Source organism: Centrocercus urophasianus, unplaced genomic scaffold (genome assembly GCF_019232065.1).
Source record: "Centrocercus urophasianus isolate 14NV4802_14NV808 unplaced genomic scaffold, USGS_Curo_1.0 seq_62, whole genome shotgun sequence".
NCBI lineage: Eukaryota > Metazoa > Chordata > Aves > Galliformes > Phasianidae > Centrocercus > Centrocercus urophasianus.
In genome coordinates, this window is record NW_024885222.1 from 620,309 (window position 1) to 688,378 (window position 68,070).

The 68,070-nt window shown below is 47.6% G+C and overlaps 7 protein-coding genes across 9 annotated transcripts in view; all 7 read left to right on the forward strand.

Annotated features, from left to right (window-relative positions):
* Positions 1 to 6,454: 6,454 nt before the first annotated feature.
* Positions 6,455 to 10,952, forward strand: LOC122170051 (keratin, type I cytoskeletal 19). Its single transcript, XM_042836644.1, has 8 exons — positions 6,455 to 7,019; positions 8,249 to 8,331; positions 8,648 to 8,804; positions 9,052 to 9,213; positions 9,364 to 9,489; positions 9,592 to 9,812; positions 10,169 to 10,197; positions 10,692 to 10,952. Exons 1-8 carry the CDS (start codon positions 6,573 to 6,575, stop codon positions 10,721 to 10,723), a joined length of 1,257 nt encoding a protein of 418 aa, XP_042692578.1. The 5' UTR covers positions 6,455 to 6,572; the 3' UTR covers positions 10,724 to 10,952.
* Positions 10,953 to 13,850: 2,898 nt separating this feature from the next.
* Positions 13,851 to 18,161, forward strand: LOC122170045 (keratin, type I cytoskeletal 15-like). Its single transcript, XM_042836636.1, has 8 exons — positions 13,851 to 14,390; positions 14,696 to 14,778; positions 15,180 to 15,336; positions 15,751 to 15,912; positions 16,035 to 16,160; positions 16,293 to 16,513; positions 17,288 to 17,313; positions 17,829 to 18,161. Exons 1-8 carry the CDS (start codon positions 13,851 to 13,853, stop codon positions 17,894 to 17,896), a joined length of 1,383 nt encoding a protein of 460 aa, XP_042692570.1. The 3' UTR covers positions 17,897 to 18,161.
* Positions 18,162 to 20,328: 2,167 nt separating this feature from the next.
* Positions 20,329 to 30,018, forward strand: LOC122170046 (keratin, type I cytoskeletal 23-like). Its single transcript, XM_042836637.1, has 8 exons — positions 20,329 to 21,164; positions 24,134 to 24,216; positions 25,400 to 25,556; positions 27,091 to 27,252; positions 27,344 to 27,469; positions 27,958 to 28,178; positions 28,840 to 28,871; positions 29,512 to 30,018. Exons 1-8 carry the CDS (start codon positions 20,760 to 20,762, stop codon positions 29,613 to 29,615), a joined length of 1,290 nt encoding a protein of 429 aa, XP_042692571.1. The 5' UTR covers positions 20,329 to 20,759; the 3' UTR covers positions 29,616 to 30,018.
* Positions 30,019 to 38,576: 8,558 nt separating this feature from the next.
* Positions 38,577 to 43,006, forward strand: LOC122170014 (keratin, type I cytoskeletal 20-like). Its single transcript, XM_042836590.1, has 8 exons — positions 38,577 to 39,049; positions 39,273 to 39,355; positions 39,557 to 39,713; positions 39,878 to 40,039; positions 40,122 to 40,247; positions 40,397 to 40,617; positions 41,508 to 41,548; positions 42,554 to 43,006. The coding sequence occupies exons 1-8, from the start codon at positions 38,627 to 38,629 to the stop codon at positions 42,649 to 42,651; spliced, it is 1,311 nt and encodes a 436-aa protein (XP_042692524.1). The 5' UTR covers positions 38,577 to 38,626; the 3' UTR covers positions 42,652 to 43,006.
* Positions 43,007 to 44,127: 1,121 nt separating this feature from the next.
* Positions 44,128 to 48,169, forward strand: LOC122170013 (keratin, type I cytoskeletal 12-like). Its single transcript, XM_042836589.1, has 8 exons — positions 44,128 to 44,742; positions 45,313 to 45,395; positions 45,612 to 45,768; positions 46,144 to 46,305; positions 46,397 to 46,522; positions 46,892 to 47,103; positions 47,369 to 47,451; positions 47,734 to 48,169. Exons 1-8 carry the CDS (start codon positions 44,128 to 44,130, stop codon positions 47,829 to 47,831), a joined length of 1,536 nt encoding a protein of 511 aa, XP_042692523.1. The 3' UTR covers positions 47,832 to 48,169.
* A 2,674-nt stretch (positions 48,170 to 50,843) lies between these two features.
* On the forward strand, positions 50,844 to 55,346 carry KRT222 (keratin 222). Of its 2 annotated transcripts, XM_042836641.1 has the most exons (7): positions 50,844 to 50,947; positions 52,483 to 52,611; positions 52,867 to 53,087; positions 53,222 to 53,272; positions 54,018 to 54,091; positions 54,198 to 54,303; positions 54,996 to 55,346. In XM_042836641.1, the coding sequence occupies exons 1-7, from the start codon at positions 50,852 to 50,854 to the stop codon at positions 55,207 to 55,209; spliced, it is 891 nt and encodes a 296-aa protein (XP_042692575.1). In that variant the 5' UTR covers positions 50,844 to 50,851; the 3' UTR covers positions 55,210 to 55,346. The 2 variants fall into 2 exon arrangements, with proteins under 2 accessions (XP_042692575.1, XP_042692576.1); XM_042836642.1 differs by lacking the exon at positions 53,222 to 53,272.
* Positions 55,347 to 59,485: 4,139 nt separating this feature from the next.
* The window catches only part of SMARCE1 (SWI/SNF related, matrix associated, actin dependent regulator of chromatin, subfamily e, member 1), a 13,848-nt gene continuing 5,263 nt past the window's right edge, over positions 59,486 to 68,070 (forward strand). For both annotated transcript variants that reach the window (XM_042836625.1, XM_042836626.1), the window contains exons 1-6: positions 59,486 to 59,554; positions 60,129 to 60,179; positions 60,648 to 60,691; positions 63,622 to 63,726; positions 65,575 to 65,655; positions 66,746 to 66,877. In XM_042836625.1, coding sequence (XP_042692559.1) covers positions 60,173 to 60,179; positions 60,648 to 60,691; positions 63,622 to 63,726; positions 65,575 to 65,655; positions 66,746 to 66,877 — 369 coding nt within the window. In that variant the 5' untranslated portion in view covers positions 59,486 to 59,554; positions 60,129 to 60,172. The remainder of the gene's footprint in view (positions 59,555 to 60,128; positions 60,180 to 60,647; positions 60,692 to 63,621; positions 63,727 to 65,574; positions 65,656 to 66,745; positions 66,878 to 68,070) is intronic.

Below are 68,070 nucleotides of genomic sequence, written 5' to 3' on the forward strand. Positions count from 1 at the left end.
TACAGCCCCAAAGAAAACAGCACATCCTACTTCATCAGGTGATCTGGATGAGCTGTAAGGGAAGAAGGAAAGCCTGCCCAGGTTCTTATTAAACTCGAGAGTGACACCTATGGGAACAAGAAAGGATGGGAGGAAGCCTTTCGCAGAGTGTTCGATGTGAGGGCTGTACCTCCAGGTGGTTGATGTGACAGTTCAGCTTAAACAAACCTGACGTGATTAAAAGCTCAAATTGGGTTAATCTGAAGACGTGTGCCCTTGGGTTGCTGAAGAAGAAATTAATCATATTCAGGCAACCCCCAGATTTAGAGGAGGGCTCTATCTAATCTTGTTCAATAAAAGCCAAGGAGTCCATCAGGCAGTGAACGGCAATGTGCAAAGTAATAGCTCTTGAAACATGAATTTCAGCTGTTAGGGCTGCTCTCCCTGACCTGCTGGAAGGCCCAGGCTCACACCCTCTATCTGAAGGCTCAAATCCAAGCAGCTGAGGTACATCCTCTGATTTCCTGTGGGAACAGCCCCAGCTCTGTGCTGGGATGGGACTCAGGATGGAGGAAGGTTCCAATGTAGCTGCCCCAGCCTCACAGAACACATCGACACCATGTGAGTAGGCAGAGGAAGAAAAAGCAGTGAAATGACTCATTTGAGACTTACAGACTGTGTTTCAGCCTTCGGTTCTCAGCACACGGAGCAGCAGAGCAGGATCTGCCACACAGCACCGCATGGCTGACGCAGGCTGGGTGCGTCTCAGGGCCGTTGCTCTGCAGGCAGCACACAATTCCCTGCATTTTGCTTTGCAATCAGATTCAAGTCAGGCAAAATGTCACCCTGTCACACAGCAGCTCTGCTCCCCGCTCCCCTGGTGTCACCATTCCTGAGAAATCAAACAACTGAAGCAAACAGGGAAGGCCACATGTAAGAATGCAGCTTAAAATGGGTTTCACGGTTGCCTTTTCCATTACTAAAATGTGCTGCCAAAAAAAAAACAATGGAAGAAAAAAAAATTTTCCCCAAAAAATTATTAGCTAGACTCATATTTTTTAAGGAAAAATAAAATAATAAAAGAGATATATTTTTCACAAGGCTAACGTTGAGATATCAGACAGCACTGAATCACAGTAACAGCAAAGAGGTTCGAAAAGAGGAACTGCCATCAGCTCCCTGCAGCCGCCCGAAAGTTCCGAGCTGCTCCCAGCGGAAATCAGCGAACTCAGCGCGCCCTCGGGTTGCCGCCTCCGCGGCTGTGCTTCAGCAGCCGGCCTGCAGGGGGCGCGCGGAGGTGCGGCGTGAGACGGCGCTGCGGCTCACAAAGCGCTGTTGCGGCCTGCGGGGGTGCGCAGGTTTCTCAATTCTGGAAATGAATCATCGCCTGCACCATAAGGAGCTTTCAGGAAGGTCGGAGGAAAGCCCCGCAGCCCCGCAGCCCCGCGGCCCCGCGGCCCCGCGGCCCCAGTGCTGCAGGAGAGCTTTCAGGGCGCAGCGCTGCTGTGCTGATCCCCTCCATCCCCTCAGCACTTCCCAGAGCTCTAACAAAGAAATCTCTCTTCGCTCTGCCTTCGATGAAGAAACGGAAGGAAATGCTGTGAACAAGGGAGTGATGAACTCACATTTACTGGCCTACAGTAATCGTGAAAAGTAGCAGCAGTCAAATGAAGCAAGCACAAAAATGCTTGCAGGAAAACGCATTTTCTGTGTTTCTAAGCAGTAGATTTCTGGTAAGTTCCATGCAGCAGGTAGCATTGTGGAGAGGAGATGCCAACGAACTTCTGATCTGCTCGAAGCAATCTCGCACTAGAGCAGAGCGAGGGGCAAACATTCCCTGCTGGCCCAGCACGTGCACGTTTCAGCTGTGCTGAGTTTGACTTTCACTGGGAGCCGCACGGCGCCTGCAGAGCCGTTTGTGCACTCTGCCATTCCTCCTCGCAGTGCTGTTTGTGAGCCCACGCTCAGCGGCGCTGCCAAGGCTGGCTGCAGGGAACACCTTTGTGTAGTGCTGGCTGCGCTCCCGAGCCCCGGCAGTGGGCATGGCTGCGGATCAAAGCCCAGCCCTGCTGAGCGCCCGGCCCTCCGCCACTGCTGCTCCCAGCCCAGCTCTGCCCTGCAGCTCCGTGCCGGCTCTGCTGCCAGAAACAAAAACTCCTTTCCACCGAATCCGCTGTCCCTTCACTGGGATCTGACGGGTTTTATTGAAGTTGAAAGCAGTGGAAAGACACTCAGCAGGTATTTCCATTGGCTTCATTCGGTGGTGCTGGGCTGCCCAACACACGAGATGGCTGACACAGACCTCAGCGTTCCATTGAGGGAGGATTTAAAGCCAAATGAATCTGCTGGAATGTTATCTTAGATTTGGGTGGGGTGGGACTGAGACAAACCTGCACTTAGAAAACTAGCAACAGAAATAATAGTATTTAAACATGAATAAAAAATAATATAAACATATGAATACAAACGCACACAGGTATGAATGTATCCTGCAAACATTTTACAGATGGGAACCAGACACAGCCGTGCACCCACTATGTGACACTGCTCCTCTCCATCAGGCAGGACCTCCCCCCATGGCTGTGGGCACTCAGCAGCATGGGGCGGCCACAGCCTGTCTGCTTTGGGCAGCAGCCTTGAAGTTGCCTTGGAGAAGAGTCTCCAGCCCCGTCACACCATGCTGAGATCTACCAGCAGATAACAGGTTAAAGGAAATGTAAAAATACATCCAGAACTTGTCTTTCACGTGCCAGGGCTGGGGGTCCCAGCCAGGCCTACCTTCAGGCACCTACATTTCCCTTCACCAAACCATTCCCTCTCCTCTACAAAAGACAGAGGGTTGAGGAGGCTGCTCTTATCTGTCCTCTTTAAACACCAGCAGCTGTGCCTGCCTGTGCCCAGACCTGCTGCTGCAGCACACAAACATTCCTATCTCGGAATCTCTTGGCGCCCTGTGCAGCAATGTGAGCTGTGAGCATCTGGGAAAAAGGCCCTAGAAATGATTGATGAGGGGAGAGGGAAGCCAGGAGGGTGAGAGCTGCTCCCCGAGCACCAGGACAGCCTGCAGATCAGCTCTCATCGGGTTTGGCTCTTCCCAAAGGGAAGTTCCAAAAAAAAAAAAAAAAAAAGGAGAAAAGTGTGTGTCTGAATTAAAGAGGTTCAACTGCTTTGTGCCTGTGGCTTCTAACGGGACAGGACACCCACAGTGGTGATCCAAGCAGATGCAGCACAGGATCAGTGGGGCAGGGCAGCGCAGCTTCGATAATAAGAAAATACAAAGTTTGAACATGTGGGTACAAAAGAGTCAGGAAGGTGAAAGTGTGCAGGGGCTCCTCGGGTGGGAGCAGCACCGGCAATGCAAGCACTGCAAGAGCAGCGGGTGAGAATGAGGTACGTGCCAGTGTTACTCAAGGGCAATAAAACTGGTTTACATCAACGTTCATAAAAATGCCTTGAAAAAACATTTACAATTGCACAGAGCAGCAGCAATAGGAAAGCAGAACAGAGACAGATAAAGCAAACGCATGAGCCTGGTGAAGGCTGCTCCCCATGCTGTGCTTATCAGTGATAAGACACAGATAAAGGCCATTCCTGGGCTGTCCCACCCTTCTGTGTGCTGCAGAAGAGCTGACTGTACAGCCAGCTAAGATCACAGTAGTGGGAGAAACAAAGGCCTGCACTCAATGGTAACAGCACCGTCTTCCTCAAGCAAATAATTTGCCACACTGAAAGCTTTTCCAGGCATTTAAATGTGTTATCACCTGAAGGGAGCCCCAGCAAAAGCAAACACGTGCAGCCACAGAGCTACAAAGGATGTGGAGCTAAAAGACAAATCCAAACCCCACTGGAAACTCGGAATACAGTTTTCCTAGGAATGCTGCCCGAGGTGCCCTGCTGCTGTCCAGGCTCTTGCCATTCACTGGGAGCTACAAAGAAGATGGAATAGTTGCTCCATCACGCACTGCCTCCCAAGCTTTTCCCCTCCTGACAATTCCAGATGGAATTCCAAATTACTAAGAAGAACTCATTGGGAGTTTTCCCCACCTATCTGAAGAAAATGTAGCCTGATTGCAGCTAATTAGCAGTATTCTCAAAATATACAGTGATTGCTGCTTTTACTCAGGAGGTTCTGAGGGAATGCAGGGCCTTCCAACCCCAACTTCTGTAAGTAGACCATAAAGAACTGTGCAAAACCATACATGTGCCTTCTATTTTGCAGAAATCCAGAACATGCTGCCTTGAGGACTTCATGAGGGAACCTGGGGATGCCTGGACGGAAGGATGCTCCTTTCTCCATGCTGCAGGACACCGAGGGGAAAACTACAGGGCTTTTTCTTCTTTCCGCTTCTCCCATTTCTGCTCAGGGAAGGAAAGTGCACCAGTTGTGTTCTCTATGCTCTGTCGACTCCAGCATTTAACAGTAAAGTAACTGTTCTCCGTCGGTCCCTTCTGCCCCCATGCAAACAGCTTCCCAGGCTGTCGGTGCTCCTGACGGGAGCTGGAACCTGCTGGGCAGCATTCCCCCACCCAGGGCTGAATAAAACATTCAGATCTGCAGAAGGGCTGTCCTCTGCCTCGGGGCAGGCTGCACAACACAAAAGAACCCAGCTGTCATGCCCCTAGGCTGCAGAACCACAGATAATATGCATGGCCCCCAAACTGCACAAATCTGCTGATATATTCTGTGCTGAGTCGCTGCAGAACTCTGCTCTGATACATCAGGTGCAGAAAAGCCTGCAAGTTGCTTCTACAGGACAGGACTCCCTCTCATCTGAGGATACAGGTCATCTACCTGTACGCAAGCAGGATATGAGTCAGCCTCAAGGCCACACGTTCACAATAAAGTACATTCAACACAAATGACTGAATTCTTGTCAACTGGGAACCCAACCTCATAAATTACAGCAGAAAATGATGTATAAATTGGAAAAAAGGACAGATCAATCCATATGAATGATGAACTGTGAAACGCTGAAGCTGGTGGTCAGAAGCCGCAGGGAAGGCTGTAAGGCCGACTCCACGGGGCTGCTGCACAGCTCCTTGGCCAGCTTCCAGCTCGTGTGTTTATTCTTTAACACTCCCTGTATTTGCCCTGCAGTTTGACTTCTCTCTCTGGACCAAGTGGGGAAAGCACTGATGTGTGCTTAGTGCATTTTTAAGGCAAAAAAGGAGCAGACGTGCCCTCATGAGTATGCATTTCATTTGGCTTATCTCTACCTCATTGTCTCGGTTCTACACGGGTTGTTCAAACACTGCCCACACCTGGCACTCCCAGAGCTTTGGAAGCAGCTGCAGGACGCAGAGCTCGGCCCTTGCCTGGCTGCTGCCCCTGCTGCTCTCTGCATCCCTCCTCACAGCAGCACCTCAGCGGCCCGGAGGTTTGGAGGGAAGGAGGGCTGGTGGGGAAAGAAAGAGAACAGCAGGATGAGATGGGAGAGCCGCTCGCTGCTGGGGATGCTTGCAGTGATAAAACACCATTGCTTTTGAAAATTCACCTTGGAGAATTGGATTTAAACACTGGAGAAGTAACATTTTCATTACTCTCAGAGCCCAGAAGGCGATGTGATTATGTTTCTTCTGTTTACTTCCCTCTTTGATGGTAGCAAAAGGACTGAATGTATAATTAGGCCTTTGTTTCTGTTGTTGCTGGCTCCCCAGGTAACGCCTGGGGAAGTTCAATGTCCTCTCCTACAAACACTTGAAAAGGATTCTTGTTTCTGTACAAAAATAGAGACTCCTTCACACAAGACGCATTCTGTCAGATCCTCCATTTTACTGTTGGCCCAAAAGGAAATGAGACCAAAGAAACAAACTTAAGATTTGTAACAGAACAGAATAATTCAGTCGGTTCATCAGCTTGTGGATCCAGCCCAACTGCCTGAGCACATCAGGGCTAAGGAAACGCCAGCCTTATCACTGAGGGCAGTGACCAATGCCTCTCCAGCACCACCATCCACAGGGAATCCATGGATCCACCTCCCCAGGAAGGCTGCCCGTCAAAGACATTGTTCCTTCTGAAAGAAGGATTTTTTCTGAGGGAAAGAAGGCAAAAGGCTGGTAGGACCCTGCTGTGCTAAGGCATTGTTCATCATGGGGGCTCCTTTCAGGCTCTGCTATCAGCCTGCAGTAACTGATTTAATCACTCCGTATTTCAACTTTCCTGAGGCTGCAGAAGCAAGTTGCTGTGTGACTTCGCTGGGGACGCAGCACAGGCTGCAGTGGGGCTGCGTGCTGCCAGCCCTGCTGCTCCCAGCACACAAACTGCAACCAGGTCGATGGAGCAGCACCTCCCCCCAATCCCACCTTCCTCCTCATAGCCCTGGGGGAGGGCATCGGCTCCTCGTGTGAAGGTATTTGGGAATGAAACCCAGCTCCCTTCTCTGCAACTGACCAATGAGAGGAATTCCTGTGTTGGCAGAGGGTTTACGGCCGATAAATTCCACGGGTCTCAGATAACACATTCTGGAGACAACTCCCATTGTCACAGGCATAAAAGAGCCGGGCTGGGGGAAAGGAGCACGCATTCCTGCTTCAGGATCACTGCTTCAGGATCACAAACCGCAGCTCGCTTCAGGTCCCTGGCATTTCTCCCCATGGCGACTTACAGCTTCAGGCAAACCTCCTCCGTGGCTGGGGGACCCGGCGGCCGCTCGCTCCGTTTGGGGGGGGGGTCCTTCAGGGCTCCGAGCATCCATGGGGGATCCGGTGGCAGGGGTGTGTCAGTGTCTTCCGCCAGATTTGTCTCTTCTGGCCTAGGAAGCGGCCTGGGCGGTGGATATGGAGGCGCCTTCAGCAGCGGCTTTGGTGCGGGCTTCGGGGGGGGCTGGGGCTCTGGGGATGGTCTGCTGTCAGGGAATGAAAAGACGACGATGCAAAACCTGAACGACCGCCTCGCGTCCTACCTGGACAAAGTGCGCGCGCTGGAAGAGGCCAACGCAGAGCTTGAAACTAAGATCCGTGAATGGTACCTAAAACAAGGACCGGGCCCTGCCCGAGACTACAGCCCTTATTACAAGGCTATTGAAGACCTCCGAGATCAGGTAGGTGGTTGTATTTTCTAAGGGGCACCTTAGAAGGAAGCGTAAAAACCCAAAGAGAAAAACTCCCTAGGAAAGGAGCCAGAAGGCCGTGAGGTCTGTGAAAAGGAGGAAGATGAGAACACAGTCATTGGTTGGGGCAGGGAGAGAAATGTGCAGTACGAAATCATCCATGATTTGAAGCGTTAGCAGGGAGAAAGCACAGCACAGCTCAGCGCAGACACCCCAGCGCTAGGAATTAGCAGACATAAAAGAATCGATCCCATCTATAATGCAGGCTGTGTCCCAGCAGCCATGGGCAGCTGATGTCAGATTTCTCAGGAGACGCACGCCCTGGAGCACACACCTGGAAGCTGGCTGCAGTGTGCAAACAAACGGAAGAAAACTTTAGGGTCATTTCTCACAGTTCAGTTTGTGTCCACTCCCATGGGGTTCATTTTCCCTTTGTCGTAAGATGCTCACATTCTCATTGAGCTCCAGAAAAGACAGAACTGGGAATCAGATTTTCACCTTTTGGCATTCTTTTTCCTCCCGTCTTTTCTTCCCTTTTGTTAGAGAAGATGTTCCTACTGTTTTTGCATATGACCTTTTAAGTTTTGAAAGCAGCAGGCAAAAAAGACACATTTTCTAATTAAAAATTAAAAGGGATTACTGCTAAGGAACATTTCCTTCGCAGCATTTCATGATTGATTATCAGAGTCAGTAAACACTAACCCGGTTATTGTAAGGGAAATAACGTGCTGAAAGGCTTTACAAATGCAGTACGAACCACAATTGCGCACAATACACAAACATGGCATTTATTTTGCAATCACACAGGCCTTGCAGTCACTGCCCTGTTAAGAAAACACGCAGACAGAACGAGTTCTGCCCAGAACCGCACTGTGCTTCCTCTGCTTTTCGCCAGGAAGCTCTGGTTGTGCCTCACAACCACGGCAGCTCCCACTGACCGGCCTCTCCCTCACACTGCAGGGATTCCAGCTTAAAGCCCTTCATAGGACACAAGTAAGGGGACCGACCCATGGCTGAAAGCAATGGCAGAAATGCTGTGATCAATCTGTGCTGCCTATTTGCTACAGATAATCTGGTATTTTCCTACTGACACCAAACAAAATGCACTCATCTCTGGTGGAGCTACGGGTGAAACACAATCATAACTCTTCCACCTTGAGCGTAAGGAAGAGAAACAACACGCTTGTTTCACCTCAGCAATGAACTCTCGCTGATTGCAGATCCTTGCTGCCACTATTGACAACTCCAAGGTCGTCCTGCAGATTGACAACGCCAGGCTGGCTGCTGACGACTTCAGGACCAAGTGAGTAATTTCTGAAGGAGAAAAGTCTCCTGAGGAGGCAAAGGGCAGTGGCTGTGAAAAAACAAAGAACGTGTGTAAAATCTCTGTATTAGCGCTAGTTTGATCCTGTCATTGCAGCTCAGCCCTTTATGCATTGCTGAAACATCACCTATTCCACAGAAAACTCACCGTCATGTGAAATACGTGTAGAAAAGCTTAATGCTGGACAACATCTGCTATACTATAGTTCCTGCAGTTCCAGATGCATCTCTAACAAATAACACATTTCACGGTGCTCTCATCATCAGCCTGAAGGGTTCTGCTTTGCTTTTTTGAGGTTTGAGACGGAGCAGGCCCTGCGCCTGAGCGTGGAGGCCGACATCAACGGGCTGCGCAGGGTGCTGGACGAGCTGACCCTGTCCAGGGCCGACCTGGAGATGCAGATCGAGAGCCTGAAGGAGGAGCTGGCCTACCTGAAGAAGAACCACGAGGAGGTAAATTAAAAAACAAACAAGAAGCGTTTGGGGAGTGATGTTAGGAAAGCTCTGTGAGGGGTGCCTCAGGATTGCCTTGGGCTCTCCAGTGAAAAAGAAAAGACTTCTGTGCAGAGTGGCAAATGAAAGATCCACCCTGCCGGTTTTCCAGTGCAGTCATTTAGAGCCTTGCAGAAAGAACGGATGGCTCATAATGTCCTCATTCATAACTGTACCCTCTTTTATCTTCCGCTGCTATATCAACAAGGAAATGAGTGCCCTGGGAGGACAGGTAGCCGGCCAAGTCAGTGTAGAAGTGGACTCTGCTCCAGGCATTGACCTGTCCAAGATCCTGGCTGATATGAGAGACCAGTATGAACACATGGCGGAGAAGAACAGGAAGGATGCTGAGGCCTGGTTCCACAGTAAGGTATCAAAAGCTTCATACTAAATAAATGCTAATTTTTAAATCCACAAAGGAAACAAAACAACTCTGTAACTTATACAAAACCAATCTGAAAGCCGTACGACCTCCGCTCAGAGGCCCCACGTGTCTCATGTGGCATTTTCCCATTTTCAGACTGAAGAGCTGAACCGTGAGGTGGCCATCAATACTGAGCAGCTGCAGAGCAGCAAGTCTGAGGTCACCGACCTGAGACGCACCCTGCAAGGCCTGGAGATAGAGCTGCAGTCCCAGCTCAGCATGGTATGTGAACATTTGCACTGCGTAAACGCAGACCCCTAAAATACACCCGCATTCCCCTCCTGCAAGCAGCCCAGCAACCCTTCCCTCCAACTGTGCCGGCAGAAAGGTGCGCTGGAGAGCAGCCTGGCAGACACGGAAGGGCGCTACAGCGCACAGCTGGCGCAGATCCAGGCCATGATTGGCAGCATTGAGGCGCAGCTGGCTGAGCTCCGAGCTGATCTGGAGCGCCAGAACAACGAATACAAGATGCTCATGGATATCAAGACCCGGCTGGAGCAGGAGATCGCGACGTACCGGCAGCTCCTGGAGGGTCAGGAGTCCCAGTAAGTAACAGCTCGTGGCACAGAGCCTCTGTGCTTCGCCTCGTGCCGCGTGAGCGCAGCGCGGTGCTCGTGTGCCACAGCAGCACACAGCTTCAGATACTTGGGGATCCTGCATTTTTTCACAAGTTATTTTTCTGAGGAAATAAATGATCTTCTCCCACTGTTTCACTGTTGTAGTTTACAACAACATTTCCTATAACGATTCCTTCTCCTGGGACGAAAGGGAGACCAAGGAAATGAACATCTTGCTTCTGACCATGTACAAAATGATGAGAGAATCTGCTGTCGTACACGGGTGTCTCACATAGCATGCAGTGTGTTACCTCCCCTCTCACCTCTCCTCTGTTTGCTTGCAGGTTGTTTGGCTCCCTTTCTGGATCTCCTGGTAAGGACTGTTTCTCCTCTAGGAAGCCTTTAGCAACCAAAGAAGTTTGATTTTCTAAAAAGATGAATACACACATTAAGGCAATTCTGCCCATTTCAGACTGGGCTGCTGCACTGATCTGTGCCACAGAAAAAGTCAAAGTGATGGCTCTGCCCAGAATTCAACAAGTTTTAGACATCAAAAGCTATTAGACATCAGGAAAAAATGTCAGCCTTTGCCACTGTAAAACACACAACTCATTCCCCCAGGTGGAAGGATCTGAGCAATTTCAGCCTGCCAGCTCAGGGGCATTGTACCAACATGCAAGAATGACTGGCTTTTAAAGGTCAGCTGCATTGTAAAAGTGATGCATGATTCAGGTCAATGCTATGAAGAACAAAACTTCTGAGAGCAGGGAATGACAGATGAGACACAAACTAAGCTCAGTAACTTGCAGAATGGTCTGATGTGTTCTGGTTAAGTAACCGTTGTTCTTTTTCTCCATATTATTGCAGACAAGAGAGACAAGCTGGCAGATGGAAAATAGTATGAAAGTCCCACAAACGTCATCTTCAGGATGAAGAGAAAAAAGGGAATTAAAATGCAGAGAAATCACACTAAACTGCTGGAAATTAACTGCACAGAAAATCCTTGTCTACACCAACCTTAAGTAGATTGGTTCATTTAGCAGTGATTAATTTGCAGACTAGGTTAGGTTTTTAATTACTTCTTTCTTGTGCTGTATCTGCTCCAATAAAGATGATCCTGCAATCTCAGCTCCCGTTCTCTCACTGTGCAGTCGCTGCTGAAGCTGGGCTGCAGCCACAGGACGACGCAGCTGCTGCCCCAGCACAGCCCTCCTGGGAGCTGCAGTGGCTGTGCACCCACAGGGCTGATGGAGATGTTGGGAGATTCCAGCAAAGCTGGACAGTGTTTTGTTAGGGCGAAATGCGAAGCTGTCAGAATGGCTGCAGATACACGGGAGTGAGGGACAGGGCTGAGATTTCGTCGCTCGCTTTCTAGTCCAGTGCACTTATCTTCAAACAGAAAAATCAAATCCTCACCCATACGCAGGTATGGGCTCTCAGGACTCTTCCAACCACCTTCTTTCTCGTATCGCTGGAAGGGTGCTCTGGCTCAAATCCCAAATGCAATCGCTCTTACTTCAGGCCATCAGAAATCAGTTATTTCACTCCCAACTCCAGAGGCTTACAGCCAAGGAAACTTCTCTGGGCCCGTGCTAAAAGAAAACTGGGGCTACAGCCCAGGCCTCCAGCCCCACTCCTCAGCCCCAGCAGGGACACACGGCTCCCCAGGGTGAATCACTCCTCTCAGACAGTGGCAGCCCCTTCATCACTTCTCGGACTTGGGAGGGAATACATTCTTACATTCATTTTTATAAGTCCTCCCAGATTAATGGAGTGTTTGCACAGCAAGGAGCAGCGCAGAGCTGCAGACCTGCTCTGCCAGGGCTGGGTAATCCTCCCCAGGTGAAGGGGCCAGAGCTGGGCTCGGCTCTGCGCTGACTCAGCTGACCCATCAGCAGCATCTGTCATGGCCTGATGCACAAGTCCCAGCTCAGCCCCTGGAAATCCAGCTCTATAGCATTTGACAGCAGCCTGACTATGAGACAACGAACTGACAGCAAAGAAAAGACAGTCCTGAGAAGCACAAATCAGCAAAGATGTGGAGGGGAGGGCAGGACGGGGCTGCAGCAGGCTGCTCTGGTGTGGCTGAATGAAAAATCCCCACAGTTTCCTGATACAGCTGACAGTGGTTTTGCCGGTTTGTGTGTTTCTTACTTTCTGATTGGAATTTGATCTCGCCTACTATGGGATCACTCCGTCCCACAGACCCAGCAGCCTGCACACCTCCGCACGCTGCCATAACAGGGGGCTTAGGGAAACTTCTTTGTCTTTGGGAGACTTTGCCTCAACTCGTCCCTGAGGTGCTGCCTCTCACAGATACGCACATTTGGCAGCTACACACAACTATTAATCTGCCCCAAAGCAAAACTGAAGTGCTATGGCAGAGGTCCAAGCTCCGTTTGAAACATGTTTCCACAGCTATGAAATATCCTGCCGTTGCTGATGAGCTGAGGGGCAAGTGGACGGGCTGTCAGGCTGCGTATTGCTGCTGGAGTTTTGGCGCTCATTGCCTCAGAATCAGAATCACAGAATCATGGAATCGTAGGGGTTGAAGGGATCCCCAGAGATCACCGAGTCCAACCCCCACACAAAGGCTGCTCACCACGAGGGCACAACTGCACCTCACAGAAACCCTTTGCCCATCCCAGCAACTGGAGCGAGCCCAGCACCCGAAAACATGCATCGTGCATGGTATGAAACCTGAAAAACTGCTAAGAAAAGCACAGCTGTTGCTGTGTTGTTTAGCAAATACAGGTTTTTTCTTCTTTGGAAGGAAAAAGGACAACTTTTTGGAAAAATGTTAGAATGTGTTCACAGCAGAGCAGAAATCAGAGGAAATTCCTCCCACCCCCAGCCTTTACTCCATGTCACAGCAGTCACCTCACCCCTCCTTCACCTGAACTGTCACCTTATGGGCAGAGAACGGCGTTCTGTCTGCAAAATCCACACTGCAGGCACACCTCTCACAGCCGCTGTCCCCACTGTCACACCCTGAGCACCAAGCAAGAAGTTCGCACTGCTGAACATCGCCCAAACGTGGCTTCTTGTGCTGCTCAGCAGCTGGGTTGCTGATGTACTGCCTGCCATTGTCACTCACAAATGGGTGGAATTGAAATGCACTGCGTTTGAGACTCGCTTTAAATGAAAGATCAATGTCACTTGGTAAGTGATTCTCAAACCTTGCTTTCAGTAATTACTCATTTCATAGCACAGATCAGTGCTGCACATTTAATCCCACACTGAACTTTTCAGCTGAAGCTCGGCTTGTTTAGCTTTGCCAAAAGTAACAGGAACTTCATTGTCCCACATTCTTCCTTCAGTCAAACCATTTCACTCTTGTTTTGCCCTTCGCACCTATTTCACAAGTCAGTGAATTAAACCAAACGTGCCAGTCTCCCAGAACACAGATGGATGCCCCTCGTTCCTCACACTGTGCTGTGCTGTGTCTCTGCAACAGAAATTCAGATGCCAACATTTAAATACAAATTCCGAGGAGAGAACAGGGATAAAAACATGGAAAATTCAATTCCAAATTTTTGCGGGGAAAAAAAATAGAAACAAGAAATAATGGCGAGGTGGACATTTCTGCACAATTTGTAATTTTCAATGAAAGTAGAATTTTACTTAACGAAACCTGCAGTCATTTATCTGCCAAGAACCGCGGTGGCTGCTGTGGATGGGGAGTGGGTGCGGTTCAACTCGCTTTGTTTTTCCATTCTTGATTGTCAGGAAAGTAAACCCCGAGCTTCAGAACTGTAGCCCGAAGAAAAACACAACCTGAATCATCCCTTCAGTCTAATTAAAAGAAAAAACCCAAGCCCTAACCCCTGGGATGTACAGCCAGCTCCGCGTGTAAGGAATGTCATCATAATTGGCCTCACCTCAAGGGAGGGGAATCTTCGGAGGGAGGGCTGCGGCCCGGCTTTGTCTCTCGCGGCTATAAAAGAGGCGCCGGGGCAGCGAGGCACAACGCCTTCCTTCCCGCTCCGCACTGCGCCCACCGCCAGCTCCTGCCCAGCCGCAGCCATGACCTCGTACAGCGTGCACAACTCCTTCTCCAGCGGAGCCGGGGGCTTCGGGGCTGCCGGCAGCGGCGGCTCTCGCCTTTCCTCGGTGCGGGTCGGCGGCTCCCATCGCGCCCCGAGCATCCACGGCGGCTCCGGGGGTCGCGGCGTCTCCGTGTCCTCGGCCCGCTTCGTCTCCTCCGTAGGAGGCGGCTACGGGGGGGGATCCGGCGCCGGGTTCGGCGGCGGGTTCGGAGGAGGCTACGGCGGCTTCGGTGGAGGTGCGGGCTTCGGCCTGGGCGGAGGAGCCGGCTTTGGGGGAGGCTTTGATGCCAGCTGCGCCTTTGGTGGCGGGGACGGCCTGCTTTCCGGCAATGAAAAGATTACGATGCAGAATCTGAACGACCGCCTGGCCACGTACCTGCAGAAGGTACGAGCTTTGGAAGACGCAAATGCAGAATTGGAAGTCAAAATCCGAGACTGGTACCAGAAGGAAGCGCCCACCAGCCCGGCTCGAGACTACAGTAACTACTACAAGATAATTGAAGATCTCCGAGATAAGGTATGGCGTTCATAGATGGGCGGTTAGCAGAATGCATCGGGGTTGTGGGAGTGCACGGTTCACACCTCTGAAATCAAGTAAAACGATTAGGAAATAAATCGTGAGTTTTCCAATCCAGAGCTCTATGTGGCTCTCAGCAAACCAACAGAAAATTGTAACCTTTCCTTCATTTAAACAGCAAACATTGCGTCCGGAAGACGAGCTGGTGTTTGTAATTAAACTGATTACAGAAGTTAACGGAACATGGCGAAGTGTGCTCAGTTCCCAGTATTCACAGTGTTTTTCCCTGTTTTTCCTACTGTCAGATCCTTGCAGCCACTATCGACAATTCCAGAGTGGTTCTGGAGATTGACAACGCCAGGCTGGCTGCAGATGACTTCAGACTGAAGTAAGTTTGCCTGAAACACATTTGTTCTCTCTCTCCTTCTCTCCCTTTCTCAAACAGTTTCCTGAAGCGCAGAATTGCTTCTCATCTAGAAAATAAAGTTCTTCAGCCACTGAAAAAAGATGTATTTCCAAATTACAGAAAGATGCTTTCGTTAATGACTTCTAATGAGAAATCTCTGGCTAAAACCGATGGCGTTTTGAGGGATTAGAACACAGTAACCAGATTACTGAGCTGTAAATGTATACAAATAAATCATGTCTGTTTTTTAGCGATGCTTTTAACTATTTTAGTGGCCTGAATCACAGGGGAAAAGAAGACAGGAACAGTCTGGGTTTTTGACATAAGGCTCCGCTGCCTACAAACTCGCGCTCATGCCAATGCTTGTCTCTGTAAAACTGCAGGTATGAGAACGAGCTGTTCCTGCGCCAGAGCGTGGAGGCCGACATCAACGGGCTGCGCAGGGTGCTGGACGAGCTGACCCTGTCCAGGGCCGACCTGGAGATGCAGATCGAGAGCCTGAAGGAGGAGCTGGCCTACCTGAAGAAGAACCACGAGGAGGTGAGCGCCCTTAGCAGTGCAGGGAGGAAATTGCTTCCCTTGGCATTTATCTAATAAAATCAGAATGGCAACATTAATAAGGAGAGAACCGTGATATTAAAAGAACCTGAAGTTGGTCCTGAGAAGCATTTATCTGATTCCAAAATGTTCAGATCCATGAGCTGCAGAGTCTCAGTCTGACATTCCTAGGGCATGTGACAGGTCACATAGAAACTACATGTAAGTCTGAGAGTGCGAGTATACAGAGAGTAGAGAAGCACATACATGGAGAGGTGCAATTTGAGAAATGTTATGTGTGTCCCATCTCTGATAGTTAAAGCACCACACAGCAGTGCATGGGCTGCTGCTGGCAGAAAGCGTGTCAGAGCGCAGCGTGTAACCTCCTGTGTGTCCCCACTCTCATTTCCCACGCAGGAAATGAAGGAGTACTCCAACCAGCTCAGCGGAACAGTCAACGTGGAGATGGACGCTGCTCCTGGCATTGACCTGACCAGGATCCTGTCGGAGATGAGGGAGCAGTACGAGGCTCTGGCTGAGAAGAACCGTAAGGATGCTGAGGCGTGGTTCCTCACTCAGGTGAGCCTATGGCAGCAAACGTCGAACCGATGCGCTGCCTCATCTCTGCTGCTGCAGCGGAAGAGATCAACTTAAAATGTGTTTTTTATGCATTTAATTTTGCAGTTGCTTTTTTCTTTCAGACTGATGAGCTGAACCGTGAAGTCGCCACCCACACCGAGCAGATACAGAGCAGCAAATCCGAGATCACGGAACTGAGACGCACGATGCAGAGCCTGGAGATTGAGCTGCAGTCACAGATGAGCATGGTATGGAGCTGTGCCCGGCACACTGCAAGCCACAGCCAGAAACCTCCCCTGCCCCCTCCTCCCTTGCTTTGGTTTAGATTCCATCTGCGGGATGAATCCGTACGACAACCTGTTCTGTTCTTCCTGCATTAGAAAGCTGGACTGGAAGCCAACCTGCGAGATACAGAAGGACGATACTGCGCGCAGCTGGCACAAATTCAGAACCTCATCACCAGTGTTGAGGAGCAACTGAGTGAAATCAGATGCGACATGGAGCGCCAGAACCAGGAGTACAGAATGCTGATGGACATCAAGAGCCGCCTGGAGCAGGAGATCGCCACGTACCGCCAGCTGCTGGAGACCCAGGACTCTCAGTACGTTTCTGTATACAAATCCGGTGATGGACAGATAAGGTTAATAACAGGGCACATTGTAAAGCACTAATTTGTGCTTGTTAGCTGACTCCAGATTACCAAATCACACTGATTGCATACACAGCCTGCTGAGCGTTGGCAACACGGGTGCTCGGCAACATCCCCAGAGCTGCTATCACTCAAACTACATTTGCAGATCAGTTGTGCTGATAATTTGAAGCTATGTTGACTACAGTGTACTGCAGAAGGCACCAGGCCCCAGACAGGTCTCACGTAATCCTCTTGCTGGGCTGGAATCACCGCCTTCAGCCTAGCATACCACTCACAAGTCTGTTCTCAGGATCTCTTTCTCTTGCTTTTCTGCACTTGTGAACAAAGGTTTGTCATCACATCACATATCACAACATTTATCATCACACACCCAGAATAGAAGAGGATAGACCACAGCTGACTTTAGTAAAGTCTAACATTTACTGCCCATTTCTTGTACTGATCTACACAAGGAATCGCTTTTGATTTCTGAGAGGGAATCAGCTCCTTATGTTGTTTCTAGAGACAAATCAAGACTAAGAAGTGGCCTCACTGATGGCCACGTTTTCTTTAGAGTTCACAGCAGTGCTATTCAAAGCCCTGACGTGAGCACAAGTGCCAGCAGAGTAAGAGCCAACCTGCTGATGAAGCACTGTGAGCACTGAGCTGGGCGCACAGCGTCTCCTAAGTGTCGGTGCACAAACTCATGAAGGTCATTGACCAAACTTTTCTTCTTTTCTGCAGGATGTCAGGAGTGAACCCTAAGGATGGTAAGTAAAAAATGTGACATAACGAGGGGTGGAAATGAGTTCAAGCAATAGAATTAAATAAGCCTTTTTTGCTTGGTATTTCTTCTTATTAACACAGATCATGTTCTCTGCAATAATACCTTCTTTTCCATTTGGAGAGGAAAGCACTGCACTTTATCTTATCTTTTATTTTATGTGCACTTTTGACCCCAGCTTGCAAAATGATTGCACTGACTCCTCACGTGGCTCTAAAGCACAGCAATCTCACAGAGATTCCTCAGTTCCTCCGCTGATTCATACAACCTGCAGGAGAAATCTGACATGCAGTGCGCTCTGTTTATATCTTTACCCCTCCTATTTCATAACTGGGAAGATTTACTGGATGTGGACCAGCAGGAAGAGAAGATGAGGTGCAGAGGCAGCTCCTCCTCCTCTGCTGTGCGGAAAAAAGTCAGGAAATGAGCAAACAAAGAAACATTGAGTGACTATTCTGTGCGTTCCCATATGTTTAATGATCTTTTTTTCTCCTACCACAGCTGGAAGAGCCCGTGGGGGCACAGAAGATGAGGGAAGGTCTTCCTCCACTCGTGACAGGAGACACTAATAAAGAAATACTGAATCCTCTCTTGCTGCGACACCACCTGTGCTGGACCAGCTTTAAGAAGGGCAGTCCAACCACTGGCTAATGCTTACAGAAACGTGCTGTTACTTTTGCTAGATCACAAGATTGTAACCCAAAAAGTGTGCACCAGCTTCACGTGTTTCCTTAAACTTGCTCTCCCTTTTTACGCCATCATTTGGCTCTATGGGTCAGAGACTTCTGCTTCTTTCTGTACAGCATCCTTATGAAAAACTACACAATAAAGTTTCTCTCCTGCTTGTGCAAATGCATTCAGTCTGACGTTGTTTTTCTGTAGTCGGTGCAGCACTGCCATCCACGCAGCCACCTGCCCCCCTTACACAGCACTCCCTGCAACCCAGCCGTGGGGTCTGACATGGAGGTACCTCCATGCATCACAGCGACACAACAGCCTTAAGAAAGGCAGTGATAAATGGACAGGTATAAAGTGCCATTGGGTTCTCCCAGGAAGCAGAAGTTGATGTGAAAAAGATAATGCAAAACACACCCTTAAGCCCTTTGCTCTGAATTCAACGTGCACAACTTCTGAAATATCAGTGTTGTTATTGCCTACCATACGGTCAGGTTTCTTACAGCCAAAGCAAACCCTGAGCACGCACACAGCCTCACAATTTGGGAAAAAATGACATTAATTCTCAAGGACGTCCATCTCTGCCAGCAGCCATGAAATTCTACTGGACGATATAATGGCATTCATCGCTGCTGATAGGATACACGGCTAGGGCATAGCAGCCCCATTCCCCTAGCATCTTGCCCCAGCAGTAACAGCACTTGACAAGAAGTGGGCAACTTGGGTCTTATCAAAGTGAGCATTCAACGGTCACGTCCTCAGTCGGTGTCAATGTCACAGCTCTGCTTTACACGTTGTCGCACGTTATTTACCTCCACATCGCTGCTGTCAGGGCGCTCAGTGCCCGACGGGGCGATTGGCCGCACAGCGCCCAGCGGCACCGCGCGCCGCTCCGGGAGCCCCGCAGCGCTCAGCGCATGGCGCCACCTGCCGGCGGCTCTCCTTTCCTCATTGCTTTCGTTCCGCACCGCCCGGATCGCACAGCTGGCTGAAAACAGGGACATAAAAGACAGCTGCCGAACTGTGCCGGGTTTTGAATGAAGATTTTTGTCTTTTCCGTGGATCCTTCACGTGTGTGCGTGAGGAAAACCGTGCGATCTTTTCCAATTTAAAAAAGCTCAGTTTCAGAGGAGCCGTTTCTGCGTGCCGGCACCTCGCTTTGCTGCCGGCCCCGGGAAGCTCTGTGGCACGGAGGGGCCGGGCGCGCTGCAGGGCACTGCCAGCCCACACCTTTCCATGACTCCGATTATGTCTGAACTTATTTTCCAACATCGTATTTCACAGAACATTATCTTGCTGAACTGCCAGACTAGAAAACTCAGTGTGAAATTCAGCTTTGTGGAGATGAACCGAACGGCAGGACATCACTGGTTCCATCCTACCGTCACGTTTTATTGCAGTTTGCTCTCTCCATTTCTGCCCGGCGCTTCAAGCTCCCGTTACTCTCAAGCTGCAGTGCCATCAAGTGTGTGAGAAATAGGGAAGAACGCGGAGCGTCAGCAGCCGAGGCGCAAAGCAGCCACGAGGCGGAGCCCGATCCCTGCCCAGCCCGGCTCCTCTGCCCCGCGGCGCCGGGCGAAGCGCGGCGCTTCTTCAGTGTTACAGAATTTCAATTTAAACAAACACTGAAAAAAAAAAAAGGATTCCGCAGGCTTCTCCCAGGGCAGCACAGTTCCGTAGCATCTCCCCAGCCGAACCCTTCGGAACGCGGAGCGCTGTTGGTCACAGATCCCCCGCTGCTCTCCGGCCGCCCCACCGCACTGCGGCCGCTCGAACTCAGCGCCCGCCGCTGCCGCCGGGTGCGGGACGGGGAGGCACCGATCGCAGTTTTGGAGAATAAATGGAGAGCAAACTGAGGGCAGGGGCTGCGCTGATCCGTTCTGCTTTTGACTTACGCAGCTTCGGAGGGGACCTGGAAGTTCCGAGAGTGACTATTTCTGCACAGCTGCCGGCTCAATTTGCACCATTGGAAGCTTCAGTTTTTGGAGTATTTTAACAAACTTCGGAATATTTTCTACAGCTATAATATATTTATAGTATTTGCAATAGCAACAGCGATAAATTCCTACTTTATTATCTTTATATTTCAACAAGACCGCAGAAATTGAAATATGACCGCACATCGAATCATGAATACAACGAGTAGGAAAGATTGCAAAGGATGCAACTCTGGTGTTTGTCGGTGGGAAACAGGCGGCGAAGGGAACAGCTGAGCGGCAGCCGGGGGACGAGGTCGGGTGCATCAGGACAGCCCCAGGACACGCGGTGCTGCAGGGCTGAGTGCCGCAGCTCGGAAGCTGAGAATTCCGGCAGCAGAAAAGCGGCCCGGCAGCGCAGCCCCTGCCCTCAGCCTCCCTGCGCCCTGTGACGGATGACGACCTCCCCCTCCAAACACGAGAATACTCTGCATTCGCTCCTGGGTTTAGTCAACAGTCCGAGCAGAGCTGATCCGGTTCCACACCTACTGCTTTTAGCCACACCTCGCAATTATAATATGAAAAGCGAAGAAAAAAAAAAGAAAACAAGCAAAAGGAATCTGGTATGCGGCTGTGATTCCAAATAATAACAACAGTGTGTGCAGGCTCATAAATGCTTCAGAATTGACCAAGAGGAAGCACGTTTCATGATGACACAATCTCGCTGTAGTCATTCAGCGGAGGGAACTCCCACAGGAGAAGGCATAAAGCCGCTTGGGGAAGGCTAAGGAGCTGCTCAGTGCGAGTCAAACATTGGGTGAGATCCGTAACGGAGCCGAACATGAGTAGCAGCCAAGGCCCTTTCCAGTTTTATTCTGGGTCCCTCAGGGGTAGTGCAGGGTGTGGTTTGGCCCAGCAAGGAACTTCTCACCGACCTCCAAGTGCAGACGGTGCCGGCAGCACACACACCTCTTTCTCCCCCCTCTGTCTGGCCGCCGGAGGGGGGGCGTCCTGGGGATGCTTCGGCGAGCGCCACTGGGAAAGCATCTTCCTGGGTGGGAATGAGAAACAGACCATGCAAAACCTGAATGACCGTTTGGCTGCCTACCTGGACAAGGTCCGCTCCTTAGAAGCAGCCAACGCTCAGCTCGAAAGCTGCATCCTAGAGTGGCACAGGACAAAATCCCATGGAAAGAGGCATGACTTCAACCAGTACGAGCAAAACGTCACTGACATGCAAAGACAGGTAAGTCAGAGCTATACGCAGCTATGCCGTCTGCGCTCCTCTAAGGGATCTGGCTCCTCGTTTATGCTGATGGCTTTCCTTTAAAGAAAATTAAGAATAACATTTTAAATGCTAGAAATACAGATGAAAGTGGTTACAGGAGCTGGGCATGAACGTTTCCTCCACAAGGAGGAAAGTGGGGAATAAGAAAGGCTGGAAGGGAAACGAGGGGCCCCTGTGCAGGCTGATAGCATAAAGGTGCTCGAATGCTGCCAGGTGCTCAGTGCTGTACGTGAAACTGTGGTTTGAGAACCACGTCTGGCAGAACACGATCCTCTGACTGCAATGCAGGCAGGCAGATTCAAAAGCAGGCAGCCTGAAGTGAGTGCCTTCTTCCATGCGCGCCGTCCTCAGACGGAGTTCTGCTGCCTTTCATTTCTTTGATTCCTGTGGCAGCAGACAATGAAGCTACAGGACTTTTGGGTCCAATGAGCTTATGTAATCAGATGGAAAAATACTTCATTGTAATTAAGGAAATAGCAGTGACAAATTCCTTGTGGATGTTTTCACTGTAATTAAAAGAAGAAATTCTGGTTCTTGCCAGTTGTTAATATTAATGTTCAACAGTAACTCTTTCAGTCTCCCAAACTCACGTGTCTTCAAATTTAACCATAATATTAATCTGTATTCGTAATGAACGTACTTAGCGCTGTAACCATCTCTGTGACTAATCACCATAATTAACTGCACAGCCACACAGGGCACAAAGCAGAGCTATTCCAACTGCGATGCTGCTGCTTTTGCCCACTCTCTGCACTCTGCTCACTTCGCATTCTTGCGACCCCAAGAAATGTTTTCCCAGAGGCCCTGGGAGCACAGCAGCCCCACAGCCCTGCGGATGGAGCTCAGGGCTTCGGCAAAGCCGTGCTCGCTGTTATGCGTTGCCTGCAGGCAGAAGATGAGGCGCTCCGACCACAGGCAACGTGTCAGAGAGCCAGGATTGCCATCGCCTGTTTCAGTTTTCAGGATAAAGGAAGGTCATCGGCCTCAAACCTGCCACCTGAGCGCTCCTTTTTAACTGGTCCGGAGATGAATACTTATTGATCAGGAATAGAAATGCTTTCACATAGATTTGAAATTAACAAATTGAAAAGGCTTAGAAAGATGATGTGGCTGAAAGCTCCGTGCTGACTGTGGCAAAGCCCTCACTTCCAAACGCGCTGCACCCAAAGCGTTATTTCTAATGCACTGCAGAGTGCTGTCAGCCCGATGGCCCCGGTGCTGGGCAGGCAGTGCTGGTAAAGGATCATTTATGAGTGACACTTCAGTGGTTTAACACAGGATTTTCACTTTTGCCATCAATTATTGCAATTACCATCGTGCCAGCAAAGTGAGTGAAAATTTAACATTTAATCATTAATCATCGTTAAATTAATTACCCACGAATTAAAATGGTGAGATGAATTCAGCACCTAAGATGATTTTTAGACATAATTTAGGACCTTCCATCCAATAACCCACAAAGTCCATGACGCAGTGGCTACCTGAACTTGGAGGCACAGCCAGCTGGGGCCCAGCGCCGCTCCACGCCGTGCCCACAGACACGAGAGGACAAACGTGGAGCAGCGGGCTGCCTCGCTCAGCCCCGCTCCATATGGAGCGAAGCAGCCCCTGTGCGTCATTCTTTGCTCGTATCCAGGCATCTGGTGCTGCCAAATAACCAAACTGGTTTGCAGAGCACATGGGGGAGCAGGATCCGCACTGCTGACCAGAAGACACACAGAGGAACGAACGCAGAGAGCCTTGCTGGCAAACCAGGGATGTCAGCCGCCCGCCCCTCACTGCCTTCCTCACTGCAGCCCTCGGACAGCTGTGTGTCCTTCTGCCACTGCAGTGCCTGCAGACGGCTGCCCCACCAGGGCACAGCAGGACGATCCCTTCCCTTAGCAGCCAGGAGTGCAGCTGTGTGCGTAGCTGTGGTGCATTTGTACGAAACGGCACAAAGTGAAAGAACCCGAGCACAGCTCTCACGGCTTCTTGGCTTTTCCCTCCCGCAGCAAAGCGCACCCTTCTCTAAGGATGGGTTCAACAATCGCCCCTTCCCTGACAGCGCGTCCCAGGCACTGACACACTGGGGGCTCAGACCTCTCCCGTCCCCCTGGTGCCGTCCCAGGGCCGTGCCTGCGCTGTGCTGCTGAGTGCTCAGGAATGCACAGCCTGTTCTGTTCCAGAGATCAGTTAAAACTCCACCTGTGTGTTCGGATTTTCACTGCAGAAGGTAAATTTCCGACACGTGAGGACAGTTTTCCCACTTCCCGGAGTCCCTGCGATTCACGGGGTGGGAAGTGCTGCTCACAAGTGCTGGGAGCTCTCTGATCAGAGAATGTTCCTCTGTGGCTGCAGGGCCTGGTTTTGGTACGGCAGCACTGAGCGAAGGCAGCTGCAACCACACTTCTCTTTCCTATTTGTTAGAAAAGGACCCTTCTCTAATTGATGCCCCGCAGTTACTGCTGCTAATTACATACAAGGTGCTGGAGTACTTCCAAAGATTTAGAGTGCAATCCTGCACTTTCCATACTCGGATTAATCGCTCAAAGCTACCTTATGAGCACACTACACGAGTGACACTTTCTCCTTCACATTTTGGGGCAAATTTCAACATTCAAAAGCAAAACATGAATTAATCACCACAGGCTGCTAGAGGTTTCAGTACATTACAGTGAATGATGGGCTGGATTAGGAAGCCAGTGTTAACCTCAGCACGGCCGTCTGCACAGCCCAGACACACGGACACAGGGAGCGCTGCTCCAGGAAAGTGAAGCAAATAAAAAGTGAAGATAATAGACAAAAATTGTGGAAATACGTAAATGCATCAAGAAACTAAACTTCTGTTCATTTGCTCTCCTGACCCTGGGACTTCTCCTGTTCATACGTTTGATACAAGCAAGGGCACCCGCAAGGAAGCTCACACAGTTTTTGCTGTTTTGCAGATTGAGGATGGGAAGATCACCAACGCCAGCATCCTCCTGCAGATCGACAACGCTAACATGGCGTCCGAAGACTTCAGGCTCAAGTAAGAACTTCTTTTGTCTCCTTGTTCAGTTTGACAGAGGATTAAGCTGGATATTTCCTCCTGACAATCCAGCAGGACATTGATTTGATGGCAGATTTCTGCTGACAGCAGATAAACGGAACCAGTGCAGAACAAAAGTAGTTTAAAAAAAAAGATTTAAAAAGGGTGAAAGACATTCAGATTGCTGAACCGAGTCACCCTGTTTATGATACTTTGTTCAGGTCCTGAAGAGCAGGTTTTACAGCAGACACTTGATACTGGTGACAAATGGTATTTACACTGTCATCTGAGAGCACCAATTACCTCTTCTCTGCACCATACGCTTCCCTAATCCAGCCCAAATCTACTTCCTGCAGTTATCACCTCTCCCACCCAGCTCTGCAAGAAAGACCTGTCCTTCAGCATCCTCTGCTTTGGACTCCCTGTCCTTCAGCATCCTCTGCTTTGTGTTCTTACTTCTATCACAGCAATGGGGCCGATGCTTCCCAGGCTCTCAGTGCAGTTTGCTTCATCAGGACACTGCTGACAGAGTTCTCAGACCATCTAAAAAGCCAAAACACTTGGACTGAGAGCTTCCAGGCAGATCTTGGCACAGGAAAGGAGTTCAGCTTTCTGCTAATCAGACTTCTTGGGAATCATGCAGATATCTGGACTTACTTTTAACAGATGATGATCAGCTACTTACACACCTCAGCTCTTGGTAATACTGTAACAACGACTGGGCACACTGCAGGCCTTGCTCCTCTGTATCATTCCGTAGTGTCATGAAAATGATCTCCATTGAGGGGCTGGGATGAATTGAGTGAGCCTGAGGGCTGAGTGTACAAACACCAGCACAGACACACAAAGGGGAGGAAAGGGACAGATTTGGAGGAGCAGAAGTGTCCAAGGTGCCCAAGGGGAGATACAGCAGAGTCCTTGTGACCTTGGTTTTCTGAAGATGTCAAACTGTGAGGGGTCAGAGAGCGATGTTAATCACTGTTAATAACTGTTAATAACTGTTAATCACTGTTAATAACTGTTAATAACTGTTCTTTCCTGTTCTCTGATGGACTGAAAATTGACCATTTAAAAAAAAAACACAGAAAGCAACGATTGCAAATAATGTTTCTTTCTACCACTTGTATGAGAGGCTGGAAGCTGTTCTCAGTGAGTGGGATTTGCCTTCTTTCTCCTGACCAAGGTATGAAGCAGAGAAGACTCGGAGGCAGGGAGTGCAGTGCGATGTTGAGAACCTGCGTAAGGAACTCGATGGCCTGACCATTATTACAACAGATCTGGAAATGGAAATTGAAGGCTTGAGAGAAGAACACATCCTCAGGAGGAAAGACCATGAGGAGGTAAAAGAAGTCATGCTATCACACAGATCTGTGCTACTGTGTAATTAACTCGGAGTAAGATCTGTAATCTATAAGTGGGATTGATGATTCAGGACCCAGCTGCGTTTTGAAGAAGCCAATGAGAGTCAGATGAAGCATGAAGCTTATGGACAAGGTTACCAGTCACTGGCACCTCAGTAAGGACAGCAGCCTGCTGTGTGTTCTCCCAGGCTCTTTTCTAGTCACCTACTCACCCACCATACATAGCTAACAACCTCCATGTCTGACACAAGTGTTCTCACAAGTCCTTACACACTGACGGATGCTGCACTCAGGAAACGTCACTGGTTGCTGTTCAGTTTGACTGATCACCAAATTTCCCGTCAACTCTGCATATAGCACTGCACAGAATCACAGAATCACAGGGATTGAGGTTGGAAGGGACCCCTTGAGGGCACCTTCTCCCTGCTGCTCCATCAGGCTGACCTGAGCTAAGCAGCTGCTGAATTCTCAGAGGATCAAAACTGAACACAGTGGTTAATGGAGTCAAGTAAGACTGCTTATTCTTGCAAAATTCTAAGCACAATTAAATAGATAATAATCCGTGTCAGAAAAAATAGTGCTGCTCTGCCTTCTTTCAGAGCTACACCACAATAACATCTGTTATTCCCCCTTACATAAAACCACTGTGCGTCAACATGCTGCTTTCATTTTGCTTGAGCTAATGTTGTTTTCAGTTATTAGCTAATGCAGAGCCAAACATCCTACTCAGTATCTGTGGCGCTACAAAGCAGAGCACAAACACGAGGGTTACACAGCATAGGTGCAGCTTTCCTCGGCTGGTTCCCTCACAGCATGAACTGAATCAACTGAGCAGCCGTACCAGATGGGCTCCTGGAGTCGAGGCAGCCAGCAGAGCCGTGTCCAGCTGACCTGCATTTGGAGGCTGTGATGTCATGCCTGCAGCGCTGCTTTGCCTGGGCGCTTCTGAAAATGGTACCAAGCACATAGGATTGTGCTGCAGCACAGGAATGTTACCAGACCTGCTCCACTTGTCCTGTAATTATGTTGTTTACAGAGTAATTATATGTTTTAATCCAATTACTCCTTTAACAATTACACAGAACTTTTATATTGCTATCCTGTAAACTTAGTTATAGTTCCATAAACATTAACATACCGGGTAAGAAATATGAAATTACTGTTAGGTTTTCATGAAAGGTTTTAAGTTCTTAACAGATAAGTAACCCAAAAATGTTTCTGCTTCAGTGCAGACATCTTCCAGAAGCTTTATTTGACAAGACCTTCTGACATGGTTTTCTATTGATTTCTCTCACGTGGCAGCAGGTCTCAGTCCCTGGTTTAAGTCACGTCACAGCATCATCCACACAAACCTCCCAGTCGGGGACTGGAGCTACCAGTTAACCTCACCACGATGAAAGGAGTATCTGGGGCATTCTGGGAGGACGGAACTGAGGAAGAGACAAGTGTAGGTATGGAAACTGTTCCCCTTTTCATGAACAAATCTCTTTGTTTCCCGTGCCTGTACCAATAGGACATGGAAGCAAATCGCTCATCGCAGGACTTCAAGGTCAATGTGAAAGTGAACGCGCCGCCTCCTGAAGACCTGGCCAAGATTCTGGCAGAAATAAGGGAAGATTACGAAGCCATAATAGAAAAGAATCGTCAAAGCCTTGACAGCTGGTACAGAGAACTGGTAACAGCTCTTTCCTGCTCATTTCAAAGACCCCCATTGCTGCTCTGACTGACCAGAGCCACTGAACTTCTCTCCTGCCTTTGCTCCGCAGAGCACAGCCGTGTCCCTGGCAGCAGCCCCCAATCCCGAGCAGATCCAGAGCAGCGAGAACGAGATCAAGGACCTCACGCGGACCTTACAGTCCCTGGACATCGAGCTGCAGGCGCAGCTGAGTAAGGTATCTGTGGCAGACATCTCTGGCTGCCCACTGTTGCATCATAAATTCTTAGGAACCGTCTTGGACCGATTCTCTGCTTAAATTATGCCGAGTGTAATTTTGTTGCAGTTATTAAAGTGAAATTGAAATTTGGGCCACGCTTTGTCAGAATATGCAAAATAGATTCTGCAACCATCAGCAGGATGTGAAAAATGTATATCTCACCTTACAAACAAACAAAAAATGGGGGAAGAGAAAGAAAACACAGGAGCACCGTTTCTGAGCATAAGGAATACGGCAGGGCTCAGTTACTCATTCTCTGCCATTCATTGTGCACACGTAACGTCATGATTCTGCTATCTTCACCTGAATAACGATTCAAGTGCACGTGTTTAAATGACCACAGTCTAACTTTTGTAATCTTTGATCAGAGACCAAATTTGCTGACATTTCTGTACTATGTACTACATCCATCATAACCACAGGATTGTTACGATCTGTTCTGTCAGAAACACATGCTGGAAGACACCTTGGCTGACACTCGCAATCACTACGCCATCGCACTTCAAAACATGCAGCAGATCATCTCCAAATGTGAGGAAGAGCTCAGCCAGCTTCGCCACGACATCAGGCAGCAGCACAACCAGTACAGGGTTCTGCTTGGGATTAAAACACGCCTGGAGAAGGAAATCTCCACTTACCGCCTGCTGCTGGAAGGGAACGTGGACAGGTGAGGAAAGCTGCCCTGCTGGAACAGATGAGAAGAGTTCCAGTGCTCAGCTTATTGGTTGGTTTCTTTACTCAATCAGACTTGTCAGTTCCATGCTACAGAGGGGTTGATATTTTAATCTGATGGATCGTAATACAAAGCTGGAGCCACTTGGTATGCAGAGAAACATGTATCCAGTCATTTGGATGATCTAAATTAATATAACAAATATATTTTTTAATGATTTTTAGATTTTGGGTGAAGGAGAAGCGTGGAGACAAGTGCAGATGTGGGGTCAGCCGTGTGTAGCCACAAATACCAGCAATCAGAACCTCCCACGTGTCCCTGTGCCGAGGCACTGCTCTTTTCTCATCTGTGTCTTGGCTGAATCTACATTCAGAAATGGCTGCACCTCTCTGTCCTTTGCTCTCCCACCTTCTGTACAGAGTTCGTCTCATTTATGCCAAATCAGAACAGGGAAGATGTAATCTTTATCAGTGAGTGTCCCCAGCAAGCAGTGCAGGACAGGTGGCTCCAGGTTATTTATCACAGCCCAAACCGGGGCTTTTCTCATCTCATCTCATACCTTCTACAGGAGGTCTTAGAATCAGTGAGAAGGTGAAGAATAACTTCTTAAAATCTCTATATTCATTATTTTGTCTCTGTTTCATCATCTTTACAGGATAACAAGAACATGTGAATCAAAAGCTGAAGGTAAAAGTCCTTTATTTTGTTCTCTGCAGTGACTCTAATTTTGTCATTTCCTACCAAGCTCGACTCCAAATCATTTTCAGTTCACACGACAGAGCTCTGCAGGGGTTGCCCTGCAGTTAGCTCCTCATGCAGGCCATATTTGAGAATAGTTCCTGTGATTCATCAGGCTTGTGAAGGACTGCACTTCACAGCACATTCTGCTGCATCTGCCCTCCCACAGCTGCTCCCCAGACAGCCCTGCCTTGAGACACGGCCAAAGCCTGGGCTCGAGACTAAAGCTTTCGTGGCAGATGAGGAGGCATAAAGACTCCATGTGGTGACTAAAACCGTCTGAGAGCATGAGAGCAAACAAAATCTGCATGTCTGAAAACTCCTCTTCTGGTATGAGCATGACCTACGGACATGCAGGTGAATCTGCTCTGAAGTCAGATTTGCATTGGCTGCGATGCAGCTTTGCTATTCATTTGCCCTGACCTGGACAAGGCCCAGGGTGACTCTGTCAGTAAATTTCACACAGAGCAATAATAAGTATTGACTTAAAGGAAAACACGTAAAGATAAATCAGTTGAGGTAGCTGGTAAATTACTGTAAATGAAGTTTCCCCAAAGTCTGGTATAATTAACCTTTCATTTTCTTCCAGAATATGCTGAACTGACCAATGGAGAGATCAAAGCGATTGTGCACGACGGCGTGAATGGGCAGCTGATGTCCTCCACCACCAACCAGATCCACCAGCAAGAGTGAAGGAAAACGTTCTGTAGCTCCTCTGTTCCTGGTGGGCTGCCGGGCTGCCCCTGCTGGCTGCTCTGCAACTGCCAGCCGTGCACTGGCCCGCGGGGTGACACCCCTGCAGCCACCTGCAGCCTGACATTGCAGAGCCACGCAGAGCTGGGCAGAGCTGGTGCTGTTTAAGAGCTTTTAGTCATCAAAATGCTGGAGCCAAACTATTCAATCAAGATGACTGTCTGAGCTGGTAATGTATGCATTATGCACGCCTCACTGGGGCACGAATCTCCATCTGTGGTTCATTTACTGCTCTGCAAATTAACTATAATTTAAAGTGAATAATCTCTGACTTCTTCTCCTTGTCTCATGTCTCTTACCATATACCTCACTGCTGCCAATAAACTCTTTTCCTTTACTCGTACTGGTTACTGGAATTTCTGATCTTGCTTATTCTTAAATATGCCCTGCCCGAAATGGCAGTGCTATGGAAAGAGGCCACAGAGCCTCTGCACTGATGGAGCAGCACAAAGCTGGAAGGGTGCAGATACAAAAGGAGGTGGTGCAAGTTACACATGACATTGATACGCAAAACTGTCAGATTTTCTTCTATACAGCTTCTGGTTGCTGCCATTTAAAGCAGCATTATCAGCAGTATTGAAAAGTACACTTTACATCCTCAAAACAACAACTGAACATTCTTCAGTTTTAGAGAAATTTCCTTCAGTCATCTTCACACCTTTTCCTTCCAAGACTACAAGTAATTTCCCATATGCTCCCATACATTCTCGGTGACCCATTTACTTCAAAACTCCACAATCTGCTTTCTTATTGATGCTCACTCTTTTGGCTGATGGATCCCGGAGTCACGACGGCTGCTGTGCGCAGTGCACACCAAGGTGTGCCTGCAGGAAGGCAGAGACCTGCGCTGCTCAGCCAAACCCAGGCTCCATCGCCTTCCTCAGATCAGCCCAGCCCCAGCTCAGACCCCAACAGCAGCATGAAAGTTTCCAGAGATACACAGCACTAAAAACTAAGCATGAGAAACAGCAGTGTTGTCAGGGCAGTAGACAGTGAAACCCGGAAAGCAGAGCTAAGAGAGACGAAGCGGAGCACCGAGAGCGTCTGCATGGATTTGCATTCCAAAGTCAACATCTACACATAAAACAGTACATCCAGGGCAGCCTCATATTCATGAGTGAAATTGTCACAGAACTCCTCCATATCTCCTTGTGACGGATTTTCGTGCAGGATTCCTATTACCAGCTTTCCTTTGAAACATGGCTCACAAAAGAAAATTTCAAAGACAACACAGATCTAAAATAAACCAAGTCCACCTCTACAACACCATGAGTTCCTACCAGCAAGTCAGGACCAGTCCATGATCCCCCCCTGCCCCCCTCCCCCAACTCTCCACCCTTGTTGCACAAAGAGATCCCAAAAGCATCGGATGGATTACCTAATGGTTTCTTTAAATTGGGTAAAACTTGTAATACAGGACTGGTAACTCTTGGCTAACTAACAACATCCTTCCTTACGGCTTACCAGATCCAACAAGCCAGATCTGGTGTTTGTAGCAGCTGGACAAAATGTGCCTGGGTGTTCCTGAACAGTTTCCTGTGTTACTTCAAGCTGTACGTATTTACCAAATTCACAAAGCATGTTGGCATTCTTGTGATACAGGTTGCTATTAAAACTTCGAAGCAGCCCCTAATTTCTAAACCAAAGGAGAGGATCTGTTTTGCTCTAGGTTTTGACTGCGCTAAACTGTGAAGAAAGAAAACTGAATGGCTGTAGAGCGAGCAATAGAGAACGAGCCCATCCTTATTTCACACCTTTGCACTGGCTTTGCTGTGCCCAGCACCCCACGCAGCACCCAGGTGCTCTGCTGGTGTCCCTGCACTGCGCTCAGCTGGGCGCAGCAGCACTGAGAGCTGCAAAGCACAGCTGCTCACAGCTGTCACTGGCGCAGCGCTCAGACCAGCACAGCTCCTCACCTGACCTCGCTCAGCTCCATTTACCAACATCGTCACACGTCCATGGCTCTAACATATCCATGCTGGCTGCTTTTAATAATTGAATTGAACCAATTAGTCCTTAAACATATACATATTAGTTACACTGTGCTCTGTTTGCTAAATGAAAGCAGTTATTCTACGGCAAAAACAGCTTATTCCTAGGCATTTCTCCTGACTTCAGAACACGACGTGTCGCTGATGATTCCTTCCATTGGAACAGCTCACGATGCTGTGCCACTGGCCTTATGGTACCCTGTGTCTGCAGCCATTCATTACTACTTCTGAAATCTTGTTCTTTACTCTCAGGAACAAATCATGATCTCAGCATCCACCACTTCTACCTATGGTCCGTGCACTCGGGTCAGCAGCCCTGCACAGATCACTGCTGGGAGCAACACTGACAGCAGTTTTGCTGATTTTGTAGAATGTGGGAAACTCTAAAAAAGAGGTGAGGTTTGTCCTGCTTTCCCTGAGACTGAGATCAGTGTCTCGAAGGGAGGGAAATCTTCACAAGTGTGATACTGCATTGCTTTACAGATTGTGGCATTATTTCATCGTACGGCTGTTTCAACACGCCGCGAGCTGGAATTTATTCCACATTCGTATTAAATGCATACAGAGGTGCTCATTCAGTATCAAAGAAGTGACTGACCCAGGCCCAAGGGAATCTGCCATTTTTCTGATTTGAAAGATCATGAAAAGAACAGGCTCAAAATGAAGACATTCTATTTCCCACAGATGGAGGAGGATAGCAGAAAAACCCCAGCAGGACATAATGCCATTTCTAAGGCTGAGTGATGTAACACTACTGCAGACCGACAAGACTGAGGAACTTTCAGGCTATAAAAGGAGGCTGAAACCACCAGCATTCTCAAATCCCCGCTCGTAGTTTCACCTGCCATTTAAGGAAGTCCTGCACTAAATAATCCTCCAACGTATTTATAACAGACTTGAATGCACTCCAGAATGCGTATGAGTCACAGCTCATTTCACTTGTAGAAATGTTAGAACTTATTAAGGTGCATTACAATACACAGCTTTGCTAAGTGAATTGTTGATCCTCTGGAAGAGGTCTGCGATGAGGTAATGCAGTAATGGTTGGTGCCATTAATCACGCATTCTTTCTGGTGATGTGGCCACACATTGGCAGCTCTCTTGCTTATTTACAAGCAAGAAACTTCTCTTGAATGCAAAATTTTTGCTTTGTACCTGCCTCGTTAATACAGATGCAAAATTAAGCTCGTCATTTCAGCAGGAGCAGAAAACAAAATCTAGCATTTACATCACTGCTAAAAACACTGTGTGCATGCTATTACCGAAGCACAGAGAATAGGTGGAAGAGCCAGTAAAGCATTTCACAATGCCCACACCCTGACCTATAAAGGTTTCTGCAGTTCTGCTGGGAGATGCCTGCTCCCGTGTGTGAATCATGTAGAAGAGGGAAGAATCTATAGATGGGAAGGCAAATAAAGAATGATGCTTGAGAGGCCTGCACCCCCTGCCCCCCACTGCCCCAACTATTCTGCAGTGCATCTTAATTGCTGGCTCCATGTGTTTGGCTTTAAGAAAGCAGGAAGCATCTGGGCCTGTTTTACTGCACGCTGCTTCCTCAGAACCCCTGCCTCACTGTAATTCCGTTTCTTTTCAAGCCGTGTTTTGAAGGCATTTGTATTTGTAGAGCTATACTGAAATGACCTTTTTGAGCCGTACACCTAAGGGTTGGCAGGAAGGAGCTGCTCCCAGGAGAATCGCTTTGAACACAACCACCAGCTCCTCACATTTGAGTTCTGGACTGTCCTGATGATAGAAAAGTCCTTATGATAGAAAAGTACAGACAGACTTATGACAGAAAAGGACCAGACGTGACCTGATGGCGGATGGGAGCACTGCTGCTGCTTCTAGACACGTTAAATTGCCTCTTGAATGTCTGAATATGCAGCAGAAGCTTGAAGGCATAAAATCACAACATTGGCTGTGGCAAAGACACTTTCAATAACTATCTGGACTTCAGGGGTAAATCTTCTTTGCTTCACAACATCCTAAGGATGAGCCAAAGGGATTTAATTTGATAGGCTGTCATTAAGCTCTAATGAATGCAGTGAAAATGAGGAATACAATTTAATTAGAGAAAACATAATTAATTTAGAGGAATAATTATTTGAAGCAGACAGGGAAAAGAAGAGGAAAGAAACAAGGTGACAAGTAGCTGACAAACCATGCAGGACTTCTGTGGACAAAATGTGAAACCTTCAGAGAAAAGTTTGAGCTCCAGCTGGGAGCTGCAGTGCCTGGATCACACCAACAGAAACTGCAGCATCAGAGGCGTAAAACAAACAAACAGGAAGGAACTCTTAGCACTGCAAATACAAAGGAGGCGGCGTGCGGTGCTGTTAGAACCGGGCCCAAAAAGGGAACCTGAAAGTTATCAGTGCTGGCAAATCACCACTTCTCAAAAGGCAAATCACCTTCCTTCCTACTGAGGCACAAAGCAATGTTGAAGCTGTGGCAGCTCTTCATTAATGTTGCCACAGAGCAGCTTCAAGGCTCCCACTGAGCCATTTTCTGAGCGATATGTTCCACTGGAAATGACATTGCTACTATGAAAAAACACAACAGAATCAAACAAAGCACACAAATAACAAAAAACATATGTATGTTTAATGTCCAGAGTTTACTCCTCTCTAAGGATCAAGGTACTTGAGCTGCAGCAATGAAGAAAGGGGCATCAGCTGAATGGATAATGAACACGTCTGTCATTACAGGAGGTGCAGACAGAAAATACTCAGAGCTGTTGCTTAACAAGCTCACTGCCACAACCACTGAACTCCTTTTAACCACAGCTTGTGGCTGTGAAGATAAATACTGCTTTACACATCTGGCCACAAGAATTATGCCAAAAATTTTTCTTCTGGATATGGGAACAGAAAAGCGGGTAATACGTGAAGTTTTGTTACATAACTGTCACGAAGCACGCTCTGGATCCAGCGCCGAGCTGCCAGCTGCAGCAAGCAGTACAGACTCCACGGGCAGCTCCTCTCAGAAGGCCTATGGTGGCCCCTAGTGACACACAGCTCCATCTGCACGACACTTCTGCGTGAAGGTGAGACTGAGTCAGCACAGCAGCTGCCCTGGTAGCTGTGCCTCCCCTGGGCCAAGGTCAGAGAGCCGACTGGAGCTGGGACTGTGTGCTGGGCACTGCCAGCACCCCAAGGGCTGCTGTTTTGTAAGAGCTAGAGAAAAATTCTACATAAATGTCATGGCGTGCAGTGCAGTGTTTGTACCCAACTGTCACAGTGTGCTATCAGTGTGCATATATTTGCTCAGGGCCATGGAAATTGTGTTTGCTTGCTGAACGATGCAGACATGTTGGGAGGAGGTCCTGCAAGTCCATGATCCCGTGGGCCCTTCCAGCCCAGGTATTCTGGGACCCCACTGCTCTGTGTCACATCTTCCCGTGGCTTTGAGCCGTCCCAGCTTTGTGCTAGCTTTAAGCTGTTTCATATGGCTGCTTACAAACCTCATTTCCACACGCACAGGCGTTCAGCCAACATTGCTACTGGTTGCTCTCACACCAAGGAGAATATTCTGCAGCTTGCTGATTTTCTCCTCCGCTGCCCCTCAGCTGCTCATGGGTCCCACAGGGGAAAAATTCCTACTGGCGATCTCTTAGATTACATTAAAGCTGACATTTGCAATACTTTGAAAGGGGGAAAAAAAAGAGTCATTTGTGTGGCCTGGAGCTGTTTTCCTTGGCACTGACTTTGGTTCTACTTGACAGTGGCTAAGCCAGGACAGGCAGCTCCCAACTCTGCAGTCAGTGGCTGGGGAAGGATGCATCCAACACGCTCTCCTCCTCACCACTGCAAATCCGCAGCACTTCCTCGAGTACTGTCCAATTTAACATCATGTTAAATCTGCCTCCGATCAAAAACTCACTGCAGAAAACAAAAGGTGGAGTGTTTTGACTAGTTGAATATTTTCACTGGACAGAAGGTAAAAAGGAGAAGGAAATAAGGAAAAAAATACGTAGGTGAGGCAGCCACTGTAAGATCTTGCACTGCAGGTGTTCAGGCATTAAGGAAGGCAGTCAATTAGTGACCTCATCTGTCCTTCTCTGATTTGGTTGCAGTGCTTTTGTAGCTCAGACAAGCACCCCTCACTTGTTCTGAGAAAAGCCCTCCGTTCTCACAGCAGTCAGCAGGGACAAGAGCCAGAAAGCTCCATCCTTTCTGCCTTCGCGTGAACCCAGCCCGGCTGCTCCCATTTAGTGGCTCTCAGATAAAAGAGACCAACACAGAACGGGTCCCAGCGCCAGGTGCAAAGGAGGAGCTTTTCCTGCAGACTGCAGGGTCGTTGTGCCCTGGGAAATCCTGCTTCCCAGTTCGAACATAGTGAGCCTGGATCACAGTTTGCAAAACACGAAATATCTCTGTTTACAGTTTGCATTCTAGGGTGCAGCATTAACAAATGGTGCAAACACTGTTTGCTTTCAGGGTGGAGAACTGTCCTAAGTATCCTTTTTCACTCTTTCATTAAAATCTGCTTTCAGAAGCTGCCGTTGGCTTGTACCTGCACAGCAGCACAGTGCCTGAATGCCCACCTTGCTGCTCTCTTGGTTCCAAACCAGACGTGTGGCACAAATGAGGCCACATCTTCTCACAGGGAGGTTATGAGGAGAAGGGGGTATTTTTCAAACACAGCAATATGGATCGTGGCTGGAACACGGCTGAAATACTGAGCACAGAACTCCTCTTCCTTGAATGTACTTCGTACAGCGGAAGCCTTTTCACAACTGCGTTGTAAAAGACATTATGGAATCAATTTGTTATGACACAAAACCCGAACTGAACCAACCATGCGGTCACGGGGACTAATAAACAGGCGCTGGATTTCACCATTAAAGCGGATCATCACTAAAGCCTGAACTGAAAAAACCTTTTTAGTTAAACCTTTAATTCAGCCAAAGGGAAAGAGGTGCTCCAGCTCCAGGCTGCTCAAACCCAGAGCCAAAGCTGGGTGTGTCTTTTTTCCTGGAACTCCCGTGCCTGGTTACCTCTGGCTGCTTGGTGACTAACAGGCGCGACGTGGCACGCAACGTTATCACAGCCTTGTATGGTTATCTTCATAGCTCAGCGACCATCACAAAGGTGACAGGAAATCAAACAACTTGCTGGCGTTGCTACAACAGTTATTGTGAGTACACACAGACCTTCAGACATCTGCGTAAAATCTGACAAAGCACAGAGTCTGCTAAAAACAAGTCATCAGAGAATACTATAAGAGACCCAGGCAGTGAAACACACGGCCAGAAGATGTAATTGTAGCAGTATCTTTGCCGTGCCCTAATAATGGCAATGACTCCTATTCAGAGCAGATAGAACAGACCCTCCCTGAGTGTCTATAGCAACAGGCCAATTGACCTGGCTAGTGTACTTTGACTGGCCCTGCCATAAATGTTTTTCAGACACTTATGCTTTTCAGCTACACCCAAAGCTCAAGGTCCAACGACAGTTCAGACAGCTGAATGTATGCTTTGCATCTTCATGAAAAGGAGCTCTGCCCTGAACGCTGCTCATGTTGCTTTGGAATATGCATATTTCCAGAGCAGCTGAACTCTGCCTTGCTCCAGCACCACTCAGCAGACTTCTGACAGCACTGTAACTTAACTGAGCACAACTGGGCCCATAGAATCCCACACTCAGTTCTCAAATCCTGCGGATGCTTCTGAGATGCAGCACAGTGCCCCTCAGCTCAGCCTGCCACCAATTTCCTTGTCCCCAGATTGAAGACCAGTACGTACAGCAGCTCTTTTTCACTAAAATAAACAATACATGTTAACTGTTCTGCCTGACTAGCTATACATTATTAATACACTGAAGTACACTAAAAGCAGTGCCCCAAGGAACTACACCTGCTTTGTCCTGCTGCACACCTGCTGCTTGCTTTCGTGCAGCGCCAGTAACTCCCTCAGCAATCAGCTTCTCCACTCACTGTCCACTGTATCTCAGCATTTCACATCTCGGAAGTACATCTACTGCAGCTGGAGGAACTCCTCAAAACACAGCTGCTGTGGTTTCTTTGTGTGCTGAACAGAGGCAGCTGATTTCCTGTCAGCGGCAGAGCAGCCAGCAGCGGAACAGCAGGGCACAGCGTGCTGAGCACACTGCCGGGCTCTGCTCTGCTCTCCCTTCAGCCGCACGGGAGGCCTTGGAGCTGAGGAGCACCAAGCTGTGCTGGAAGCTGGATCTCAGCTCCATCTATGGACATCAGCATCTCACATGTAAAATAAGTGAGCAATCAAGGTGGTTCCATTAGCCTTATGGCTTTGCCTACTCACACAGCAATGCACTTTCTGACTCATCTCAACTGAACTGCAGCCCAGTTCAACTTCTAAGGACCTTCTACCACTGAACAGCATACATTCAATGCAAGCAAACTACGCCAGTAATTTTCACACCAAGATTACTGTTTTGTGCCCACAGTCGAATGAATTAAGGCAGTCGCTACAAATGCCATCTTTCTAATCATTTTGTGACTTTTCTACACCACCCTCGGGCCCAGGCGACGGCTCACACAACAGCAATATGTACTTGATTGAGATATAAATATTTAAAGTCTCCTGTCACATACAGTCAACTCATTTTAATTTCATAACCTGCACACGGGATCTGTTTGACAATGGCCGTATAGAGACAGGCTGCTATAAATGATTCAGCAGCTCGTTTGTGTTTTATCTTTTATTCAAACTAAAAACGAAGAAAACCAAATTTCCTGAGGAGTTTTTTCAAAGGCAGATGAAGAGATTAAAAACCCTTTGCGCTACAGAATGCGGGGACAATGTCCTGCGCTTTGTTTGCACTGACACCAATTACAGCATGCGTCAAGAGAGGTGGGGTTTACAACCACCGCGCTTCCTCTTCCACAGACAACATAAAGGTGGACGGAACGCACACCGCACCTCGCTCCAGCTGCTCGCTGTTGTAGAGTCAGCCGCCCCACCTCAGCAGAAGCACGATGTCGTTCTCCACGCAAAGCTTCCAGCTGGGCACGGCTGCCCGCCTGCAGGGCACAGCGCCCGGCAGCAGCGCCCTGTCCATCAGGAGCACGGCCGTGCAGCGCATCCAGGCGCCCAGCGTCTACGGCGGGGCGGGCGGCTATGGCACCCGCGTCTCCAGCAGCTCCGTCCGCAGGCAGAGCTCCGGCGGTGCCTTCTACTCCAACTTTTCTGACAACGACCTGCTGCTCTCCGGCAATGAGAAATCAACCATGCAAAACCTAAACGACCGTTTGGCCGCCTATCTGGAGAGGGTGCGCTCTCTGGAGAAAGCAAACTCCCTGCTTGAGAAGCAGATCAGGGAGTGGCATGAGAAGAATACAGGAGGCATAAGGAGCGACTACAGCTCCTACTTTCAAACAATCGAGGATCTCCAAAACAAGGTAAGATCTCGTACAGCCATCCATAACAACATGAACTGCAAGATCACAATCTATTGTGGAAAAGCTGCTGTTTCAAGTTGGAACTGTCTCACCTGGAACAGGAAATGCTTAATGCTGGCCGGATACAAATTAGTGACAGACTTTCTAATGTTTAAGACTCACTCAGTGTCCTTTGTGAGTTCTGCTACCACTGCTTCATCCCTTTCCAACCATTCCTTTTCAGATCAGTGCTGCACAGATGGAAAATGCAAAGCTTGTCCTGCAGATTGACAACGCCAAGCTGGCTGCTGATGATTTCAGACTGAAGTAAGTTGCACGCATTGCCTGCACTCCTTCATGTCCCAGTTATTCAGGATAACATCTAGTCATTGGTATCAAAGCTAAGAAGTAAGCCACAAAGATCAGTAAAAACAAATATTCTAGGACTCGGGCTGTAAAAGTAATTGATTTGATATTTCTGTCAAACAGCAGCACTTCGATGATGACCAAAGAAGCCTTGTTTTACAGGTTTGAAAATGAGTTATTGCTCAGGCAAAGTGTTGAGAGCGACATCAATGGGCTGCTGAGAGTCCTTGACGACCTGACTTTAACTAAATCAGACTTGGAATCACAGATTGAAAATGTGAATGAAGAAATAGTGTTTCTTAAGAAGAACCATGAGGAGGTGAGAGCAGCAAAACTGTCACCTGTTTGTTTGTTTGCTTGTTTTTTGTCAGGGACATCTAAGAATTAAGAGTCAGCTCCATGTCTGTAATTTTGGACTTCCGCCCGATATTTAGGTCTGAAAGTTCACTTGAGCTGATGCTAACGCGGTGCTCAATGTTGCAGGAGGTTGACAGACTGCGCAAACAAGTGGGCGGCTCGGTGAGCGTAGAGGTGGATGCTGCTCCAGGTACTGATCTCTCAAGCATTATGGAAAACATGAGGCGGCAGTATGAAGAAATGGCAGAAAAGAACCGCCAGGAAGCCAAAGAACGATTTGAAAAGCAAGTAAGATCAATGGCTTGAACATCAGCAAGAGCCCCTGTCATGTTTGGTCACAGCTTACAGTCCTTCCATTTTCGTATTTCAGACAGAAGTGCTGAACCAGGAAGTAGCAATCAATGTAGAACAGCTGCAAGAACAAAGGAGACAGGTCACAGATCGGAGACAGATCTGCCATAGCCTGGAGGTGGAATTACAGACCAATCTGAACATGGTGAGTAATACACAGTTCTTGAAGTTGGGCCCGTGTTTAGAAGATGGTTATAGAGATAAATACAGAAACTGCGACATTTTTCCAAATCTAATTTTAAGGACAAAACGCATCCTCTTGAACAATAAATCTGTTCTTTTCACTCATTGTAGAAGAAGTCTTTGGAAGACACTCTGGCTGAAACTGAAGCACGTTACAGTTTTCAGTTGGCTCAAATACAGGAGACAATTGCCAGGTTAGAGAATCAGCTGAGGCAACTGCGGGCCGACATGGAGGCACAGAACACGGAGTACAGCATCCTGCTGGACATCAAGACTCGCCTGGAGCTGGAGATCGCCACGTACCGACGTCTGCTGGAAGGAGAGGACGTCAGGTGAGGAAAGGGGCCGACAGCAGTGCAAACGCTCTCTGAATTCTCAGACAGTGGTAAAATCTGCCTTCTGGCACCTGGTTTTTGAAGGAAAAAGTCTGTCTGTTGCCCGGCTCTCAGCTGTAGGCTCCAAGCAGGCTGCAGTCTGTGCTCCTTCAGAGGCTGCTGCAGTGCTCAGATCAGTCTGTGCCAGCCTGTGCACAGCTACGTGCTGTTAGTCTCCTTGAGCTGAGCAGCCTGATAGCCGCCCACACTCATGAATAAAGGTGATGCGGTTTTAGATCAACGTTTCCATAACTATAATGACAGAAACCCAGGGCACAGTTTTTTAAACTGCTTTAGGCTACATGAGCACCTGCCCACTTTAGAGCAAGGCACTCAGTGAGCACACACTGACCTCCTCTTGCAGTCTATGGCAAGTTTTGGAGCCTGCACAGGATTCTGCTCTGCTGTACTTCTGCTGCCAGCAGCTGAGCTACTTAAATAGGTAGGAGGTGCAAATGAGCTGACACCTTTTGTCTGGATAGTCCAGCATCCCTTGCTGTGCAGCGCACAGAGGTTTCTGAAAGAGCAGCACAAGCAGAGAGCAGTGCTTCCCCAAAGGTCTCCCCGTGCAGCAGTTCTGCCTCAGGAACCAGGCTGGGCAAATCCTCAGGAGCTGAAGTTGTAACAGTGCAGAAATCAGCCTGCAGGTTAACTTCACCTATCGCTAATGCTAGATGAAATTTACTTTAGTAATGAAAACTCATCTGAACACACGGCTTGGCTTTAGCCAACATCTTGATGAAAGGAAATTTACGTGTTCTGATGAAAGGTGCAGAAAGCATACCAGGTTGTTCCTTCAATATGTCACGCACAGTTTACTTACATTTGTCTGTTTACGATCTGAACAGGTTTGTCCAAGAGGAGGCACTTACAAATGAGCTTGAAAAAGGTATGTTGCACAGGCCATGTATTTTTGATGGCTTCTTGTTTAAATGTTATGGACTTAAGCAGCCTGATTTTAAAAAGCACAGTTTCAGAGCAAATAAACCACCAGTGAACTCTTAGAACAAGAAAGCAATCAACCGTATGAGCAGGGAAGCTGCAGGGATTATACAAGCCCTGCGTTATGTGTGTAACCTAGGTGCCTGTATGGGAACTGCTGAGTCACGGCCTGAACCTCTGATTGATCACCTGAGGTGAGCCTTGAGTCAGCCAGAGGAGCACAGGTGAAGGCAATTCACCTGTGCTGCCGGAAGGGGTGGAGCCAGGCTCCACCCCTCCTGGACCTATTTAAGAGCTGGCTACCAGAGGGGAAGGATCTCTTCTGGAGATCCCCTCTTTTGGTATCTTCTGGTGAGCTCAACCCAAGGGTAAGCTCTTCCATTTATTCTCTTTTGTGATCGTTGTCTGCTTTGCTTTACTCTCTTGATTATATTGCAATTATAACATCTTGGTTATACAAATTATAACATCTTGGTTATACATTATAACATCTTGGTTATACAGTGCCAAAGGTAAAACCACAGACTTCTCAAAGGGCAGATGAGCAGCAAGGTCATGGAATTCCTTCCTGAAGGTTTTCAGAGGCATCTGCTTCTCTCCACTGACCGCACAAGGAGATCAGGCTCCTAAATGAAGTGCACACACTTCAACAGCAAAAAAATCCATCTGTGTAAGCAAGGTCCTAGTTTTGAGGTTTGCAAATTTGTGCAAATCTGAAGCAAAAACATAATGATGAACAGTTATTTAACACAACACCCAGAATAGTATTATGGGTAACATACAGAATGTTAGAAGGAAGATAAACCCAAAAGTTTACTTCCTAGTAACTGTGCATTGAAAAGATGCTTTTGTCTATTTTCTCATTAGTGAAATTGCTGCCAGTGCTACAGTAATTTTATCCTGTCAATACACTCTCCATTTTTATTAATTTACTGCTCCATTTCATTACCAGAATCAAATAAAGTTAAAAAGATCAAGACCATTGTCGAAGAGGTGATTGATGGCAAAGTCGTGTCCTCTCAGATTAAGGAGATTGAGGAGAAGATGTGAGCAGCGCCGGTGGAGGGGAGAGCACCAAAATGGCACCACTGCACTTCATAAAGAAACCAATTTAACTCTCCCTGAAAGCAGCAAGGGTTGAAAAATGCCAAATTATCAAATCTCAGACAATTCAGTTTTTCATCTTTGTGTGTGTGTGTGTTTATTAATAAAATCATTTTTGCCTTACACAGCAGAACATCTAGAGTAGATTTGTATTTGAAAAAGCATCAAAATGTTGATTCGGTGCATCTGTTCTGAATGTGAAATATCACTGCAGTGCATTGGAGACTCACTTCAATAAACGTGATTTTCAAATAAGAAACATCAATTTTCATTTCATAATAAATTAAAATGCAAAACTGAAGAAGCCTTCTCGTTAATTGTCATTCTCTGGGAATTTCCAAAGATACCTGATAACCAATCATACAACCTGCCTGTCAGATACGAGCTGAGCAGTGCCACGTCTGCCAGCCCCCCTCGCTGCTGCACAAACCTGCTGAGCCCTTCAGCCAAGGAGTCGGCGCTTCCTCCTCACACAACACACAGCTCTTCCTTCTGCAGTCGCTCCTGCCCACTGCATTATTTACATTATCATAAAGAGCTGCCAAGGGAAATAATTCTTTGCTTTCTTAGTCCCGAGTCACTGATATCAGGCTATCAATTCATTTCTACATAAATGCTTCACTTAAACTTTTGATCTACTGCTCTTAATACGGTTTGCCACCCCCGCCCACCCCAAAAACCACACCTGAGCTCCTGGGTGTGCGTTAATTAAAGAGGAGTACATTTCAGTTGACAAATCCAGTGATATAATTAACCCAGGACAAAGGAAAATCGATTTTTTGTCTTTCAAAATAACTTAGAAATAAAACTACATTGATTTTGAAGAGCTTCCAGCTCAAAGCTTCTAACCTAGAGCCACGTTTGATCTTCTCGCTAAGTTCTTATTTGGCACCCAGAGAAGCCACAGGTTTGTACCAGAAAAGTGTTGTGGATAGAGACACATTTTTGACATGCTGGGAAGTATCACACGAAAGGGATCGTTCTGCTCACTCAAGCATAATTCTATGAAAATAGCCCCAAACCAAGAAAGCAGTGAATATGCAGTGACAAAAAAATTATTTAAGATGGATTGAAATGTGAAAAGAAATTTGCGCTCCATTGCACATGGCAAAACATCATCTCGATGTCTCAGCTCTACCCCACCCATTTCTCCTCATACAAACACCTGCAGGGTGCCAGATTTCCGCTCCCACGGGCAATTTAGATTTGCACGTATCATTTAGTTTGCCCTGGATTTACTAAACTGCTTTTCTCCTCCCTAAATTCGAAAGAGAGAGAGAGAAAGAATTCAGGGCTCTGTTTGGAGGCGGGGTTGGGGCCAGGGTGCTGCCACCACGACAGCCCCTATAAAAAGGGACCGCGTTCCCGATCTGCCCCGCTCCGCACCCTGCCTGGCCGAGCAGCCCAGCCCTGCGCAGCACCATGGCCCTGTCTGTGCGCAGCACTGTGGGATCCCGGCAGTTCTCCTCTCGGAGCGGCCTTGGCGGGGGCTCTCTGCGGATGGCTGGCAGCAGCACTGGAGGCGGCTTTGGCGGCAGCGGCCTCGGGTTTGGCGCTGGATCCGCCGGAGGGTTCGGTGCTGCTTCCTTGCTCGGCTCTGGCTTCGGCGGGGGCTTCGGGAGCAGCGCAGGCAGCGGCTTTGGCGGAGGCTTCGTTAGCGGCTCAGGAGGCGGCTATGGAAGCGGCTCAGGCAGTGGCTTTGGTGGGGGTTTAGGAAGCGGTTTTGGAAGCGGTTCAGGCGCCGTTTTTGGAGGCGGCTTTGGCAGCGGCGCAGCTGCTGGTTTTGGAGGTGGATTTGGCGTCGGTGGTGGTGGGGATGGCGGCCTTCTTTCTGGTTCTAAAAAAGAAACGATGCAGAACCTCAATGACCGCCTGGCCGCTTATCTGGACAAAGTGCGATCCCTGGAGGATGCCAATACGGAGCTGGAACGTAAAATCCGAGAGTGGTATGAGAAAAATGGGCCTGGAGCTGCTGTTCCGGGATCTGGGAACGACTACAGTAAATATTACCCAATAATTGAAGATCTTCGAAACAAGGTAGCAAAGCTACGTACTCAATGCATCTCTGCGTTTGCAATTCATTGCAGCACATTTGGAAAAAAATAACAATTTCCTTTCAGAAACCAAGAGCAAAGCTACCGATGGATGCGTGCAATCATCCTGCACTGCAATCATGTGTGGAACTTTCCATGTATGATTAATTTTGGTTCTGTAGCTCTGTCACACAATGCTGTGAAGTGACTTGGTTTAATGTGAATAAGGAAGCAAGCAGTGGAGTCCAGCTGTGCAAACTCTTGTTCAAATGTTCACATTTTAGAAAGCTTTGTATTTTTAAAATCACAAATTCAATTCATAAATTAGACAGACTCCCTGGCAAATCCTTCAGAGATTCTAAACTATACAGGGCAAACTAGCATTCTTCCACTAAGTGAAACAAGACAATTTGCAGAGGCTGGAAATCTGTCCTATATACGTTTGTAGTTATTTATGCAATGGTCTGAGAAGTTACTTTTGTCACACTTAGAATAAGAGCTGTGCAAGAAGCTGTGCTGAGCTGCAAAGCCCTTGGGCTGTGAAATCATTCTCTGGTCGGTGCTTGTGTTCCAGATCATCAATGCGACTATCGACAATGCGAGAATCATCCTGCAGATTGACAATGCCAGGCTGGCTGCTGATGACTTCAGACTGAAGTAAGTATCTCTCAGTACTGCAAAACCTCCCCCTGGTACTCGGGGGGAAACGTTCTTAGTACTCACAAATCTCTTTCACTGAAGAATAAGTTAACAGAAATACTATGAGAATTTTGTGCATTAAGATTTCATAGCAAAAGCTGTAGGAGTAGAGTAACAGTGTGCATTTGGCCACATTATCCACATTAAAGGCATATTTAATTACTTATTTTTCAGATATGAGAATGAAGTGGCTCTTCGCCAGAGTGTGGAGGCTGACATCAACGGTCTGCGCAGAGTTCTGGATGAGCTGACCTTGACAAGAGCCGATTTGGAGATGCAGATTGAAAGCCTGAATGAAGAACTGGCTTATCTCAAGAAGAATCACGAAGAGGTATATGTTTTTTCTTTATATATTCATAAAACGGCAGATGGAAGTGCGAAACATCCAATTATTCCCTCAGTTACACACGTGGCAGATCCTTGGTTTCATGTCAGTATTTCATTTGCTCGCTGTTCTTTTCTGAGCTTGCTCAGGAGATACGCAATGAATCAGAAAGTTAAATATCAAATCCATGAGACAAATGGAAATGACAGGCAGGATCTGTGTCATATTTTGATATTTCATATTCTTCAAAGAAGAGGCAGGTTGTAGTTAGGAAGGGTTCCCATGGAAAAAGAATTTGTGTCGCACACATTTCTTTGCATACGTTGCTGGTAGAAGTATTTTGCCTTTTATTAAGATAATTTTTACTTCAAATCTTTCCAGGAGCTCCAGGGTCTCCAGAGCAGCGCAGTTGGCCAAGTCAGCGTTGAAATGGATGCAGCCCCAGGAATTGACCTCACCAAGCTTCTGAACGACATGAGGGGGCAGTACGAAGTCATTGCTGAGCAAAACCGAAAAGAGGCTGAAGCGTGGTTCAATGAAAAAGTAACAACCTCACTGACGGAAAATTCGGCCCAACGCGTGTAACCGTGAGTGCCCAGAACAGAGGAGTTACTCTTCCTCTTTGCCATTTCAGAGTGGGGAGCTGAAAAGGGAGATCTCCACCAACACCGAGCAGCTTCAGTCAGGGAAAAGCGAGATCACCGACCTGAAACGGACTCTTCAGAACTTGGAAATTGAGCTACAATCTCAGCTTGCCATGGTATGTGGAAACTGCTAATTAGACAGAGAACCTTCTCCAACTTACCAGCTCTTTTTAGATCTTATACTTTTCCACAGGATCAAAGGTTTGCATGTATTTCCTATTAAATCCTGCATTCTTTTAGTTCTTAAATAGCAGTCATATGTACACAACTGGATTGGGAGCAACATGTTATAAAGCAAGTGAACTTTCATGTCCACATTCAGTGAACTACCAAAAGCTAATTAACAAACCAGGATTTCAAGAAAAAAACAAATACCTCTGAACAGTGAGGCTACACTTACTGCCATCAAACTGATTCTGTTGTTTTGTATTTGTAAGGAATCCTTCTTCCTCAGTCAGCTATTATTCAGTGTCTTTCCTACACAGAAAAAATCCCTTGAAGACACGTTAGCAGAAACAGAAGGAGGTTACTGCGCTCAGCTTTCACAAATGCAGCTTCAGATTGGGAACCTGGAGTCTCAGCTGCTGCAGGTCAGGGCTGACATGGAGCGCCAGGGCGCGGAGTATCAGCAGCTTCTCGACATCAAGTCTCGCCTGGAAATGGAGATCGAAACCTACCGCCGCCTGCTGGACGGCGAGTTTGTGTAAGGAAAGCATCCAAAATCTTTGTTTTATTTTCAGTAACAGTATCCTCTCCAGGAAGAGTCAAAAACAAGCGCTGCGCTCACCAAAAGACAAGTAAGGCAGATGGGCAGATTCTGAAAACTGGCTCTTCTTCACAGACATCATGAGTTCTGCACAGTATTTAATTAACCTATGAATGCCAACCTGAAGAGGAAATAACACAAACTCTCCTGAGCGTGACAAACACTGCAGCACTGCGTGTCTCTGCTTCATTTTCAGGGGTGGCGGGCAGGGAGTTGTATTTGAAAGCTCATCTTTGACGGCGCCGAAGTCACAAACGCAGTCACTGGATTCTTCTCAGGGTAGGCAGAACTCAACCGAATAAAGCTTTGCTGTAATAGCCCTTGAACACTGAAATTCAGGCAAATAACGTTGTTTGGCATAACCAGCAGAACTACCAGATACAGAACCATTAAGTACCCATTCAGAATTATTTCCAAAGTTTTAAAGTAAAATAATGCATGCCATTCTGTTTAATTACATCATAGTTCTTTGGAACAAGTAACTAATTTCCACGCAGCTGTCCATGTGAGCTGTGGTAACAACTGGCTCAATATTTGCTTTGTGTCCTTTGTGATGCTCAGATCCCACCAAAACCAGGAAGATCAAGACCATCGTTGAGGAAGTGGTGGATGGAAAAGTTGTTGCATCGCACGTGAAGGAAGTTGAAGAGAAGATATGAGGCACAACCTGAGGTCGCAAAGATCCATTCTTTCCATGTTTCTTTCCAAGCAGGAGTATAAACAAGTTTGTTCTTGTGAATGGAGTAAAAAAAAAAAATAGATTGGCTTTTTGCTAAGATTCTCTGATAGAAGCAGAACATACTTTTTCATTCTTAGCACCCATGCAATACAGTTTCCACTTCAGTCCATTGGTATTAGCTGCATTATTTTCATGGTGTTCTTTAAGTCTATCATCAATTCTTTGTTCAGTTACTAGAAACATTGTGCACACATCCAATCAAATATGCTTTCTATATTTCTGAGTTAATAGAATTAATAGATAATACATTTTTGCTGTTTTAACCAAGTTTTCCAAATTTCTTGACTAATAAAAGGACTCAGCAAGCTTTAAGATATTAATCTCCTTTCATTCTTTGCGTCACCACCAAGGACTCCTGAGCCACATATTCCATTCTGTTCAGCATTTTGCTTCACCATATGTAATATCCACAGTATTGCGCTCCTCACATAGAGGCATTAATCCAATGTTAGAACATGAAAATAATTTTTAAAAACTGCTTAAACTTGGGATTAAAGGAATAGTGGATAAAAATAAATAAATAATAAATAATAAATAAAGCAAGCTATCAACTTGCAGCCATGTAGAGGACGAAGAGAGAAGTTTCTGCCAGCGGTGCAGCGGCTGCCGCCGCAGGGAAGCGGAGCGGCTTCACCGATTTCCAAGCGCGGCACAAACCGGAGAGGCGCTCCGGAGCGCCGCCTGCTGGACGCACCGTTGTCCGTTCTGAGCCCTCGGTCTGACTGCCGGCCGCCCGGCGGCGAGCTGCTCAACATCCGCCGTTCCGAACAAAACGAAGAGCCGGTCCACAACCCCCCAACCTGCACCTCCATCTTTGTGCGCGAGTCCAAATGTTGGCCATTTCTGTGTGATTCGCAGATAAGAGAACACACTGCGACCTCCTGTAAGCATCCATGGTGCCTCCAGAATACAAACGTTCTGCACGTTCCATCACGTCCCTTCAACATTGGACCCAAACTCAAATTCTGATGGCAGCACAGATTTCATGCTGTGCTTCTGTTTCGCTCTCTGCAAACCCAACGATGAGCACTGCTTCGCTTCCCGCTTGGAACGAGCAAAAGCCAGGGTAATAAAAACAATCAGAGGATGAAATCAGTACGGCAAAACCACCGTGTCTGAAAGCCAACCACTACATAAAAGTCACAGTGATAAATGCCAGAGAGAAATTAATTAGAAGATTGTTATACACATGTCAGTATGAAGAGGTAAAAATCAGGAGCATGTGACAGACAGCATCTCCATTGTGAAGAGAAAAGTGTGTTTCTTCCACATTCCTCTTCCAAGATTACGTTTTCCACACAGCCTACAAGAAGAAATACAAAGTAATACATCGTGTCAAGGAATGCAGCTGTGATTGCTGTCAATAATCATTGGGAATTCAGAAATTTTTAGATTTCAGACATTTTTGCACTATTGCAGATTTCTACTTTACCTACATGCATATTAATCCTGAATTTAATACTGATCTAAAAGATAAAGTAGAATCACTTATGATTACTAGAAACCACTCAATTTATGGTCTGTTCTGTCACCAATGGCGAACCAAAGGAGCCTGCAACCACAGTGACATTAGCACAGAATCCAAAGAATTGACAACTGGTATTTAGATGACAAAAATCCAACATCTGCAATAAAATATGAGAACTGAAAGTTGCTAGGATCCAACATGACACAAAAGCTAGTGAAAATAAGGTAGCTTAAACCTACCTTAGAGTTGCAGCAACGTCAGAGCCAGATGGCCCCCTTACGCTTGGAAAAAGGGAAGGAAAAACAAAGTTTTCAGAAATAGATCAACATTTCAGCTCTTGGCCCCTTTTGATGCACAACATTTGGTTTGTTGGGACCAAGTCCAACACCCAGACCTCTGCACCGCACTTCAAACAGAAACATTTCTGAGCAGCAGCCCTGACTGCCTGGTGGAAGCAGAAGACGTTCTGAGCCCCAGGGAACTGCAGGGCAGCTGCAAAGCACCGCTACTGTGATGAAAAGTTAAAAAAAAATTATGCAATATTTGCTTGGACACATGGCTTCCTCCTTTCTTGTTCATACTCTCCTAAGCTAAAAAAATCTTATGTTTGTTTCACGGACGTGGATCAACGAAAAAACTGACAATAATTGTTTTTAGAACTAAGTAAAAGTAGAATGTTTACGACAGCTGCCGAAAAAACAGTGGAGAACAAAACATTCTCATTCCTGCCCAGGTCAGCTGGAGAACAACCAGCTCACAGAAATCCAAGCACTACATGGGATCCTTTCACATGTGCCAGCAGACAGTCAGGAACAAGGAAGCCTTGTGCACACAAGGAGACTTTGAAGTGGAACAAGGCTTTGACTTCTTCAAAGGAGCATCTTGTAAGATTACTGCCTCTTTCCCCTCGTTTTACTGATGTATGCTGCAGTCCAAAACACATCGCTTTGTGGGTTCATTTTCTTAGTGGAATCAGAATTTTTACTAAATATCCCACACTGCACACTGCTGAAAAAACTTCAAAAAGTTAAGGGAAGTTCTTACCATACACGATCACTGAGGCTGTAACTACTCAGCAGTTAAAACAGGCCAGGGAACAGAAAGTTTTGTAGAAAGCAGGACAGACTGCCTTCACTTCCCGCCCTCCATGTAGCAATGGGGAAAGTAAGCCTTGTATCTCCTAACCTCACGCACTTTGAGGTTATAAAAAACCCTAACTTAAAGCGTAACAGAAACACGAAGACACTGCACGCGTTCGCTTCCACACACAAGCTGGGCATCCTGATTCCAGCCGCGCCGAAGCACCAGGCGCCGCGATAGCAGACACCTGCAGGACGGACGTCGCTCCGCCGCCCAGAACGGAGCTCTGCGGCTTTAAGAGCCGCCGCTGCTCTGCCTCCTCCCGCCGCAGGCTCTGCAGAGCCCCCCCACCCCCAGCGAGGCCGGGCACCAAACGGGAGCATGGGAGGGGGATGGAAGCGGCCCGGCTGCTCGGGGGCAGCGGGGCAAAGTATGAAACGGCCGACACCAGGCATCAGATAAGGAGCGCCGCCTCAGCGAGGACCCAGGTAATGACTTCATGCAGACACCTTCCAGAGGAGGAGGCAGCCCTTGTCCGTGCAGCTCCTCCCTCAGCCTCTGTGAGGTTCGGCATTGTCTTTTCCATGCAGCATATTACGGGGGACGGGATTTTGGTTTTACTGCAGTAAGATTTGGACTGGAAGAGAAAGAAAAGGTTTTGTTTACGGCCTAAATGCGCGCTAACGGAGAGCCGTGCAGCCCTGCTCTGTACCTGCACAGCGCGCTGCTGGCTGCACAGCCACACGAGCTGCACTCTGTTTCCACACAGCAGGAGAGAATCTCGAATATCGGAGGCGAGGTAAAGGAGCCATTTATTTGAAGAAAGCCTTCCAGCTTTTAGCATCTCTATTAAAGAAACCCGTGCCTTTTCAGGGCCTCTTTCCTAATGCTCACAGTAAAACTGCCATACTTTTCAGTAAATATAATTTGTTCTTCCATACAGCTTCGTGACAGGTTATCAACGGGCAGTGCTGCTGGTTTAGGTTTACATACAAAACATCTCTAAAACCTAAAAGCCTTGAAATAAAACAGCAAACCAAGTGACTGACATCAAATGCCAAGAGACTCAATCTGCAAATCAGACACGCTGTCACCCAGTCGTGCTGCAGAAGAGGGACTGCAGGCATTGGGAGCTGTGTTGAAGCACTGCTCACAGTGCTGCTGCAGCGCCTGCTGGAGCCCCAGGCCAGGCCAGGCCCGCAGCTGAGCGTGGCGCAAAGCAGCCCAGCAGAGCCACGACAGCTGTGTGACAGCAACTCTGCAGGGACCAGCAGGGAGCACTGAGCGAGCCCTTCCAGAACAGCCAACTGCAGGGTTTCACCAAAATGGTGGTGTGATGGTGGTCATTACCATAGGTTAGAATACTGGAGGGTGGGGGAAACGTTTGTAAACCTGACCTTAAAGAGTTCCTTTCCATCGTGAGCTGCGCAGACGAACGGCTACAGTGCACATGGCTGTCAGCACACAGCACGCCAACCTTCCCTTCCCATTCTGTGCAAATTAATTAACCTGTTCTTAAAGAACAAGAAGTTGTAGGCTTGGACAGAGTTGCTATTCAGGTAATGCATGGAGGTGCTTGCCCTCAAATAGCAATCTGCTCAGGCAGGAACATAATGAGAGCTATTATCAACTGTAACATATTCATGCATCCCTTTCTATAAAGCTGTCCCTAGTAACAAATTTTAAAAATACATTACAACTAAAGACCATTTCCACTGCAGTTCCCCTGCCTGCAAGAAGCCAAGCCTGTGTGCTCAGGAGTTGGATGTGGGCTAAATACAACCATTTGGGTTGCACTGGAATTCCTCAACAAGAAATGTTGGGGCTGCAGACAGCCAACGACTCCCCATGCACAGCAGGATAGCTTCCTCATTACACAGCACACAGAATGTTAACTCACCACTGCTAGCTCTAACAAATCTATGGGAATCTAAAAAAAATCCTAACAAGAGATCTTTGTGTGCCTGCTTAGTTTATTTTTATATAAATATTTTTATGTCATCTGTTTCTTTATCCCCTGCAGCAAGAAGCAGCTGCAGTGAAAAGAATGGACAAAGATGCAGAAGCGTTGCAGGCGGCCAGAGCAGAGCTGAGCGAGGCCCGGCGGCAGTGGCACCACATGCAGAGCGAGATCGAATCCCTGCACGCTGTGGTAAGCGCCGCAGAGCAGCCGCCGGCTCTGGAGAAAATAACCCAGGGCTGCGTGCTTTTATCCTCTCTTAAATGATTACAGGTTTTACTGGAAAATATCTCAGCCTTAAAAAAGTTTACCTTAAAAACTATTGTACTGTTGTTCTTAGTAATATTCTTAGAGGACTCGACATAAAAACAGTCTGACTGTTAATGACAAGTATGTACAGCATCTTCGCGGACACTTTCCAAATCTTACAAGAGTTAAATTCAACAGGAAAAGGGTTTGGAGCGCTCGCTGCGTGCCACGGAGCAGCAGTACCACATGCAGCTACAGAACTTAGAGGCGGAGATTGAATGCTTGGAGAAGGACCTGCAGGAAGTGAGGAGAGGCATCGAGAAGCAGCTGCGAGAGCACGAAATTCTCCTGAACACGAGGATGAAGCTGGAGGAGGAGATTGCAACGTACCGCAGCCTGCTGGAGCAGGAGGAGAACAGGTACTGCTGGCTGAACTCACGTTGTCTTGCTCTTCAGAACGCCCCAGTGCAATAACCGTCGCATTGTAAATACAAGAGCCACTCAGTAAAATGTGGTATTATAAAATCCTTACAGGCGTTTTCATTGTGCTCAGCTTTACCAGTTCCACACTTATGGACGTCAGACTTCTCTCAGTGCACTGCAGGTAATAACGAGCTGCCTGCACGCTCACTGGAGGCACTGCTGTCAGTGCAGGTCTGTGTGGCTGCTCCCGTGGGATCACACGAAGGATCCCTTTGCACGAGGCTCGTATCACTCAGCACCACCTGAAACAAGTGTCAGTCACACATCTGGGGCTCTGCACATCAGCACGCTGTCTAACAGTGTCTGGCAGTGACACTCTGCTTTAGCTGCTCCTTGTCTGCCCTCCCCAGCACACTGAACACCAGCACTTTCACGTGCAGATCTGCGAGAGGCAGCTACAGCTCTGTCAGCAACAGAGGATAAGGAAATGCACAGCATCGCTTCCACTGGTACCCAAACAAAACAGGGCTCAGAGAGCTCTCAGCAGATCACTGCCTCCCTCAGATGATGCAGGGCCTTCGTCCAGCAGCCTCACACATTTGAATAAGAAGATTCCACACAAGGGACTCAGATTTGGTGCTTCTAACTCTGTGAAAATACACTCAACACAGTATTAATAAAAATAAATATCTCTACCTGGCACACAACCAACACACTATAACCTGTTCAAATTGCTGACAAAATTAAACAGACATTTTCACTTTCTTTAGTTTTACATTCAGAACAAGAAATCCTAATGGTTACTACAGTCAAACAGAACTTCTCATACTCCTCCTATTTTTAAATTGCCCACAGCTTGTGAAACAAGTGATGGATTAAAGTAATTCAGTGCTATGAGGTGCTGGTGAAGCTGTTTATTCTTGCAGGTACGGCTGCTCCATACCCGAGCAGAAGGGCAGGAAGCCCAGCCCCACCACGACCGCCCTCACGCTGCCTGCAGGTCGGTGCTCGCCGCCCCCTGGGCTCACGGCCTCCACAGAGCTTCAGAGCTGGGCTGCTGCCACCCCCCATCCACCTGCATGGCACATCTGCATTTTCTTTTATAGATGGAGTAAAGAAGCACGAAAGTGACAAGATGGAGTTGATGACGAAACAAGCAGTCCTAGAAGGAAATATTATGAAGCAAAGTGCTGAAGCTCATGGCACTATAAAGTAAGATAAGCATCAATTTAAGAAAATATTTAAATGTGAATCTTGGGCATTACAATTTGCTCTCTGATTTTTCCTCCCTTTAGTATCCACACAGCTGGGAAGCTCCAGAGTAGCACTGGTAGTTCAAGTTCTATTGAATGGTGTGTTTTAACAATAAATTAAAAATTAAACATCTCTTTATTAGCATTTACTTCCTGAGCTAGCAATATCATGACGCTGCTTCTAACTGCAATTTCTGTCAAGAATGAAACTATTAATACATTTAGTTAAAGCTGAAAGTAAACGAGCCCATGCCGTGTCTGCAAAGTCCCTCTGGGGCGTTTTTACACACATAAATTCAGGCCTGGCTCTATTGGGAAACCCCTCTGTTCTGCTGATTACTACAGAGGGAAGGAGAGCCTGGCTGCTCAGGGGGCATCTGAGGGCTGGAATGTTTTATTCTTTCTCCTTGGAAACAAACTATCTGTGTTCAGAGCAATGGTTTTGTATCCAAGTCTACTTAAAAGCGTACAAACAAAACCACACTGAAATGTCCCCTGGACTTGGCTTCCAGAAGGAAGCTGTTCAAATTTCAATAAGCAAATAAATAAATAAGAACTCTGGTTACTCAGTGAAACATTTTAAAAGCAGTCCCGAAGTTACGTGTTGCACAGCACGTACAAGGCCAAAACACCTGTGCTTTACTGTTTCAGGACAGAAAAAGTGGACGAAGTCATTAAGCAGTGGGAAGGCTCTTTCTTCAAGGACAACCCGCGCTTGAGGAAGAAATCCGTTTCGCTGCGCTTTGACCTGCACCTGGCAGCGGCCGAGGAAGGGCGCAAACCCAGCCAGCAGAAAGCCCTGCCTGCCATCGAGGTCAGGCTGGTGATGAGGCGCTCGTGCAGCATTCCCTCCATCACACCCTAGCGCTGGGCACAGCAGGCCGGAGCCCCCGCCGCCATACGGCCCTGCGCACGACACACAGCGGCGGGGAGAAGAGAGGAGAGGCAGATCCCACAAAGCCTGACTGCCTCCGGCTTCCTGCTCCGGGCGCAGGCCGCAGTTCTCTCATCGCTGTTGTTTTGTAGTACTTCTCCAAACATTAAAAGAATTAAACTGTAACTTTGTACCTCGGCAAGAGAACTCCGGGAATGAGAACCACATATTTCATTCTCTTCTTCAATACTGCATATGCATATTGGCTGACGAACCATTCCCATCATAATTGTCATACTTGATAGATATTTTAAAACACTTTCTAATAGAAAAAAAAAAGTGACATGCAACAACGCTCTTAAAACACACCAGGTATTAACCAACAACTTTCTTTCAAAAGTGAATAGTATTTTTAAGCATTTTTTAGGCAGCAACTGAGCAAAAATGTCTCTCCCCTATGACCATGGACACATTTCTCAGCAGTGCCATTACAAACAAATAACACTGAGCTGTATGGTTCTGCTGCTTTTGAAGCAGGGATTCCCACTGAAAATCAATCACTCTCTTAGCTCTACTTGTGCATCTGCAAAACGACTCCCAGCCATATTGAGAATCAAATTTAAGGAGTCAAGCATCCATTTTTAATACCGACATTTAATTCATTTTGTGAGTAGTTGCAACGTGAATTTAAATACCTTCAACAGATTCCTCTCCTGACAAATCCTGTAGGTAAAGCTGGCCCCCGACCCAGCACACAGCAGATCACTGAGCTGCCAGGTCACGGCCACTATGGCTTCAGTGGGACGGACAAAATAAGGGCTGCGTGTGCTGAGTCAGAGCTGCCAGCACATGAAGTGCCCCTGGAGGCAGCAGGCAGAGCAATGGGCAATACAAAGCAGAGCTGGCAGTCCTGCATCTGCACACGGACAGAAACCAGAAATGGAACCCCAACATGCTTTATGAGACCACGGGACAAACTTCAAACAAACAAAACAGGGTAAGGACGTTTGTTTACAGGGATTTAAGGAGGTCAGAAACTCCTGCTGGGATCACTGGAATTATGGCGGCTCAAAACAAGAAAACACACAGACAGAATCTGCGGGATCCAAAGCAGCAGGAAAGAACTGACTGCAGTGTCAGTGAGTGCCATATGACTCAAGGACTGGCACATATGTCACAGGACTGGCACCACAAAGTCCTCCGCCGTTCAGTTACGCTTCTGCCTTTTATCAACAGCAAGAACGCCATGTTTACGTTGCCCACAGTTCTCTATCTACTGTACAAAGCTGGCTAATTATCATTAACCTTAAAACTGATCTGGTGGTGTTAATACCTGAGTTGGCATCCTGAATGTAACAGCCTCTCCTGGCATTTTCACTATGCAGCTTTTTTGTGTGCTGTACTCTATATTTCACAATACTTGAATTTAAACTAAGTTTTAATTGCTTTAAGGCACTTTAAACAGGGATACAAACTTACCAAAGCAAATAGCAGTACAACAATAAAAATAATAAAACAGAGTTTGCCCATGCTGCTTTGTGAGCTTCAGTGTGTCTGTCTTGGGGGGTCTGGGTGGCAGAGAACACAAACTAAAGCTGTAGGTAAGAAAATCCACAGCACTGCATCTGAGCACTTTGCAAAGCTCCCTGCACTATAACTCCAACTCCCCGAGGACCTCTACCAGCACGTGGGAGCTGCGTGTCCTCCTACTAGACAAGCTGCTGCTAACTCCAGCCAACCTGACGAGAGCTCTGTGTGAGTGCCATACCAGCAGCAGATGATGGCATCTGGCTTACAAAGCAATGATCTAAAAGATAAGCTGGCTGGCGAAGGTAAAGAGCAAGTAAACACGTAACAGAAACTTGGTTGAACACATAACCTTACAGCTCCTCTCACGCAGGCAGAGCTTGCACAGGCACATCGCCATTACCATACACACAGAAAGCCCTGGCAGCTCCACAGTAACCAAAAATGGAAAACCTTACCCACAGACACATTTTTTCTTTGGCCAGTAAGCGCCCGGCTCACTCTTGGACCCCAGTTTGGGGGTTTCTTGGGGTTTCTCTTCCTCAGCCTAACTCCAAATGTCTTCCCTTGTGACACAAATCTCAGCAGCACAATACAGAGCACAGACCCGGCCTTAATCTTGCAGTACTATCTAAACATTATTTTAGAATATTGGTATTATTGCGCATTAGTCACACTCATTTGGGAAGCTTAAGCAACCAGAAAAATTGCTGCCCTTAACTGCACATTTCATCACCTACACACCTGACCTCGCTGTTTCTGAAGCCGTCTCAGTACAGCAGCAGCAGCACAAACACATCCTGAGCTATCCTGCAGTGAGAGCTGTATTCCATCCACACAGCTGTAACACTCAGCTCAACAGCTCCTAAAACACACAGCTTCTGATTAAAGCTGGAAACCAGCTGTAGTAACTCAGCTGTACTGTTTTATGACCACGAAACCTGAGGCTAATAGGAAAAAACACTGCAGCACACAGTAATAGCTGGCTTTGTTACTACAGCACTGCAGGCAGCCCGCCCTTCCCTGATCAAAGGGCTGCTTCTCCACATGGGACTGCCTGACACGGAATTCCTCCACCATATCAAGAACTGCTGCTACTCTCAAACGGATTCAAATATGCACCCTGTTTTTAACTTCATTTTCTTCCCCTAAAGTACCGATACAAGGGAGTATCTTTTAAGTTACCTGCAAAATTGCTCTTTTCAAATTTCTTTTCAAATTTCTTTGTTGGCTCATAAACTACCCAAACCTCCACAGGTGTCAGTGTGAACTATAGGTGGGTGTGCACGGGCACAAGAAGAGCCAAGTAAAACCAAGTAAACCAAAGAAAACAGTGAATTGCTGACCTTGGAAACATGTACAATGATTCAGAATTAGCATGGAACTGCATTGAACATTCCAGTAACTTGTGCAAATTTAATGCAACATCGAACACAATTTCATGAACAATGCAATGCAATGAATGCACGGAGTCAAATCCAAGACAAAACAGGGTTATTTTTCACTTCTGTAAGTATTTTATCTTTACCTTACAAACGTTCTGCCCAAGTGAAGCTGGAGGACCAAAAGGCTGCAGATTTGGCTGTTGGAGGATCTTTTCAATTGTCATATTCCTTCTGTTGTCAAATGCAAGTCAGATTATTCTGTGTAATACCACAAATCTCCATTAGCACACTGTGAGCAGTGGGGGCAGAGCTCATCTCTTCATGTGTCCATGAAAGCGTGCTTACTTAAGAACAAAAACAAAGCAGGCCAGGCTGCAGGCACCAAGAACTGCAGCACCTCGGCATTACGGCCAGTTTGTTCTTCTCCCCTTCTATCACCCTTCAGGGTTATACAGGCATTGTTTGTTTGTGTTTAAAAAGAGCTGTTTCTGGCGCCTTTCCAAGGGCAGTCACGCTTTGTTTCTCCTCGTGCACCAGGCCCACCACAGCCGCCCATTACAGGCACAGGGGTCGTTATTTTTCAGCCACAGGACAGTTTTCCAGTCCCCAACCTTTATTTCACCTGCAGCCTCTCACTGACAGCTCCGCGGTGTAACCGATCCAAGCGGAGCACGCAGTGCCGTGCCTCGGCCTCGGGGCGCTTTGCAGCACCGCCGTCATTCGGCCCTTCCGTTGATGGCCTGACTTCACGCCTCGCGCAGCCGCCATTGTCACCACGTCGGGTAGAGCTATTCTAGGTTCCCCATACAGCTCTTATTTCGCCCCGTTATGGGATTTTTTAAGGGATTTTTTACAGGATTCACTCGGGCCGGACGCGCGGCGCCGCCGCCTCAGCTGAAAAAGGCGCGCAATGGCCGCGAGGCACCATGCGCGACGCCGCCCTGCGCCGCAGATTCGCTACCGGGGAACGTGGCCACATCTCTGTGGAAAGTGCTGAAAGGAACGTGGAAGTGCACGGCTCGCGCACGGCTCCCGGCCGCCCCGCGCCCTGGCTGTGCTAGCTGAGGGCACGCGAGGCTGCGGCCACGGAGCAGAGAATCCCACCCGCCGCCCCGGGAGCGCGGGAACGCCGCGCCCCGCCCTCGCCCCATCCCGGTCTCGGCGGGGTGAGGTAGCGTTCCCCGCAGATTCGCCACAACACCTTCCGCTCTCCTTCCCCTCTCAGCGGTGCGCGGGGCAGCCCTCAACCCGGCAGAGTCTCCGAGGGGAGCAGGACGGACCGACCAGCCCCCCGTCATCCGGACACCCCCGGGCGGGAGCAGGGCGGCGGCCGTGGCGAAAGTGCGGAGCGGTGCGCGCAGGCGTGGTGCTCGCCGCCGGCTCGGCCCGGGGAGGAACAAAGGGAGCGCGGCGGCGGCGGAGCGGTGAGTGCGTGGGGGCGCGGGGCGGGTGGGGAGCTCTTGGTGCCCCTCGCGGGGCGGCTCTCGGCCCTTTGCACCGGACCGAAGGGGCTCAGATGGGCGCTGCTCGCGCGGCGGCTCCGCTCGCGGCCTCCTCCGGGCGGCGCGGCCCTCGCGGTTGGCGGGCGGGGCGGCGTTTGCAGCTCCGTGCGGAGCTCCGCGCCGGGGGCCCGGCTGGCGGGCGGCGCCGAGCGGCGGTGGAACTTCGCGGAGTTCCTGGAGGAGAAGGGCCGGGAAGCGGGGCCGGGCTGCCGAAGGGCTCCCTGCGGGCGGCGCTCGGCGCGACGTGAAATGGCTCCCGGGGCGCCGGTTCGCGAAGTCCGGAACGTGAGCGCCGCACAGCCGCGCGTTTCGTGCCGCGGCCCTTTAATTGAACTCGTGGGGAGCGCGGCTGTTATGGCAGAGAGCGCCTTCGTTTCCGGAAAGCCTTTTGTTTTCGGAACTGGCGAGCTTTTGGTAATTGTAATGAATGGACGGGTGGTGGAAGCATCGCAGGCTGGCGTAATGCTTAATGGCGTGGTGTTCTTTTGTCTTTCAGAAACACAAATATAATGTCAGGTGGCTGAAAGTTTGCCTTTCAAAATGTCAAGTAAGTTTTCAGACTTTTCTTCCTTTGGTGAATGACCGATCTGCTTCAGCAGGCTCTGAGGCAGTGCCCGTAGTCCTTGTACACAGAGCAGCAGCGCTGCGCAGTGCTGTGTCCACGGCGCTCCATGCTGTCTGACCGCTGTGCCCTCTGCTCTCGCTGCACGCAGCTGTTTCTGACACCTGCCCAGAGGTCTCAGGCTCTGCTGCAGCCCAAGCGTTTGGTCTCACTGCAAATCTGACTGTCACAGCTTCTGCTATGCCCTGCTTTGTTCCTTACCCTCCTCTCATATTCCTTAATCTGCCAAAATAAAAGACCAGCAATGTAGCAGTGATGTGTTTTGTTTTCTTTTAAAGTTTCTTCTGTCCTTCGCTGTATGTTCTCGTTAAATAGTTTGCCACAGAGGATTCCTTTTAAAGAACTCATTCAAATTTTCAAGGATTTTCTTTGCTTACGTTTATATTTTAACAGAAAGGCCATCTTATGCTCCACCTCCTACCCCAGCTCCCGCAACCGTAAGTACAGTGATTTTTCTCCTTAACACAGATCCCTGGTAGCAGAGCTGTTAGTGACTCACTAGAGCCATAACGGCGGAGATGCAGCACTTCCTGTGTTGGGAAAACACACTTGTTGTATTTCATTATTATGATACACGTTGTTTGAAATCCTCTCAATTTCAAAACAGTTTGTGAAAAAGAAGTTGAATAAACTGGTTTCATCTTAAATTCAGCGTCTGCAGGATCTGGCCTTTTTTATCAGCAGTCACTGGAATTACTCACCTATGTGGCCATTAAACTCATGCAGACAGTGCTGCCCATTGCCCTAAAATGGTATTTGCAGCATTTGCAATGGAATACTGGAATATTCAGGGACAAGTTGATACACTTAATTCTCAAACTCCGCACTCAATTTGTACGCAAATAATGAGCAAAACCAGGATGCATTTTTTGTGTCTGACACATTTTCAGTGGAATGCGATTGTTGTATTTGGTCAGAAAAAGGAAACACTCACTGATGGAAATGTTATCCAGATTTCATAAAAATACTGGTATTTTGGGGTCCACTGCATGATAAATATCCTAATTTATAGTAAAATGGTATGGAATGCTGGTTAGGAAAAGATGAAAATGATGTCCAGTAGTGCTTGTGCATGTATAAAAGCATTCTGAAATACTATGTGCTGTGGTTGGAAAAGCTCCTGAAAGCAAACGCAGCTCTTGTTTTGGAGGCAGAGCACTCATGGGGAAAACATGAATGTGTGGAACAAAAGAATGAGTAAAGGTGCTATAGTGGAGTTCTTTTGAAATCTGTTACCCAAGAGCTGTCATCCCTGATCTCCACATCTGGGATGGAAAGTGCAGATGCAGTCAGGTGAAATGCAGTGCTTTCACTTCACTGTGCTCTGCTTCACATCAGAAGAGGCCTGAAAGTGATTGCAACGTGTAAAGAACAAGTTAAGCTTAAAAAAGGAAAAAGAAAGAAATCATTGTGTTTTGCATCGTTTATTCAGCTTTCATTTTGACATGACTTAGTAGATTTGTGCTGTTAGGAGGAATGTGTGGCATGTACCTTACCTGTACCTTACAAGTGAATCCCTGCATCAGGAGCTGCGCCTGGGGCACAGTGTGGGCACAGGCACTGCTGAAGGTGGCTGCAGAGGCCGTGCATCCTTTAGTCGAGCTGCAAATCCCCAGCAGTTCACAAAGCCAGGTTCACATTTGCTAACAGTGATGTGCACTGCCTGTCTTTCCAGCACCTTTTGTGTTAACTTGAATCACTCGCAGTCCTTGAGATAACCAGTGCTCTGTAAAGAGCTGCAGAGCAACGCCTTCTTTACCCCTCGTGGGCCGGATCCTGAGCTCAGCAGGGTATCACCGGCTCCCACTGACCACAGTCTTGCATCTGAAGTAACAGGTGGTGTGTAATGCAGGGTGGTTGCCTGGTAGCACGGAACTCCTGCTGATTTCTCTGCAATGGAGGTTCGCTGTCCTCAGACTTTAGTGAGGATGTTACAGTAATGCTGTCATGTAGTCAAATGGCATCATTTTACACAGCAAATGTCTGTGTCATCATCAGAGGCATGAAAACTGAGTCAATGCCAGCTGCTGCCATTGAGCTTAAGTTTGGCAGTGGACCATATGAAGGCTGGTTCTTAAAGGGTGCTTTTGTATTATTTGTTCAGAAATAAACCAACTGCAGCACGTGCACGTATAATTGAAAACCTTGCAAGTCGATATAGTTTGGCTTACAGGTTCTGTTTGTTGTGTGTTTGCATCTGTCACACCTTGGATCCTCAAACTTAATCATAGGGCTTTTGCAGCTGTAATGTAGAGTGGGAACAGTGAGCACATTGCCTTAAAGGGCCCTGCAATGGCCTTACCAGAGTGGCTCTCAGGTGTAAGACAGTGCAGGTAATGGGTGAACCTGGCGTGGTGCTGCAGATGCTGCTGGGGCCCCGGATGGGAGCAGTGCTCCATCGCCGTTCCATGCCTGGTCTGCTTTCTTTGCAACACCATTTGAATTCTGGATAACGAAAAGAGCTTGTTGAAGTGCAGGAGTGAGATTCACAAGAGAAAGGAGAGACAGTGAACCTCCTGATGTTTGATTGCAGTCCCTGCTTACCCACCATCTGTGTGCTCAGAAATTAGGTTTTCTCAGCGTTACGGAGGTGAGAACAAATTGGTCCACCTGCAAGAACGGATGAAGATGTGTTTGATTAACTGCTGAAATGTCTCTGATTCAGTGGTGGCCTAAGATTAGTTTGTGGTTTCTAACCTGCAGATTGCATTGCAGCACTTCTTCAGCCCCGCCAGTCTGCAGTCTCCCAACAGAGCGGCGTCTCCATGCATCGTCCTCTCTTGGTTTTTCTAATCCTTACAGTTCTCCAAAGTGTTTTGATTCTGCAAACCACCAGTAAGGTCTTCTGCTCCTGGTATTGGTGCACAGATGGTGCTTGGAGAGACTGATTTGTTTGTTTTTACCCTGTTTGTTTACGTCCTGTTCGTGACAAGTCAAAAGGATGGGAAAAGGAGGAGGCAGAGATTTTTGCTGTTGTAGTAAATGTTGACTTGGGGAATTTTTGCCCCTGTACTGTGTGCTACTTTGCCTTCTAAGTTTGGATATGAGACTCCTCTTGAATTTCTTGGTGGCTTAAACGTTGGAAATGTGATCAGGACTGATGGAATACTTGTGACACGCTTAGCAGAAGTAAAAGCACTAACTTTGGACATTTGTAGTGACACAGCTGCTAAAGAATCCTGTTTCCTTGATAGCTTTATATTGGACTAAATTCTGTGTGTTGAGAAGATATCAACTGCTACACCTCATTTGCTTGTTTAAATTCTGATTGCTTTTGCATGCCATATTGCAGTTCATTTTCATTTATGTGTTTTCCTCGTTTGATCTCATTTCTCATTCGTGTTTTTGTCTCATTTGTTTCCATCAGCAAATGCCCAGCACACCAGGGTTTGTGGGATACAATCCATACAGCCATCTGGCCTACAACAACTACAGGCTGGGAGGGAACCCGGGCACCAACAGCCGGGTCACGGTAGGAGAATCAACTATTACATCATCCAGCAAACAGCAGGCACTGCCCAGAAATGGCTTTAGAGTTAGGTTCTTCTGAATCTTGGCTGCTGCCTCGCTTTCTAGGAACAAAAGATTACTTCTGGTTTTCACTCTCCATCCCTACCCCTTCCCCTTCACTTTGAAACCCTTCACAAGCGAACGGACCTCTGTTCAGGAGGGGAAAAGATGTGGGAATTGTGTGATGCAGGACTCCAAGGAGACTCTCTGTGGTCTTCAGTGGCCGCTGCACGTGTAGGGAAGGTCTGTTCTGCAGTACTGATCCCTGGGGGGAGGGAACTGCAAATTTATACAAAAATAAGGAGGGATGCTTTCAGACGGGGGTCGTTGACAGTAGTTGCATCACACTGTTGAGCTGTGCGAGGAGTGTGAGCCTTTGTTTTCCTTTCCAGTCCTGGTCTGGTTTAAGTGTGTGAAGTCCAGTTCAGAAACAGTTGTTTCAACAGAAGTGTAATGATATAAAATGGAATCAGATATTCTGTTTCTGTGGGTGTATTGAAAATGGACATTAAATTCATTTCTGATGGAGGAAGTGAAGTGAAGTGAGAGGTGGCACTTCCTTCAAATACAGAGCAAGTCCTGAGCATCAGGTGCAGTCAGGAAAAAGGCAGTGGAGGCACAAAATGTTCTTAACTAACACGACAGCAATAGAGTAAATCCCTATTTAAAGAAAAAAAAGTTCCTGTAATTATCATAACGAAGTTTTTCGTTTAAGACTTTCTTAACTTCAACACATCTGCTCAGTTTAGGACGTGGTATAAGAAGTGATTTGTCAAGGAACACATACAGTGCCCTAAGTGAAGAGTCCTCTTCTTGTGCCTCTTCTATAAACCTCCTTTCAGACTTCATGAGTCCTTCAGGCTTATTGAAATGCTTACAGAAAAGGCCTTCCCCATACAGGCTGGAACTCAACTGATGTCCTGTCTGACCACGTATTTATTTTCCTAAGCAAGATGAAGTTAGGTTTGCTCTGAGAACTCATTGTTTCTGTACGTCATAAGCATACACAGCTTTCTGTGCCATGCATATATCAGTATATGTATGGTGTCTTGGAACTCCTGTTAATTTAAAAGCATTAAACAGTTTCCGTTAATGTTTTTCAAACCCATCTGTGTGTGTATCTATGTATACATTTTGGTAATGCATATACTCCATGTACATTATCTATACCTATAGTTCTGTATGCATTGTTTCATAGAACTTCATAAATTCAGCAAAAAAAAAACAACTGAAGAGGAACAATTGGAAAGCTGAATACAAGGTTGGCCTTTATGGCCAATTTCAAATATTTGCTTAATCTACTCAATCCTGAAAAAGCTCAGAACTGCTTTCTGCTCTTATGAAATGGTCCCACGGTGGTAACTGCCCGATGGTGGGAGTGCCTGCAGCGCGGAGCTGGTGGGCTGTGAGGTTGTGGTGAGGGGCACAGAGCTGCAGGAGTCCTGTAAGGGATGAGCAGGGCGTGCAGCAGCTCCATCAGCAGCACTCCTCCGTGTCTTCTTACTTAGCACGAGGTGTTCAGCACTGCACAGGCCGGAAGGAAGATCAGAGCACACAAACATGCAGAGGCTGACATGGATCATTGCAGCTTGGAGGCAGATAACGCCTCCGGTGGATCGGTTGCAGAGGGGGATTTGCTTTCCATAGCGAGCAGTTTAACAGGACTGCTTGTGTGCCTGTGCACGGGCCGGGGGTTGGTGCTGCATTCTTGAATAGGGGGTGTGTTTGTCCTTTCAACTGTGCGAGAGTAAATGCTTCCCCAGAGCACATGAGCACATTAACAAATGGGCTTCTTCATTTTCTTCCACAGGCTTCCTCTGGTATTACCATTCCAAAGCCCCCAAAGCCCCCAGACAAGCCCCTGATGCCCTACATGAGGTACAGCCGGAAGGTGGGTATGGGTACAAGTAATAGTAAACCTTGTACATGCTAACAGTTCATCGCTGTTATCTTAGTTTCAGCTTTTAAACTTTTACTCCTAACAGCCTGCACTTTCCTTTAAGGGAATTGTAAAGTACAGATGCGTTGCCCTGCAGAATAACGCAGCACTGTTCTGTTGTTACAGTTGCCAGTTTCTGGGGGGAAAGGTTGTCTCTAAAATGGTAATTTCCTACTGCTGTCTGCTGACAAGGATCCACCCTGCCACATTCAGAACTTCCTGTGACTTACTGAGAGAACTTTTTGTATAAAGGAAGTGTTCCTTGCGGTATACTGGGCTTGGTACAGTGCTGTAGCTGGACTGAAGAGTAGCAATGAGTGGACTTTGCATGTTCTCCTTCACCAACCTAGCCTGTGGCAACGGTTACTTCGCTATTCTCTGAACTGTTTGACAGAAAATAGGAGAGAGACCCTTGTGGAGTCTGAAATCTGATTGGCATGGGGAGGGCAGGTGAGCCCGTCTGGAGCGGGTGAGCCAGAAGGAGATTCTTCACTTCTGGTTCAGTATCTTTACCAGCGTATCTTAGGCCAAAAAACCAGCAGCAAAAAAAAGTCAAGTGGCGCAGCAAGAAATAACACTGGCAGCTCTCTCCTTGTTTTTTCCCTGTAAAGTTAGAAACCTTTTTGGTGGAGTCAGAACTTGTTGGAACTCAAATTGATCAGCAAGACTGAAAAGTATTTTGAAATGTTGCATTCTGATCTGAAAAGCTCAGTGCTCCTTACCGTAATCTGCTGGATGTGTGCACTCAGTAGCACTTTTTTTTCCCAGAGATGCAGCGATGTGCATTTGAGAAGAGAATTAAGAGGGTTAAAGGCAATATTCTCATGAAACCAAAGCCGTTTCAGCAATTGCCCGTTTCAGTAGATGACCTCCTACTGACTTCCTGCCCCAGAAAATAACCGAGGTAGTTTAGCCAGGCTCATTCCTAACTTAATCCTGTTTTTCGTGGTGGTTCCAGAAAGAACACTGAGATGACAATATAAAATGTTTAATTTGGAAGTATTTAGATATCATTAGTAAAGCTCCAGCTGTTTCTGTTAAGGTCTGGGACCAAGTGAAGGCGTCCAATCCTGATTTGAAGTTATGGGAAATTGGCAAGATTATTGGAGGAATGTGGCGAGATCTCACTGATGAAGAGAAGCAAGAGTATTTGAATGAATATGAAGCTGAAAAGGTAAATGGAAGAAATCTGGGATGTTTATTACAGCTGATTCTTCTAGGAGCTGGTCTGAGAAGAAAAACCCATCTTACCCTTGCAGTGGTGTATGAGGCTTTCACGAGACCCCCTGTATGTAGCTTAATGGAAGTATGTCCTGACACATCTTTTAGATTTTTTTTTAATAACTGTACATCAGCTGTGACTGGTCAGTTTTTAGACCTAATTCAAAATGAAGTATTTATAATTGAGTGCCGATTTTAACTGTTTAATGAATGGATTTAATTGTACAACATCAATGTTGAAAAGATTGTCTCAACACCAGAATCCTCTTTCAAAACTAGTGCTCTGCAGCTGCTGCTATTGAGGCATGAACGTGCTCATAAAAGACTTGCAGTCACGTAGGGTTTGGTTTCCATGCTGTTACCTGGTGTATCTCCACGCTGTGGCTTAGTGTTTTGTTTCTTAGTAGAAAAATTGTACCATTTTTTAGGGCTTTCTTGTGTTTTTGTTTTTCATCTTCGTGACAAAAGATGACAGCTACGCCTTTCTCTAGGTTGGTAAGTGTTGAGGACTTCAGCAGACTGTTACTGTGATCCTAAACTGCAAAGGGGAGTTTGTCCACCCGCTGCCTTGTAGTCAAACCCGGTTGGTGCCCAGCCTGATCAAACCTGAGCTGTTTCATTCCGAGTCAGTAGAGAAGTGCTTCCCAGCTGGCTGCTATTAGATGAAACAAAATTAAGGAATTCTATTTTTTTGACTTGGTAACAGTGTTTAGACTGTAAGCTCCTTGGGGCAGGGGCCATCTTGCTTGCATTTTTCCAGTGCCCACATAGGGTTCCAGTCCTAGTAATAAAGAAACTGACGCTCCTAGGTATTGGTGCCAGGATTGTAGATTATCTCGTTTTTCATTGGAAATACCTCAGATCTCTGTGCAAATTGTAGACCAGGCAAATTCTAAAAGCGATGTGAAAGAAAGAAATTCAAAGGGAAAATATTTCAGAGAAGGTGAAAACAGTGATGCAGTCCTGCTACCAGTAGTCTGGCTGCAGCACTCTGTATCATCCCAGTGCAGGGATGGATCAAAGAACGCAAAGGCGTGAGTTGTTTGGAAACTGGCTCATGGCATAACTGGAATAAAGAAAGAGAAGAAATCGAAATAAAAGGCGTAGTTAAAACTCCAGAGAATTACTGAGAATATTTTAAGTCAA

Bases quoted from the DNA above. Each gene is read 5' to 3' on its own strand.
- LOC122170051 (XM_042836644.1), top strand. From the start codon at position 6,573: ATGGCGACTTACAGCTTCAGGCAAACCTCCTCCGTGGCTGGGGGACCC. The intron at 9,214-9,363 runs GTATCAAAAGCT...TCCCATTTTCAG, and splicing joins AGGCCTGGTTCCACAGTAAG to ACTGAAGAGCTGAACCGTGA. The intron at 10,198-10,691 runs GTAAGGACTGTT...ATATTATTGCAG, and splicing joins CTCCCTTTCTGGATCTCCTG to ACAAGAGAGACAAGCTGGCA.
- LOC122170045 (XM_042836636.1), top strand. From the start codon at position 13,851: ATGACCTCGTACAGCGTGCACAACTCCTTCTCCAGCGGAGCCGGGGGC. The intron at 14,391-14,695 runs GTATGGCGTTCA...TCCTACTGTCAG, and splicing joins TTGAAGATCTCCGAGATAAG to ATCCTTGCAGCCACTATCGA. The intron at 15,337-15,750 runs GTGAGCGCCCTT...TTTCCCACGCAG, and splicing joins TGAAGAAGAACCACGAGGAG to GAAATGAAGGAGTACTCCAA.
- LOC122170046 (XM_042836637.1), top strand. From the start codon at position 20,760: ATGAGTAGCAGCCAAGGCCCTTTCCAGTTTTATTCTGGGTCCCTCAGG. The intron at 24,217-25,399 runs GTAAGAACTTCT...CTCCTGACCAAG, and splicing joins TCCGAAGACTTCAGGCTCAA to GTATGAAGCAGAGAAGACTC. The intron at 28,179-28,839 runs GTGAGGAAAGCT...TCATCTTTACAG, and splicing joins CTGGAAGGGAACGTGGACAG to GATAACAAGAACATGTGAAT.
- LOC122170013 (XM_042836589.1), top strand. From the start codon at position 44,128: ATGGCCCTGTCTGTGCGCAGCACTGTGGGATCCCGGCAGTTCTCCTCT. The intron at 44,743-45,312 runs GTAGCAAAGCTA...CTTGTGTTCCAG, and splicing joins TTGAAGATCTTCGAAACAAG to ATCATCAATGCGACTATCGA. The intron at 47,452-47,733 runs GTAGGCAGAACT...TGTGATGCTCAG, and splicing joins GTCACTGGATTCTTCTCAGG to ATCCCACCAAAACCAGGAAG.
- LOC122170014 (XM_042836590.1), top strand. From the start codon at position 38,627: ATGTCGTTCTCCACGCAAAGCTTCCAGCTGGGCACGGCTGCCCGCCTG. The intron at 40,040-40,121 runs GTAAGATCAATG...TTCGTATTTCAG, and splicing joins AAGAACGATTTGAAAAGCAA to ACAGAAGTGCTGAACCAGGA. The intron at 40,618-41,507 runs GTGAGGAAAGGG...CGATCTGAACAG, and splicing joins CTGGAAGGAGAGGACGTCAG to GTTTGTCCAAGAGGAGGCAC.
- KRT222 (XM_042836641.1), top strand. From the start codon at position 50,852: ATGGAAGCGGCCCGGCTGCTCGGGGGCAGCGGGGCAAAGTATGAAACG. The intron at 52,612-52,866 runs GTAAGCGCCGCA...TAAATTCAACAG, and splicing joins TCGAATCCCTGCACGCTGTG to GAAAAGGGTTTGGAGCGCTC. The intron at 53,273-54,017 runs GTAATAACGAGC...TTATTCTTGCAG, and splicing joins CTTCTCTCAGTGCACTGCAG to GTACGGCTGCTCCATACCCG.